General features: G+C 40.4%; 1 protein-coding gene across 2 annotated transcripts; it reads left to right on the plus strand.

Annotated features, from left to right (window-relative positions):
- The first annotated feature begins 4615 nt into the window (after positions 1 to 4615).
- On the plus strand, positions 4616 to 56767 carry LOC103534410 (amine oxidase [flavin-containing] B). 2 transcript variants are annotated; one of them, XM_030451426.1, is made up of 16 exons: positions 4616 to 4769; positions 24285 to 24379; positions 25362 to 25499; positions 37369 to 37473; positions 38055 to 38146; positions 41022 to 41163; positions 42438 to 42587; positions 43279 to 43438; positions 45092 to 45188; positions 45933 to 45986; positions 47779 to 47836; positions 48809 to 48906; positions 50078 to 50189; positions 51831 to 51893; positions 52309 to 52469; positions 55310 to 56767. In XM_030451426.1, exons 1-15 carry the CDS (start codon positions 4724 to 4726, stop codon positions 52462 to 52464), a joined length of 1566 nt encoding a protein of 521 aa, XP_030307286.1. In that variant the 5' UTR covers positions 4616 to 4723; the 3' UTR covers positions 52465 to 52469; positions 55310 to 56767. The 2 variants fall into 2 exon arrangements, with proteins under 2 accessions (XP_030307286.1, XP_030307279.1); XM_030451419.1 differs by having other exon boundaries at positions 4649 to 4769; positions 52309 to 56767.
- Positions 56768 to 63667: the final 6900 nt, after the last annotated feature.

Raw genomic sequence — 63667 nt, forward strand, 5'->3', positions numbered from 1 at the left:
TGTCTGATGGAAGATGCAAATGGCTCTTCACAATCAATCTCTGTGTCAAATCTGTGTGCTTGGGATTCCTCCCTATATGGAATGGCAAGGTGGCAATGGCAGGGATGCCAGGAGGCAGGATGAACACCCAGGGTTCATCACTGACATGGACATGACACAGTGGGAGCTTGCACCTGGAACCAGAAATTTAGAAGAATTCCTAGCTCTGATCATATTGCTGTTACTGAGGTACCCTAGAGATGCAGGTGCTGATATAACTTGCAGGTAATGGAAGAATCCATTCTGATGCTTTGATTAAAGGTTATGCCAACATGTATTACCTGCCAGCAGGAAACTTCAGCAGTGAAAACCAGATTGACCTAAAGCAGAGACTTTTCTGATGAATAATAATAAGAGAGACTGCAACACATAGCAAGCAGCAAAAGCTGACTTATTAAACGTTCTGCCATTTAAGGAGCAGAAGCTGAGAGAAAGTGTAATTTAAAATGCCACACTGTTTTTACCAGCCACTGATCAGACAGTCATGAATCATATGCTTAAACTCTACCACTTAGTCTCTGTGAATTTGGAGATCTTTGGCTTTGACCCTTACTCCATCAACTTTCCACTAATTTCTCAACATTTAGTCTGGAGCTGTTAGTACATTTTCTACCAGACAGTGTGTCTATTTATGCCATCTCATAGCCACAGGGTCTGAGTGCCTAATAAAAGTTATCAAAACTGTGCACTTTGTCTCAGATGAGTTCTCCTCCAAGGTGAGAAAATGTGGAAGCTTTTACTTCCTCTGTTTTCTCAGAAAGTTTGCTTTGCCTTTAACATTATCAAAGGATAATGCACTAAAATTCAGGCAGAAGTCTCTTTATTTGTTTAATTAGCTAGGACCACATGGGATGAGAGAAGTAATGGGGCCATAAGAAAACAGAAACAGATGCCTAATATGATTAAAAGAGAGCACTTCAGAAAAAAAAATCTTTATGCCATTGAAGAGGCTTTACTAGGATTATGCATGTGATTCTGGGCATACCTTTTGCAGACAGATACTTTTGGAGACTGAGACAGGCCTATGAAAGCAATCAGCAAAGGATCAGCAAATGTGTACCTAGCATGTGACGATATGCATCAATATTGCAAACAGAAAAGCAGAAAGAGGAATATGGCATCTGTTTAAATCCATTGTAGTGTAAATATTTTGGAAGCTGACGCTCAGAGTGGAAAAGATAACCCTTTGAAATAGACTTTCTTGTGGGTGAGATGAGGGAATAACTACGAGCCTGCCTTTGGGAGAGCCTTTGGGCTGCTCTACACAGAGCTAGATTTAATCATTAGAAGAATTATATCATGTGCCCATGATGATAGAAAACCAGACTTAGTGACACAGGTGTTTGCTTTGTTGCAACTCAACAGCAGCCCTTTGAGGGTTTTGTTTCCTCAAACACTGACACAGGGCTTCTCATGACTCTAGGGTGTGCACCACATGTGCTCAATTGCAGGCAACACAGCTTTCTGTTTCAAAAAATCACATAAAAAAAAAGAGAAAAAAAATTTAAAATTATGCCTTAGAGCCACAGGAGGAAGATAGTGTCCAGAGAAATCCCAGAAATATGTGTTACATACTGGAGACACTGGGAATCTGTGGTACTTGGTACAGTAGCTTCATAGATATAACCATAACTACCCTTGCCAATAGCCCAAATAAAATGAGCCACTTCTGTTTTTTGAATAGCCTCCTCTACCTTTCAGTGCTTCATATGGAGTTTGAAATAATCTTTACCATTAGTGTTTCTGACAGCCATTTGATAACTGTGTCTCTCAGTATGAAGAGGTCTTGGAGTTTGATTTAACCATCCTGGAGCATGACAGCTCCTTTTAATGAGAGTAAGAATATGTATGTCTGAGCAGAGACTAAAAAATTAAATATCCTAGACATTAATCATTTTAAGTATGGCAATGCAGGTTATAAGATGCATAAGGAATACATGTGCTAGCCAACTACTGCTTCTTAGGACTGGCATCCTCAGAAACAAAGTTCAAGTTCTGAAGTATATTGGTTGATTTCTCACATTCAGAAAATTAAAAGAAGTGAAAGAAAAACATGTGCACAGACAAGAGGCAAATGAATCAGAGCCACTGACCTCTCTCTCTTTCACTCCTTTTTCTTCACCCCTTACCTACCCTGATCTTTCCTCTTAACTGCAACCAGCCCGAGCTTCAGAAATACAGAGGTGGCATTCTACTGAGCATATAAAAAGAATCAGTACCACATTTCCCTTGAATTGTAATGAATTTCCTTGTATATTCCAAGAGGTAACCTGGCTCAGTCCCTAGAACTATGGCATCTCTTGCACCTCTGGCAAGAAACAAGATGAGTTTGCCTTCTCCTAGCCAAACAAGAAAATACTCATGGTCATGCAGGAATCACATTTCAATGAAAGGTAAGCGTTGCACATGTTTTCTGGGTATCATCACTGCAATTATTAATCTAATAGTCACAAATTAATAAAGACATCCGGTAAATCAAATGAAAATTTCATACTTAAGATGTTTAGAACTGTGATAAACTAGTTTTAGCTAGATTTTCTTCTTTCTCTTGGTTTTGGATTTAAAAAAAAATTAATCTTTCCTTTCACCCAAATTTCCCTTTTGGCTTAAATCAGGAGGTTTAGTTCATTAGTTATTCAGGTTTGGGGTGGGGGGGCTTTCATCATAAAGGGTGGATTTTACTTGTCAGACAGCACACAGCTTAGAGAAAGAGTGGGTAAGATACAAGAAGAGGAGGTATCCAGGTGAAGAGGGCTAGAAAAGAGATTTAGAAAAAGGGCAGGATAAGTATGGAGATCACATCTTTAGGGAATGAGATATCAAGCAGAGATGAGGAGGAAAGTGAGGTAGAAGCTTTTGGAAAATATATTTAATAGAAGAAATTTTTCATGATGACAATGGTGAGGAACAGGATTGCCCAGGAAAATTGTGGATACCCCATCACTGGAAGTGCTCAAGGGCAGGTTGGATGAGGATTTAAGGAATGTGATCTAGTGAAAGATGTCCCTATCCACAGCAGGAGGGTTTGGGCCAGATGATCTTCAAAGGTCCCTTCCAAGCTAAACCATTGTGTAGTTCTGTGGAAGATATAAGGGAACAGAGAATGCTTGTGAGACAGTATGCTTGTAAAACAAAGCATATTTCATCCCAGGGTGTCATGCATATGCCAGAGCCTTAGCACTGGACATTGAACTTACTGCCCATGAATAAAGTGCCATCCACTGTACAGGAAATGGAGGATATAGGTCTCTTGGCATACTGAGAATGTCCAAGGACACACACTTAGGCAGTGCCTTCTGATAATTACTGTCTGTTAGCACACCTCCTGGTTCTGTTTGGCCCAAACAAACTAGCACAGTGCCACACAATGTTTGGGCAGGACACAGGGAATGACATGGAGCAGGAACTATTTCCAGCAGTGAAAGAGAGGACGAAGTTCATGAATGATTATTAGCTGTGCAGATAGTAGATCTAGGCCTATTTTTCTGCTTCCTGACTCCTATATTTTTCTTCCCTTCCATTCTTCCTAAAAGGGAAGGACTGCACCTCCCATAGTCAGTATTTGTGATTCCCATCACAGATGCTCCTGTTTTGGTACACTATATACTATTAATTGAGCTATAATGGAAGACAGGGAATGGTGTCCAGACTCTCATGGCCTGTTTTTTTCAATGTACAGTTCCAGAAAATGGAGAATGACACAGACTGAATGAGTGCCTTTGGCTCACAGGATCTTGAAGCTGTGTCCTTTCTGCCTTGACTACACCGAGTGTGGAAAGTCAGATATAACTGATGTGATCACTGAATGGGGTCTGTGTAGATACACCTCACAAAACACAACTGCACACTTTGGCCATGCCTAAAGGCAATTAATTCTCCTGGACTCACCCTCATGGAAAGCAGAAACCCAAGCAATGATAATCCCTGCTGGGTAGGTAGGGGACCAAACTAAATGCTCCAGGTGAACTTGATGAGAGTGCTGCCTCTTGGTGAGCCAATTCTTTTTCCTCCAGCTGGTTGTTTTGGGGGTCTCAGCAGACCACTCCCAGTGTGTGGGCTGATCTGGAGGAGTATTTCTGCATTCCACCTTGGCACGGCACAAACTGGGGTGGACACAGGGTGCTGCTCACTTTGAGGTGCTCTCAAGGAAAGCTTAGACCACACTAACTGGTCTGCTGGAGGGCACACCACCAGACTCGGTAGTCACAGGTCCACTCTGGCAGTCCTGAGGTGGCCAGAGGGTGCACCAGTACACTCCAAAACTTCCATGGATTTTGGAGAGCTGAGGGCAGCGAGCCTGGCTGCACTCCCTAGCCAGGGGCATTCCCTCTCCCCAAACCCTCTGGGAGGTAGCAGAGAAAACAGAAACACGTACGGGTCTCCCTGTGGGCGACTGGGGACACCATCTCAGCTATCACCGTGTCGGAGGAACCGAGCCCTCTACCCGGGCCCTGCTCCCCTCACCACCGGGCGGGCCCACCCCTCCTCCACAACGACGGCAACGCGACGGGGCGCGCCGCCGCCACCCCACCCGTGGCTTCGCAGTGGGCGGCGGGAGGCGGTGCCCATCAGAGGGGCCGGGCGGGGCGGGGTGAGGGAAGGTCCGCCCGGGGTACGCCAGAACCGGGTCGGAGCCGCAGCGGGAGGGAGAGAACGGGCAAGGGGCAGGTGCGGAGGCAGTGCCATGGCCGAGAAATACGACGTAATCGTGGTCGGGGGCGGCATCTCAGGTGGGTTCGGGGGGCGGCATCTCAGGTGGGTTCGGGGGGCGGCGCGGAGCGGGGCGGGGGGTCCTGTCAGCCCTTGAGGCGCCGAGACTGGGCGGGCGGTGGTCGGGTGGAGCGGCGGCAGCCGGGGCACCCCCGGCTTGGTTGGACCCGCAGCGCCCAGCCGGGGGCAGGCGGCGGTACCGGCGAAAAAGCTGTGCAGAATCTCGCCTCCTCCCCGGCCCCCCGCGGGTCTGCTCCGGGAACCTGCGGTGCGAGCGCGTCGCTACCGGCTCGGTGAAGCTGGCGAAGCGCCTTCCCTTTTATCCAGGCTGAGTGCCACATGGTGCAGGCAGTGTTCTGTTGTTTTTTCACTTTGTTCTTTTTTTTTTCTTATTTATTTATTTATCTCTAATTTTATTTAGATATACATCATTTAGTTGTGTTTTTATCTAGTATTTTTATTTAGTGGTATGTTTACACTTTTTTCTTATTTTTTTATTTCGTTATTTTGTTGATTTTTATATTGACATTTTTTATATTTTTGTCGTTATTGATATAACAATCTATTACTATTATTAGTAATATTAATATATAATATCATTACCATCCTCATTAATATTATTCTTAATATTACATTGTTATTATTACCATCCTCATTATTATTTCTACTACTGTTATTTTTCTTGTTCTACTGTCCAGCCTCAGCATTCCCTGAACCTGTGTTATTCTTACTGGAGCCCCTGGAAGTTTGGGGCAGGCAAGGCTAAACACACTGCATCCTCTGTGTTGAGCCCAAGGGTGATAGGCAGAGGCCTTTTGTCACACATGAGTAGTTTAAACCTCAGGGTGCCTTCTGTTTAGAGCAGGTAGAAGCATGAAGTAAAAATGCCAGAAGTCATCTGGATTATTTAGTAAGTTTCTAGTTTCTCATTCAGGACTCATGGGTTTGAGATCATGAGCAGTCTGGCAGAAATGAGCATTGGGCCTGGGAGCCTTCTTGCACTGGCTGGCAACCTGCTGCTTTAACCTAATACTGATTAGAAGAGCCCAGTGCCTACCCACAGAGAGTAAATCTCTGTGTTGTCCATCTGTCTGAGATGCACCTGCCAAGTAATCTGTGAGTGTGTGCAATAGATTTTCTTTTTTATTTTTATTTTTTTTTTTTTCCCTGTGCCGTTGACATATCAAACAGTTGCTTTTGTCCTGATAGCACTGAGAGGTATGGCAGTGCCATAGCTCCTGTGCTGTGTGTTCATCCCCTTAGTGCATAATGAGCATGCATATGTCCACAAATCCAAGTAGCATCTCTTAGCAAACTGCAAACAAATTACTCAAGTTGTGTTACAAAGCATGACTTGATTAATCCTTTTTTTACATGGCTTTTAATTTCCATTGTTTATTTACATTGTTTATTTACATATAATTCTAGATGTCTGTTTAGCCATTATAATAATGTGTGCAGCATGTCATTTGAATGATACACAGAAATGAAAAAGATAATTTGCCTTATTTCCAAGGGATAATTCTGTGATGTCAAACTGCTGAATAATTATTGAATGTTTCATGTATGTTTATGGGATTAACAAAAATTAACCATGACTTTTCTGTAAATTGCAGTTGCTTCTGAACACAGTGTTATGTCTAATTTTTAATTTACACCATTTCACAGTGAAAGTAGATTATGAAAAATTAAGCAGTGGTAACTGTCTATTCATGCCTTCTAAATGAAAACGTTTCCAGTGGCATGTTTTTGTAATGCAGCAGTGCTACAGGTTTGGTTCCTTTGTTCCATGAGTTAGTGTAACAGCTTTTAATAAACCCTTGTTTTTCATGGTTGCTATGGGAATATTTTCAGCACTCTTGCAAAGTCCACATAATGTTTTTCTGAAAGAGCAGTTGAAACAGAGAGGCAGTGCTATGTTGTATTAAATTATTTGATTATAGCAGAGAGCTTCAAGTAGTGGTGGTAGAGGGGCTGCAAGGGGGATGGGGAAAGGACTAGTTTTCTATTTGCTTACTTTCACACCGAATCTTCACCAAAGCACTCAAGTTTCATGCTGTAGCAACTTTACTCCTGTACTTGCACACCATCTGAAAAAATATACACACACACAAATTGCTATTGACTAAGCATTGTCAATAGCTTCAGTCACTTTCCATTACCTACTGTGTACCAGTTCTATTTCACCTCTGTCTTCTGCGCACACATTTCTCTGTGAATCATTGGCCCGGCAGCCAGGTGATGGAACTGTGGTTTTATATCTCCTTGCTGTGACTGAAAACACCTGCTGATGTGCCAGACTGCTGCAGACAACTCTTCTGTCCATTGGAGAATGTATATGATTTTAAAAAATGGGTTGCTCCTTGGAAACCAGGTTTGTCACTGCTCCAGATTTGATGTGCATTCCCTCAGAAAGTCACTGGTTTTGAGCCACCTGAGGGGCAGCCAACTGAGACTTTCCTGCTACTGCCTTTAGGTGAGGAAAGCATCAGTCGATGTGTGGCTGTGAAAGCTCTTGTGACCTTCAGAGTAGGTGTCCTTGAGTGTCCTCTACAGCCATAGGCAGAGGGTAATCACAGAAGAAACACAGAGGGTAATCACAGAAGAAACAAAGAGTTGCTGTGCTGATGTGAGGATGCAAACAAATGTGTTGCAGAGGAGCCATTCAGCTCTGTATTTTCTATTTATTTATTTATGTTAATGAAAGCTCTCCATCTGCAGTGCTCTGATCCTCTTTGACAATAGTTCTGCCCATCTTTAATCTAGATTTAATTAGTAGAGTTTCAGATTTAAAGAGGAAAAAACCTCATAATGAAATAGCAGTGCAGAGGCCTTCACAACCCTGACAGTCACTGTTCTCTGAAGGGGCTGATGTTTTCTATGAAGATCCCACTTCCTTTGGTCAGTCACTTTCTGTGTCCTTTATCATAGAATCACAGAATCATAGAAAGTTAGGGGTTGGAAGGGACCTCAAAAGATCATCAAGTCCAACACCCCTGCCAGAGCATGGTCACCTCCAGCAGGTCACACAGGAACACATCCAGATGGAGATTCTGCAGCCTCCCTGGGCAGCCTTTCCAGTGCTCTGTCACCCTCCCAGTGAAATAATTCTTCCTTATATTTAGATGGAACCACCTATGCTCCAGTTTATAACCATTGCCCCTTGTCCTGCTGTTATTCACCCCTGAGGAAAGTTTGACTCTGTCCTCCTGGCACTCACCCCTTACATATTTATAAACATTAACAAGGTTACCCCTCATTCTCCTCCAAGTTGAGCAGACCCAGCTCCCTCAGCCTTTCCTCATAAAGGAGATGTTCCCCTCCCTCAGTCATCTTGGTAATTATTGCAGGTTTGTTGAAAACTGAAGACTAGAACTAAAGAATTGGCTAATTTTAGTTTTATGTAATGAAATATGCAAAATTAGTCTTAATTGATTTCTTGCAAGTCTAAAAAAATGGAAAATGGTCTGTGGTGTCTGTGAAGATTCCAGATAATTTCAATACAGTTATTACAACAATGAAGAAATTTGACTAACAGGAGGATTTAATGCAGAGTAGATTTTGCTTTATGAGTAAAACTTCTCCTGAAGCTCTTGAAATGTTAAGAAATGGTAAAAATTAAAAAGGAATACTTGAGAAGAAAATGTTCCAACTTAAACATACATAGATGAAAATGCTATAGCACACACTATATGTAGTATGTCTGTCACTGATGAATATTTAATACATAAACAGCCCTCATCTATCTGGAACTTGCATTGTTACAGCTTCTTCAGTTTGCTCACAGCTTGTTTTCTTTGGAAAACTTCGTAAGCACCAGGGTGGAAACAATTATGAGAAAACTATGGGGTTATATCAAACTTGCTTTTTTTTGTAATTAATTGAGATGCTGGTGGCAGGAATTTTCTTAAAGTTCGAAACTTGGAATCTGTTTGGAAGTTTAATTTAAAAACTTTCTCTGAGTTCTCAAAACTGCCTTCCTGTCTCTGCTTTTGCCATGGGAACTTCTTTGTGGTTTTTTTGTTTGTTTTAAAATAAGTTATCAGATTTTAATATAATGTTATGTGGGTTCTATTTAATAAAAACTTCTCTTAAATTACTGATGCACAGATTTTACAATTAAAATGAGGTTGAATGATTTTTTCCACCTGAAATGTGGGAAAAAACCCATTTTCTAATGAATGTTACTTGAAATATGCCGTTTTCTTATACACAAGCAACTTGTCAGATTCCTGTAAGGTTAGAACAAAAGCCTAGTATAAAATAAAATATTTCTAATGAAATATGATTTTCAAAATACTATATACACCCATTCTTGTGTAATAGATATACCACTGTGCTCTATACTCTTCTTCTTAAGTCTTACTTTGTACTTGTATGAGGATCTAATACACTGTATAATTACTTTAAGAAACAAAAATCAGGTCAGGTCTTCTGGGGGCTGTTATCTGAAGATGTTTAATCTATTATAAAATAGACTGAAGCAGATGGCAAAATTGTTTTTCAAAATAAATGTGGGACTTAAGAGAAGTATACAAGAGATAAACTTCCCCTACTTACTTATTGATGTTTTCTTTTTGCTCCCTGGTAGTAATTTACAGTGATATATTAGTCCTTCTTTGAAAAGATAATTTGCCAAATGAGACACTGTTTTTTGGAGAACATTACAAACATAGCAGTCCTATTCTAGATGCCCATTTAGAGAGGAAAAACCTCAAACAAAACCACAATGTGAGCATGGATAAAATAGCTATAGCTCTGCATAATGAAATGGAATGGACCCATCTGTGAGTGGGATGGGGATACCATGAGGATACCTCTGAGAGATACCACCCTGCCTGGGATGTTCTGGATTCCTTTTGCCTGAGAATATTTCCATATCAGCTGACATGAAGAAGCTCTAATTCACATTCTCAATTGTCTCTCTCTCTGTCTGCCATCGTGAGGTTCTTCCTTTTGTATTCAATGACTCCTACAGCTACTGCAAAGGAATATAAGGCAGCTATTTGGAGCCTGCTTCCATATTTTTCACAAAAATGCTGGTAATATACAATAACGGGACAGAAAGCTGATGCATTATGTTGTGAGATAGTTGGGTAGCCTAGGCAGCAGGGACAGTATTGTAAGTCACTGACTGATATGTCCTAATTGGTCTGAGAGTTGTTTTGATAAGTAGCTTTCCATTCTACCTGCAGGAGCCATCTCGTCTCCCGAGGCTTAAAACTAATGTGTTATTAAGGAAAGCTTTTCCATGATCTTATTTAACCATTATGAAAGGGTGGTATTAGGGAAAGTTCATTCAGTCTGTTCAGCAAAATGTGAGAGCCACTGTGGAAGGGGCAAAAAAGGTAAGTTATGATGGAAAAGCTTTATGCAAGGGTTTCCTGGGAAGCTATTATGGAAATAACTGGTGGAGAAACGAAGTCTGTATGTAGCAGTTGATGCTAGGGTTGTGAACTGAAAATCTGAAGGATTTTCTTATCTGTACTGCTGAATTGCATATTTTTAATAAACAAGATTAGGCACAGGAGAAGGTTAAAGTTCTTTGTAAGAAAGTTCAGTCAATTGCTTACTTGGGAAACCACCCACAGTGGTACTCCTAGTTTGTTAGATTTGTCAGGGTCCAGTCTTGCACTACAGGTGGTGGTAGGTATTAATCTGCATTATTGTATTGGTTCAAATGAGGGTGTACCTTGAGCACATCTCCTGATTGACCCTACTTAGGGCTACAGTGTGTGCTACAGAGCAGGTTCAGGACATATGCGTTGGATTCTTTTTTGCATGAGCCCAAATGGGAAGACATGCTCCATGAGCTCACCTTTTGAGCTCTAGCTCCTAATGGGGAGTCTTCAGCCTGTAAGACCATATGAGAGAGAGCCTGAAATAAAGCTCCTTTCATCCATATAGTATGGATACTGGATATTCAGGATACAGCTACAGATCTTCTGCATTATTTGCTAAGGTAAACACTGCTGATTTCCTGTCTTGGGATAGTAGTAACATGGAAAGATGCAGCATTTCAAATTTGTCCTCTTCTTTCATGCAGACACAGTTTAAAATAATTTACTTGATCATCTTGACCACAGACATTCACCTGCATCCTTTAGGTCATCTCTGTGTCTACTTTTCTTCTTTCTTTGGTTTTCTTGTAGCATCAAGAGACTGCCAAAAGATCATGTGCTATGTACTTGTGAATTTTGATTTGCTTATTTTACTCCTGGGCACCACCAGGGAGAGGAGTAATTTTAAAGACACATGATTCAGCGTGCTTTACCCTCTCCTCCCCCCCTCAACCCTCCAGAAGCAAGTGACCATAGTGTCAGGTTTCCAGCAAATAGCAAGGTACCAGTTGCCACAGTGCTGTGGGTCTGGGTCCAACCCTGTTGCCCGCAGTCCCGGAGGCTGTGAGGGGCAGCCCAATGCTCCGGCTGAGTCCTGGGTGGGTTCAGGCTGTCTAACATGACCTCAGAAGTATGCAAGGTCTGAAGGACAGCTAATGAGGGAGTGGAGGTGATGTTATCCAAAAATGGACACCTGGCAGAAGCAGCTAAGTTGGAATGTTTGTACTGCCTGAGAGTAAGTGCCTGAGCAATGCGGGCGTACACAGCCTTGAGCTCTCATCCCAGAGGTAAACTTACAGCAGGAAGGATCATAATATGTAGGATCATAAACCAGCAGGGAATTTGCACTGTATTTACACATTTTACCCAGCCGCTAATGACAATGCATCGGGTCTTATGCATAATTTAGTCAACAGAGAAGGCTTTGCTTCTTCAGAAGTTACTGTTCTGTGTGTAATCAGTCTGGGTGATCTTGGCACACTTCCCACTGGCACAGTTTCCTCCTCCGTGGCACAGCTGACAGCTGTAGTTAAGCAGTTCTGTTACTTAAAGTTAAAAGTCACAGTGTTCTCACTGCCCCTTCCCAGAAGGGGAGCAGCTTGCTTTTGTGCTTAGTCTCATTTCTGGAGCAGCTTCTTCACTGACTGCACTGATGCAATGGTAAAGTTTATCGTGGCTATTAAAGTGTGCTGAGCAATGCCATGATGGATTGAAGACCTTCCTTCAGGTTTCCCTTACAGAGAACGTGTCTTGATTCCCTTACAAAGTTCTCAGGTTTCTGTAATCAGTTGTCATGCAGCTGGGCTTCAGTTTCTGGAGGAAATTGTATTAATCTCGTTAGAGTTTCAATAGTTTAATTTTTTTGTAGCCATTTTTGATGTTGACATGATTTTCCTTCTGGGTTGATAACCTATTTCATTCTTGTAAAGTTATGTTATACATTAAGGTTTTTGCTGCCTTCTGGGATGGTTTGTTAAAATGTGATCATTGATCTAATCGAGTAGTTTTATTTTCTTATGCACAGATTTGTGTTTAATAGTTTTGTAATTGTGTATGACCTTTGTTTAAAGATATTTTTCTGATTTCAGTGGTCAATGAGAGTGCACTGAAGTACATTGGTATTTAAACCATGAATGTCTAGTATTCTTTTATATAGCCCATCCATTAATTTTTCTTTCATGCAACCTTTTCTGTCTTGTCAGTTTTCTGTTCAGACAGCTTGCTTGAAAGTAATGTCAGTGTGAAGTCCCTTAAAAATGTTTTTGCTTCACAGACTTTTCTTATGACCCATATTTGGGGCTGGAGTGCTGAAAGGGAACAAAAAGAGGAATGGGCATCAATATCTCAGTTTTGGAGATCCTGAATTCTGGATAAGTTAGTAAAAAGGAGGAGTTGCATTGACTTAGTCAAGAAACAGTAATATTGTTATTTATGGAAAAGAGCCAGTTTCCAAGGAGGAAGAGAGAATTATTTTCAGGGACAAAGCTGCCCATGGGAATTCAGCCCGTCTTTTTTTTTCTGTCCCATCTCTTCTTCTCTTCCCTGCCCTCCTTCATGCTGCCTCCACTGCTGGAAATATGTCCTTACAGACCTTGCAGATTTGTGGGACTGCTGTCCCCATGCACCCACAGCCCCAGGGGACTCAGGTGCTTAGTGTCAGGAGGGAAAGGCTGTCAGTGGCATCAGCTGCTTTAACAGCTATGAATGGAAAGCAGGAAACTGTTTAAGGGAGTGATGGGCATCAGGATTTTTGTAGGGGGCACAGTGTGTTTGCTTAGAAGTGGGGGCAGGGTGGAAACAAAATATGCAGATTTACCCTAGAAGAAAAGGTAGTCCAGTCCAAAAAGTTTGAGCCTTATGAACTACTTCTGGTAACTGGTATACATGGCAAAATAAATCATAGGTATGCTATTTTGAAACACTGGCTTAACACTGAAGAGTCTGCTGTGGTTTATTGGAGCCTCTTGCACCTTGCAGCTACAAGGATGGTTGTGACCAGTGTTTGATTCTTGATATTCCAGGTGATTATGGAATTCCATGAAATTTTAATTAGTTTGAAACCTGTTCATATTACAAATACTACTTTGTAATATTCAGCTTTTTCACATTTTTCAGTTTTCAATATAACTCAGCTGAGAGTGAGTGGGGTGGGGAGGAAAGATGTATTAGTAGCCTCCTGCCTTACAGCCAGCCGGTCTTTTTCCTGATGGGACAGTTCATATGTAAAACATTGAATGCAGTCTGTTTGATTGACTGCATACAGCAACAGCTGAATAAACAGCCAAGTTCATACTGTGCGTTATGATTACCTAGATAGTTTGCATATAAACTTGCATCCTGATTGCTCGAGTGACAGATCTTTGATTGAATGCATTTAATATTGGAGCAAGACTCTTCTTTTGTTTCAATGTGAGTTAATTTTTATGAGGCTAACTTGACCAGAGGTTAAACCAATGAGTTATGCTTAATAGTGACTACAAATGAGGAAAGAGTGTCAATTATTTTATTTGACACCTTAGACACTTCTCTTTTTTTCTATGCTTCCTTCGCCTTTGTTTTCCTGCACATTGAATCAGAATGACACAAATCTGAGAGTAGCATTATTTCTTTCATGACACATACGTTAGTATGTGCTGCTTGGCTCGTGAACTTGCACTTAAGCAAGGAGGGAAGACAGTGACTTGAAAATCAGCTTGTTCACTGATTCCCTTTTGGGGTTCTCTGGGAAGACAGTGACTTGAAAATCAGCTTGTTCACTGATTCCCTTTTGGGGTTCTCTGGATGACATCTATGTTTTCAGCCTTTGGTATGTCAGCTGGGAATGGTTTATCCTGTCAAGATGTGAAGAAATGAATTCATGATGTCAAGAAATGAAGTGCTCTTTTTAGGATATCAGCAAAGAACTGGCTAGCATGTAAAATTATTATATAAGATACTGGGAAGGGGTGAGGTTCAACTTTATTTTCCAGTTTTTCAAACAGATAAATCCTTGTAAGCTTTACAAGCTAGTAGAATCTAGCCTGCATGTGCATGTATATGTGCACTTACCTGCTTGTATACATTTGCTGTGATGATAATAGGAATGTCCAGAGAGTCACTAGGGCACTACTTGGTAGATATTTGAAAGTGACACTGTGATATGCTTGATAAAAACCCACAGTTATTAGGTGCAAATGGGTGAAGATAATTAGCTGAGGATGAGAAAACATGAAACAAAATGCATATCCATGGAATGGTAGCTCTGCTGGTGGCTTTGCAAGCTGTCATGAGAAGTGACCTTCTCTAGATGGATGTCTGAGTCACTAGATACTGAGGAGGCTGGGTAATCACTTGTTACTCTTCAATGTCAAAATATGGTAATGATAGTCTATTTACTTAAGTTCACATCTTCTATTCAGTCATGTATTTTGAGCATTTACTTTTCTCAAGGGACTAAAAAAAAAGAATTATTTTCTTGAGAACATGCAAGACTTAGCAAAACAGATAAGCATTTCTCTTTTGAGGCAACTGCTGCATAATCATAGAATCATAGAATCATAGAATTGGCTGGGTTGGAAGGGACCTCAGAGATCATCGAGTCCTTTGGCAAGTTTTCCAAATGTAGCTTAGTTTGGTTTGTTTGGGTTTTTTTCAACACACTGCTCTGTTTGGAAGGCAGAAATCTTCTTCAGAGTAAATCTGGCTGTATTTGCTTGTATATCTCTTCATAAAAGTAATGCCTGAAAAGAAGCTTTTAGTAGACTACTTGTATAGTGCCTCAGCCAGTTCATTGTGCTGAGCTTTGTTTGTTCCAGTGCTGTGGTATGTTTGCTGTAGTGCTACCTGGGGTTTCAGTTCTCTTTATCTCCTTTGTTTATTCCCTGTGTCTCTTGTGTTTTGAGGCAGCCAAGGTTGGTAAAGTAGCAGAAAGGGATGGCCTAAGCCAAACAACTAATGAGCTAATACTGCAGTGCTGCTACTACTATTAATACAATTAACTCATCAGTGTATCCTGGGGCCATAACAGAGGACAAGCAAAATGTGTTTTAATTTTTTTACCTGACTGGAGCCTAGACTTCTGACTCTTCCTTTTAAAGTGTGATGCTGGCATTGTCTGGGTTTTCCACTCCATGTGTAAGACGTGACAGATCCATAAAATGGGCACAATACAGGGTTAATACTGATGGATACTAGAAATAGTCATCCTTTGAAATGCTGCAGTGTCCAGTTTCATTGATCTAAAGATTCATTGGAAATGCCCTATGTAAGAAAATACAGTGGAAACTAAAGGGAAGTCCTGTGCAATGGCAGAACAGCTGTGACTTCAGTGCTTGAGCCTGGGCACCACCGCACTGAAGGCGCTGGGTTTCCAACCAAACACTCAAGCTGTCTTCATGTTGGTTTTGGCAGGGCTTGAGCTGAAGACAGCAGCACTTGGCTCATCTCACTCATAACTAGCAGGGCTCTACATCTCCTAACAAGGTGTGATGCCGGGGACAAGTGTAGGCTAGATGTTCTTAATGTTTTTTTTATAAATATATACTGTTCTCTGCACCGTGGGTGAATCATCTAGGAGCACTGGCAGGGAGAAGAGATCACAGAAAGTTGAGACTAGAATTTATGCTCACATAAAGTAGCATAAACTCATGGAGACGCTCCTGCTGACCTCAGTGATGAGGTTACAGAACCAGCTCTCAGGCAGAAAAACTCATTACTTTGGCTAGACAATGAAATGCTAACAGAAATAAATTACATTTGCTCGTAGAGTGCCATATCCTAGGCAGGAATGTTATGTGCGTTGTACAAATATTTTAAGTAAATGTACATTTTAAGCAGATTGGTAATGTCTTTTTTTCCTCTTTGGGATTTCTGAAACTGTAATTTTATTCCTTTATTACTTTTTAAATTCTCTAATATTGCAGGTGAGTGGTATTCATTTTAATGGCATCCATTACTGCACAGTGGTACACCTTAGGGAGAGAGAATATCTCCCTTCATGATCAAAATACTGAGGTCAAAAAAGAGTTGCTTTGATACCTTTCACTGATACTGTTCAGCGTGTGGTGGTGAATCATTCAGAATACCCAGGACTGCAAAATTACAGAGCTCCAGCTCTTACCACGTTTTTAGGTTCTAAACGATAATCTTTGTATCTTTCTTCCATAAGATTGAATCAGGTTTTAGATTATCAGATTATCATCAGCAAATTTGCAGATGACACTAAGATGGGGGGAAGTGTGGATCAGCTGGAAGGCAGGAGGGCTCTGCAGAGGGACCTGAACAGACTGGAGAGTTGGGCTGATTCCAATGGGATGAGGTTCAACAAGGCCAAGTGCCGGGTCCTGAACTTTGGCCGCAACAACCCCATGGGGAGCTCCAGGCTGGGGACAGAGTGGCTGGAGAGCAGCCAGGCAGAAAGGGACCTTGGAGTTTGGATTGACAGGAAGCTGAACATGAGCCAGCAGTGTGCCCAGGTGGCCAGGAAGGCCAATGGCATCCTGGCCTGTATCAGGAACAGCGTCGCCAGCAGGTCCAAGGAAGGGATTCTGCCCCTGTACTCAGCGCTGGTGAGGCCACACCTCGAGTACTGTGTCCAGTTCTGGGCCCCTCAGTTCAGGAAGGATATCGAGGTCCTGGAGCAGGTCCAAAGGAGGGCAACCAGGCTGGTGAAGGGACTCGAGCACAGACCCTATGAGGAGAGGCTGAGAGAGCTGGGGCTGTTCAGCCTGAAGGAGGCTCAGGGGAGACCTCATCGCTCTCTACAACTCCCTGAAAGAAGGGTGTAGCCAGGTGGGGGTTGGGCTCTTTTGCCAGACGACTTTCAACAAGACAAGAGGGCATGGTCTTAAGTTGTGCCAGGGGAAGTTTAGGTTGGATATTAGAAAGAATTTCTTTACGGGGAGGGTGATCAGGCATTGGAATGGGCTGCCCAGGGAAGTAGTGGAATTCTCTGTCCCTGGAGATATTTAAAAAGAGACTGGATGTGGCACTCAGTGCCATGGTCTGGTAAGTGCAGCAGTAGTGGATCAAGGGTTGGACTTAATGATCTCTGAGGTCCCTTCCATCCAGCCAATTCTATGATTCTGTGATAGGTGTCTGAAGTACCTTTGTAAACATGGCCCAGATTAGAGGAGTTAAAATGTTACCTTCACCCTGAAAGCACATGGCTGTTGATGAAGAACTAAGTTAATAAAAGGGACTGTCAGGTTGCAGTACCTCATTGTCCTTGTAGCCCTTTTATTTTGAGAACTGTTGACCCTAAGACAACACTTAGAGCAATATGGATGCTGCGTTTATGTCATGCTGCTATGTCTTAGTCTTTAGAGGACTAAGAAAGCAATGAAGGAGGAAAACTGACTACTGTTCATGCTCACCATTTTTTGATAGCACACACTGATGAGAATGGAGTTTCAGGTAGTATTCTCTTAGCTATCTCTGTTGTAGTGCTCTCATTACAATTCTAAATATGTCCCTTGACTTTATAAAGGGGCAGTATTCTTCACAGGACCAAAATCACTCAACCTCTCCATAATGTGAGGGAAGTTTAAAAAATACCTGTGTCACCTTAATTCACCTAGATCCTGGGCTAATGTTTGCTTTACTCTTTTGTTTTAGTTTTTTTTTTTTTTTTTTTTGCTGACAGTCCTTATCTATCATGCCTTCTAGGCATTGTTTTCTCAAGCCATTATTTCAATTAAACCAGTTTTGGCTGGCTAATGATGAGTGACACAAGTAAAGGTGACCAGTGCTGGGTTCAGTCCCTCGGTGGCAGAGCAGTAATTGGATTGTGTTCATTAGAGCAGTCAACACAAATGAAAACAACGCTATTAAATTGCAGTTTCTAACACAGTAATGCAATAAAGAAACTGTGGAAGATTTGTAGGAGAAAGCCCACTGGGGCAAAATGGCTGCTTAGCTGCAGATAAGTACATGCCTTTTCTCTGCTTCTGCCCTCCATCACTTCAGTATTGCATCTGTAGTGCAAACTGTATCCCACTAATGGCACTGAACTTACAGGATATTTTTTGGACATCTCTTCAAAGGAGGTCGCAGAACCCTAACTATAAACAAGGAGGCTTTTTATTTGACCTTTAGACTAACTAGCTCTAAGCAACACAAATAAGATTCTCTCATTAACTGATCTAATTTTTAGATGCTAGGAACTTACCCAGAGGCTATTACAGGTCAAAGGAGTGTTTTTCTGCATCCTCTCAAATTTACCTCACCTGCTTGGGGCATATTCCTTTGTGTTTCTTCCTATTACACTAGGTCAAGTGCAGCAGTTGTTTTGACCATTAACAGAAGGGTTCTCCTCAAATGTTCTGTGCTGGTAAGGCAAGTGGATTTTGTTTCATTGGGTACAGTGCAGCAGTTTTGGTCAGATTCATTAATTTACCCTGTGCATTTTGTGTATGTTTGAGAAATGGAGAATTGGACATTGTTAGGCAAGGGTTACTATATGCAGACACTAGTAGACAGGGAAGATGTGCTCCCATTGTGATCTCACGTAAGTGCCAGTTTTATAACTTGTTGTAGGTTTGACAGATGTGAAGTTTTTTTGTAATGTTTCAGCTATTTCAGGTTTCATGATTTTTGTGAGGCTCATCAGTTTTGTCTGCTCAGAATGAGACGTAGAGTCAAGAGCAAGAAGAATATAATTCTTGAGATTTCTAAAAATAACATCTTCAAGTTGTTAAATGTCCATGGACAGAGGTAGTCGGACCAATATTTTTGAATCATTATGTTAATAAATGCTTGAATCTGTTTACCTTAGTGACCCTGAACTCAACTCTTCCTTGTTTATGTATAATACATTATGGTGTGTTTCCTTTTCTTGCTGTCAGTCTTGTGAAATAAGACATTTACATCCCACAAGTTCTCCATTCACCCCTGGGCTTGTTCTGCAGGCTAAAAGTATGCTGTTTCCAAGGTGCATTTTGTGACAGATCCTCATGCCAGGCTTTGTGCTGCGTTTGTTTGCTGCTCTGGAGCTCATCAGGCGTGGGCAGGCTCAGACTCTCTGGGCTGCTCTGCCCTCTGGCTCTGCGTAAAGGAGCATCTGGTACCTGACATCTTCAGACAGTGATACAGATCTGGCTGAACAGCCTGAGAGCAAGGAAAAAGTCCTCAAGAAACTCATCAGTTTTGGCTCTGTTTACAAGGTTTGTTACAGCAGCCACTTCTCCTGCAGACACGTTCCAGCTCTCACTGGCTGCCGGGAGGGTGACTTGGCATGCAGCTCCTGTGCCTGCAAATAGAGGGGGAAAACCTGGTGTTAGCCTCTGCTCGAACACATGATTTCGAGGGGGAAAGCTGTCAGCAGTTACCCGAGCCCTTGTAGAGCTTGTTCACACATCTGTGTCTAAATTGTGGAGGAACAACAAAGGGAAAAATCAACCCCTTCCCTGTTTCAAGTGTTGGATGTTTCTAATCTACATGTACAGCTGATGCTTGTATGCAAGTCACAAGTGTCTGTAATCTGTTACAAATGTTAAAACTCCCCTGGGCAGTACTTTGTGAACTTTGGTGTTAAGATAGATAAAGAGGAGTATCAGCAAATGTGTTGAAACTGAGGAAATCCATGTGTGAGAAGGGAGTTTTGCAGTACGATCTGCAAGTAAGTACAGCACAAGTATGATAGCAGCCTTTCTTTCTGGTCGACTTGGCTGGAGAGACAAGTTTAAGGTTATAAAGTAATCAAAATTTTGACAGCCCTCTTAGAAACTATTGAATTAATTCAATTGCCTTTGAGGGATTTTCTTTGCTCCCTACACTAATTTAAATTCAGAATTTTCAGATTATTTTAATAATCATATGAGAGAATAAAACGTTTTTTTCTCAGAAGGGAGATAATAAACATGGTGTAATATATTAATAAATAGCCATAATACAGAGAAGGTGTGTCAAGAAATGTTGCGATCCCTCCAGAAAGAAGCTTTCTTTACAGCTTTATAATCTGTCCCCCTCCACTTTACTTGCCCTGTCCCTTGTGCACTGCAAGGGAACTCAGTTTAGCCTGAGGGAGAAATAAAATCTTGCTGATGGACTTGCCTGTTGTGTATTTGTTGTCTAGCTGTCCAGTATATGACAAAGGTATGCTATAAAAAAAAAACCAAAACAGAATGGAAGAAGACTCAGAGATCACTTAGGGAAGTTATCAGAGATACAACTTCCAGTTGTGTCTTTTCCAATGAAATTTTTGTGAGAATGCTAGAGTAAAAGGGTATTGCAGTAAATTTGCAGATTCCAGGCAGAATCAGACTGGTGTTACATAATTTCAATCATTTTTTTAAAAAAATTATTTTAAAATATTTTTTTTTGTCAATCCAAATGCAAGTTTTGATTCTGCCCTAGCAAAGAAATTTAGGATTTTCTCTTAAAAAAACCCTAAATTAATTAGTTGTTTTTTTAACATAAGAAAACAATGTCAGGAATGGAAGTGAGGTTTTAATGAAGCTGTTTATTCAAAGGGTGCAGCTGAAAATGTTTAGCAGGTACAGAGATCTCAAACAGGAAAAAAAGTTGGAACTGAAGATGAAATAATTTCTATTGTGATTATTACATTTGAGTGAGACCCTTGTGCATGCTGAGTGCTGCATGGTGGAGAAATTATTTTCATGGCTTGAACTTGCATTATGAAATTCTGGGGGAGGCAATCTCTTGCTGGTATCTTTGAGTGGCTGCAGTTGGGTACCAGGTTGCTATGGTAACGGATGAAGGCATGCCTGTTTAAACATCCTCTAAGCACAATGGTATTTTCAGTCTAGGGCTTCGAATAAGACCTGTCATCTTTCCTTCTTTGTTGTTTGCATTAATTATCTGTCTATCAGTTCTCTGAGCAGAACTGCTGCTTAACAGGGCATTTTCTACCCTATATTTATATCTGTCTCCCTGTTGCCCCTTGAAGAAAGCTGACCTGCAGTGGAAACTGGACCCAGTTATTGTCCTGCATGAAGTGGTGGCACAAGTGGCATATTGCAATTTGGGGCTGATTCTGTTTACGTAGTGCTTGAAAGGAGGAGAAGGTACCACTAGGTGATGAAACATTATGCACGAAATCAGAATAATAGCATCAGCCATCACATTTTTGAGTGAATTTTATGTTTTAATGCAGCTGTTTCTCCCTCTTGTGAGAAAGAGGGGCAGTTTTAAAGATCTGCTCTTTGCTAGTGATATGCATGAATGTGAGAAACCAGAGGCAGTGCTGAACTGTGAAACTTGTTAAGGGTTAAACTTCTCAAGATATCTTCCATCACATGTGATAGATTTTCTCAGGCTTTGTTTCACAGACTTTGTGCATGCTCTCTTGGTGGCATTTGGTGTTTTAAGCACAGAGAACCCACCCTGACTCTTGCCCAGAAAAGAGGTTATGGTTTATAAGAGTTTCCTGCAACAGTTCTTTGCTTCTGAAGAACAAACCTGGTGCCCCAGTCAGTATTCATGTGCTAGTATTCATTTCCATTTTAAGATGGTTTTGTTGCTGTTTCTGGTGCCTTATCTTGTCCTTGTAACACTTTGGCTCAGACATCTCCCTCAGCAACATCCAGTCCACTTGCTTTTATTATAGGAGCAGTCCAAGAGCCCATCTGGGGTCTCGTGTACAGTTCCAGTGTACAGGTATGGGGTGATACTGGACTTCTGTGATTCCAAACATGGAGATACTAAAACCAGCAACATTCCCACTTGTCAATATTGCAGTGTAATGTGGTATCTGTGATGTCTTGCCTTACTCTGTAGTGTGCATGCTGTGAGACCTTTGCGATGCCATCTGACCCTGCTGAGCCTCTGCTTTCACTTCTTGCACCTTTCTCCCTTCTTTCACTTTTGTAACGAGGGAGAGGAGGAGGTAGAGATTGGATGTGTTCCCCACCTTTGTCAGCAGTGATCTGCCTAATTTCTCCAGCAAACTTTGAACCAGAAGAGAGCTGTCAAGTCGGTGAGAGAGGGGGATGGACCACCAGACCTTAAAAGGGATTAAGTGATCAGGTGGTGCTTAGTTTGGCAACCCTATAGGCCACACCTTTCACTGTAGAGTGAAGCCCAAAAGATACATCCCTGCATCTACAAATATCTTATCTGCTGGAGGAGCATGGAGCAGCATGTTATTAATGAGCTCAATCCTCCCCTCACCACTGGTTTGATTTTCTGTGTTTGCATCAGGAAAAAGTGTTACCCACTTCTAACAGGTACATCTGTGAATGTATAGGGGGGGAAAAAAAAAGGTGGCACCTGTCCCAGAGTAAATAATAGGGAACAGGCAGTTGGTAGGTAATAAAGGAGATGAAAGGTTCATAAGGAAACACAGAAGTGGCATCTGGGATGACCACTATGAGCTGTCTGTGTTTCGGTTAAGTCTAAAGAGCTTCTCTGTCTAGTCAGGTCTTGGAAATAAACTGCCTTTTTTCCCAGCTGTACTAAAGTGCATGCTCATTAGATACACAGATCTTGTATTCCTTAACTGGTGTTGGTAATTGAATATTGTGAATTGATTAATTGATCAGTCAGTATTAGCATTATAAGCCAACAGAAACCTGCAGTGATAACAGCCTTCAGATGATGTATTGGTTCTGTAAATTTTTAAGAACTGCTATATTGATCCTATCCCAACTGATGAAATATTTGCCTTTTTTTTTTTTCCCTCTGTAATTGGGAAAGCTACATTTATTTTATTTAGGCATTCTGTTGCTTATTTCTCCATCAGGAGCCAATCTCTTTTTGCCAGTTGTTTGAAGGGATGGCCTGTGTTTACATACCATGACTATTTTCTGTATTTTGTTCTTCCTTGGAATCCTGAAATATTTGTGAGTGTAGTCCAGCTCACTGATCCAGACAGATGTTTTTGCAATATAATTTCCTCAATAAGGAAGTACAGAAAGACCTTTATCAGTGTCATTACGGGTTTTCTCACTAGCATTTATGTGAAAACCCAAGATAAATAAGCCCGTGAAGGTAGAAATAGAAGCAGGACACTACTGTCTTTAAATAGAAACATATGCTGCTTTTCTTTAGAAAATTACAAATATTTTAGATAGATGGGTCTACACCATTGTCACCTTTTTACAGATGGGAAAACAAAGAGCTTAACTGATTTACCCAGCACAGTGCAGCAGGTTCACTGCAGTGTAGGGAGCAGAACCAGATTTGCCTGCTCCTGAGCCACCAGGTTATTCTGTAGTACATTTAATGTCTCTCATTTGTATTCTTTCTCTGTCCAGGGCTGTTATATTTTCTTCATTATTGTTCAGTCAGGCCACCCTAGCTTTGGTTTAGCTTCTGTTTTTCTGGCTAGAGCTTTTGCTATGTCTTCTGTGGCAGCCTTCTGCTTGGAACAATATGCTTGGATGACTCCTTCTCATAAACTATCTGTACTAGGCCACAGAGAGAAAACTGATTAGTAAGGCAGAGAGCCAGAAAGGATAGATAAATTATGATGTATGAGTGTGGCTTATAGCTCAACTTAATTCAATGCATCCTGTTGGTTCAAGAGGGTGACACAACCCTCTGGAATATAACTCCTGTCATCCCACTCACATGTGGCTAAAGTAAGGACCTCAGTTCTTACAAATCTCAGTTTGTGTGATGAAGCAAAAGGCAGGCATAATCTTAAGCAGCTGAGCAGTCGCAGGCTGCATTCCCTCTGTGTTATGCAGCCTTTCTGGTTCCCTTTGTTCCCACAGTGGCTTGGGACTCTTGCTATAGGGCTTGATGCTAATATTTTCTTCTGCAGTTATGAGGATTTATGGCATCAGAACTGAAATGAGATGTTCCCCCCTGTATTCCCGGTGTTCCTTCTTTTGGTGTCTCAGCTTTAAGAATTGCAAGTTCGAAATAAGCGTGTTAAGAAAATGGATGAAGAATGACACAGTGTTTTTGTGTACATTTACCCATATTTTTATTTTTGTTGCCTCACACAAAGACACAAGATTCTGTCTCTTCTGCAGTCAGACCACTTGCTCTTTAGTAGAAGAAACCTGTGACCTGACAGGGTGGGTCCTTGGCTAATATACTTTAAAATACTCAGATCTGGAATGCAAGCACTCGTGACAAGCTTCAGGACAGTGAAATTTAGGACAGTCCTAATAAAACTTCTTCCTGTTTTTTTTTTTTTGGGGGGGGGGTTATAGAAGATGATGTTCGTTTTTTTGAGAACAGGTGTGAAAATCTTGTGTGTATGATCAGAAGTATTCTTCAACTGGTTTTCTTTTTGTCTTTTAGGTCTCTCAGCAGCCAAACTGCTGACTGAGTCAGGCTTGAACGTGGTGTTGCTGGAAGCTAATGACAGGGTTGGTGGAAGAACTTTCACTGTAAGGGTAATTATCTCCAAACCCACTTATACTAATTATATGTACATATAGTATATACTACACATATGTATAATTATACACATATACAGTGCATATACAGTGCATATACACATATACAGTGCATGTATATGTATATATGTATAATATACATATGCAATATGAATAGTGTACATAAATGTATTTATCTTTCTTGCTAGAGCACCTACTTGAGGGAAAATTTAGAGAGTACTGTCAGATGGGAAATTCCTGATATTGTCCTAGCAAGAGTAGGGTAGGATGGGCATGATGGTGGAGACAGAAGAGTTCTATGTGATCTGCAGGCTCTGGAGTTATCAATCCTTTCCTATGGGAAGTAGAACATGATTATCTACATTTCATAATAATTTCCTGAGGAGAGAAATGGGAGAAATCTCTATGAAAAAAACCAATATAAGGCCAACCATGCCATGAAGAGCCTTGAGCTGAACCGTAACAGTGATGTTGGGTAGAGGAAAGACAGGAGTGACTGGAAACTAGAACCAGCATGTCTCCTTTCACTTTTTTACCTTCTGCCCAACTGGACTGGGAGACCCCCTTCCACTCTGCTCATTAGAAAAGTTTACCTGTGCTGCTTCCTAATACAGTCTGTTTTGAACTGATATGAGATGCCTGACTGACCAAGAATCACACAGATGTTCCTTCCTGGCTCTGTCCTTCTCCTTCTGTCTGTCAGGCTCTGTCCTCCCAAGTGTTTGTTAAGGCTGTAATGTAACAAACAGGCCAGCTAACTGGTTATGAGCTCCTTAGCTGACAGTCTCAGTTATCACCACACCAAAACTCCACCAAAGAACTGAGGTTTTCCACAGGGAGAGGAATCTTGGCCGAAATATTCAGGGAGTGTTTTGTTTAAAGAGTTTCTCTGGACTGCTCTTTTAACTTGCATGCTATTGACAAAGGGCTTACCTTTTTTAATTTTTCCTCCCGTTTTGTGTGTTTTGTTACAAACTAGAATAAGCAAGTTAAATATGTGGACCTTGGAGGAGCTTATGTGGGGCCAACACAAAATCGTGTCCTGCGGTTGTCTAAAGAGTTAGGAATAGAGACATATAAAGTGAATGAAGTTGAGCACCTGATACACCATGTCAAGGTAAGATGCTGCCTAAGCATGCTGTTGTAGTGATCTCTCTCATTGTTTTCCATCCATGCTGCAGTGGAGTTCAGGTGTGCAATATCAGAGTTTCTTGGAGAAAAATAAGTATGCTGGTAATGAAGAACTCAAGCAATTTACTCTGTGCTTACATGTACCCTATAGACATGTGCTGTTAGCTGATGCCTTGGTTCAGGTCTTAGTTAAAAGCTCTCAAAAGCTTCATTGTTTATAACCAGTACAACCGTGACATTTCTGTACATGTCAGCTGTGATATATGCTGCCTGAGGTGTCTGAATGTCCTTTTTGGGAGACCTAGAAGTATCTGCAATCTGGCTGAAATTTTCTCAGGGTTGGCTTCCTAAACCAATGACAGTTACTGTCTTGACTGAAAGAAATGTGGGAGGTTAAATCCAGTTTTGCTGATGGGGAAACTAACAGGCAGAATAGAAAAAAGGCATTGTAGTAGTAATTTGCAATAGGATCTAAGAGTCAAATGTTGGTATGGAGGCAGATCTAAATGGTCTGTTCATGATCTGAAAGAGGACAGTGATGGCAAAGCTGTTGAAAAAGCCCACACATACTCAGTATTTGTACTATGCTTTCTCCAAAAATGAGTTTTCTCTTTTACTGATATAGACCAGTGTTGCACTCCCACAGAAGGGAGGGTCCCTGTGTTAGTCCTGGGGAAATTAACATCGAGTTTCATTATATGTTTACAAACACTCGTTGCACAATGACTGGCAAAATATTTGTCAGATAGTTGACTTTTGATCAAAGGTTAAAGAAAACATTGACAGATATAAAAACAGCAATAGAGAAAAGGTGTTCTGCTGTATATTTTCCAATATTTTTCCCACTCAGTTGATACTAAAAAGTGCTGTCAAAGTGATTTGCTTTGGTGACTGTCTGGAGTTACTTCTACTGTGGATACATCCACACTATTCTGTTTTGCATGCCCCTGGCATCACCCAATCTTGTTCACTCTGTTTAGCCTTCAGAGTCTCCTCAGTGGCAATAAGAGGTCATGCCATGATGGGAAACTTTAATGGCAAAAGACAATTGATGTGGTCAGTCAGGATGAACAACTGTCAGGGCAGCCTAGCTGGATTTGCATGGACAGTGCTGCCAGAAGTCACGGAAGCCAAAGCTGAAGCTGACATTTGGGCCCCATCGATTGTCAGCAGCCAGTCAAGCATAGCTACTTGTTTGGTAAGCCAGACCCCACTTTCTTTTAGGATCTCTAGAGACCAGCTTTTGGGGGAATATTGGTATTAGTATGTTGATTCAAATAATATTTTGTTCTCCAACAGGCTTTTAGAGTGAGGAAAACAGAGAACCATGCAAAAAGAATCAGGTTTTGCCAAACAAAATCTGTCTTTACTTCAGTCGCAAGTGTCTGACTGTATGAGTTGCTAGAGGTTGTCCATAGCCTTTTACCATCATCTGTGGATACCTTTTAGCCCAGGGCAGTGAGTGCTGGTATTAGTCACGTCTCTCAGCTTTCCTCCCTGCACAGCACTGTCAGGACTTGCTGGCATTCAGAGATGTGTTCCAGGCTTGCAGGGGCTTTGTATGGATGTTGGGTGTAGAAAGAGCCTTGAGTTGTGACACAGAGGCATTAGGACACAAGTTGAGGGAAATTATAGAGTAGTGTGACTTGCATCCAGCTACCTAGAGGTGGCAGATGCCCCTCTGTTCCTGGAGTCATTCAAGCCATCCAAGTCTGCAGATATGGGGTGCTTGCTACTTTGGTTAATGCCTGCATTTGTGCAGACAGGTCCTAGGGGAGCTGTCAGGAAGGCTGAGGGCCTGGGCTTGTTCCAGAACTTTTGCTGGCTGAGGTGCTGCCATGGCATGCTAAGGGTCTGCAGGCTGGATTCAGACAGAGTTTGCAGACTCAGGCTCCCTATGTGGATACCTGTGGGAGAGCTCCTGAACAGAGAAATGTGTTCAAGGACTCCCTGGTAGTCAAGCAGGAGGCAGGGAGAGGAGATATTCCGCAGTAAGTAGCTCCTCCTATGAATCTCCTAGTTTCACTCGTTTTAAATCTTTTACTTCTTTTTTGCTTCCATTCGTACAGCTATGGAAAAGTATTATCATAGCTGAAGAATTACATGCAGTTAAAGAATTAGAAGATCAACAGTATATAGTAAAGGCACGGTGTTTTGTGGCCAAATCACTGCAATAATCTCTTGCTTTTTGCATTTCATGTAACTGTAACACATTCCTTGCAGATTCCTTACTTTCAGCAACATGGCTTGCCCTTGTGTTCCCTGAAAATGGACAGTCTTCTTGTGCTTCCTGAAATTTAAGCAGCCGTCTAAAGTCATAGCTTGCAAATTGAATTCCAAGAAATACAAAGGTCTGTTGTCCCTTTGTGAATTTGAATTCACAAGCTGACCCAAGCTTTGTGACTGTGGCCAAATCTAATTAAATTCTGAACGACAAAATTCTGTGAACCCCGAGAAGCAATGAAACCTAAAGATTTTAATACTTCTGTCACTACTCTATCAAGCATCACAGTGCATCTTGTAAAATCAGCTGCTGTTTTTATATAGACCCAAAGGCAAAATCCAGCCTTTCATAGTTAATTAAATTAATTTTAGAGGCTTTTTAATACAAGTAATATATGCAGCTTCTTTGTACTACAAAATGAAAAGAGTGCATTTTGTTGATCTCTGGGTGGGTCTTTGCTAATTAGGCGTTACAAACTTGATTGGGTTCTGTGGTTCCCCCCCCCCCCCCTTTTTTTTTTTTTTAAATGTCAGTTTCTATTATGTGATTGTTTTTTGTCTTACTTCTGTGTATGATATTTTCACAGAAACTTGAAATTATATTTTTCTTGCCCAACACTTTTTTCTTTCCCTCCACTTGTTTATCAGCCTTTTTCACAGTCTTTGAAAGGAGATTAGTATGTTCTTTTCATTTGTGTAAATACTGGTTCATTAGGGAGAAAATTATTATAGCTCTGCAAATAGTATTTGGTAGGCAAATTACTGCCTGAACACGGTTGCTTTTCAGTAGCATAACTGAAGTTAGATTCATAAATCCAGATTTAAGAAGCAAAAGAACTATCCTAGAAGCCATCATCTAACAGTAAGCAGCTGTAAAACACTTGTTAAAATAAGATAAAACTAGATAATTTTTCTTTAGCTGCCCAAGAGCAGATTTTGGGCCCTACCGTAGATAAGTAGATTTGCAGCTTTTGACTGGTGATTTTTATTTGTTTCACCAAAATGACACTTTTGTCTTAGAAAAACAAAGAGAAGTATATAAAGTCAGGGAAATTTTTACCTGTGCCATATAACAGTCCCTGGAAAAAAAGAGTTGAAATATGAAAGTATTTCCATTATTGTGAAGGTTTAATGATACACATATTTGCTTTGAGAATTCAAAATGCACTTTGCTTTTGTGCAGTCCCAGCAGCCATGAAACTTTCTTGCATTTTAAGACACAAATTTATCAAATGGAACACAGGTTCCTTTGGTGAATAAGCTAACAGTGGAACTGGTTTACTCTGCTACCCACAATCTGTGAAAAAAAACCATTCCTTCATGTGACTGGCTTGACAAATTAATCTTTTTAGAACTTGATTCCTTCATATACAGTCAGCTTGATCCACTATTTGCCCTGCTGTGGTGGCAACTGAACACACTCTGGTCCCATTTTCACTGATGGAGAGATTGAAGAAAACCTGGAAAGGCAAGCTGTCAACAAGCCTCCTCTTGCTGGCCACATTAGACCATCAAAGATTGTTTCTCAATATCAAGTAACAAGCCTGTGGTAGATCTCCAAAACTGCCATTCCTGCACCTTGTCATTTCTTCCAGGTGTTTTTTCTACCAGAGTCCATGATTCTGCCTGGAATTTCCCCAGCTTTCAGTGTCCTTGCTACAAAGTGGTGATAACAATTAATCCTATTAATCTCTGAGTTGTCTCAGTGCAGACCATGGATAGTGCCAACACCTGGCTTAGGAAACTGCCTATTCTGGCAATTTATTTCACCTGAAACAGTCCTGCTAGTTGTTCCTTTAACACCAAAAGGCAGGCTTGGCATTGCACACATCCCTGGGGGTGTGTGTGTATCTAGTGGTATATTTCAGGTGAAAATACTGGGTGAGACATCTTGCACCCCTCCCTACTCATTGGACAGGCTCTTGACAGTGAGTTGCTGGTTACTTCCTTAACTCAGTTAAGCTCCCTGTAAAGGAATGGAGTTTTCTCATGCCTGTTCATCTGCCAGCAGCACTGGCTAGAGTTGGCCAAATGCATGTCATGCCCTCTTTAAGTTTAGCATTGCTCTCATAAGCAATTGGCATCTCTGGGGAGAATGATGTTGTGAAGCTGGTCTGCAGCACATTACTGAAGGTGAATTTTTACTCTCAGACACACAATACTTTTAACTAGGCCCACAAATCTGCACTAATCTTGGTGGGTTGTATACTGATCCACAGCAGATCTGCAGGAAAAAAAACCTGCATTTCTCTTGGGTGTTATTAATTTTACAACACTATTGTGCTTATTAAAATGCAGTTTGCTGTGGTCTTGTTCATGAATAAAAAATGTGATGGTCCTGTTGTATTGGGATTTAATTAGCATCTGGGCAAGTAACTCCTGGTATCTAAAGTTATAAAATTTATTGCTGTTTCCTCTGTGATATGAGCGACATATGCACTGAATCTAAGCAATATGATTTATTTAAGCTTTTAACCCATTTCCCTGCAAATCTAAGAGCAGTATCTCCTGGCATAGTCTGTATTACACAGTGTAACAACTTAAATGGATTTTTGATTGACTAAATCACTTTCATTTTTCCTTGTATATCTTAATTAGAGTGCAGTCAGACAAAGAAAAGTTCGTGAGACTGTCAGTTGCCATCAATTAAGCGAGACAAATGGCATCACATCTTTTGCTTTTTCTACTTTTTGCTGACAATTTGTAAGTGAGAATTGGGGAACTGAGAAGAATACATCTGAATCCTTAAGAAGCTGGTAATCTGTTATACTGAAAAGGAAGCCAAATAAGTTAAAAAATGGTTCAATTGCTACAGGGCTTTGGCAGTTTTATGAGTCGTTACTGGAATGCAGATCTACGTTATTTTAACATTTTACTTGAAATGAGGATGCAAGTGCCATATTGTTAATCGTATTTTCTTGTAGCCTCAAAAGCCTCAAAAGTGAGTCTGAGGACTGGATAGGCTGAGGCTGGTGAAAGCATCTTTGAGACGCCCACGAGGGATATTTTCTACTCTGTGAATGAAGAGCAGTCATTGGCAGGAGTGTGGGAAAGGCTGTTCTTTTTTGGTCTCATTGGACATGCCCTACAAATAAAAGAGCATCTTTGCTTTTTGTGCCAGCCACCTGGCAGTAATCACAAGAAAGAAGTTAATTATTGGATGTTTTTAATTAAGAGATGGGTACTATTTGCATTATAGCAGTCTGAAAGAAGGAAGATAATGTACAGCAAATCTGCAAAGTGATCGCTTTCAAAGGGGCCTGTAAAGCAAGGTCTTGCAAGGGATGTTTATTGATCAAAAAGGCTGAAAGATGGTTGCTGTGACCTAATGGTACCACCAGGATAAAAATAGGAAGAAGAACAAACTGGAAATAAAGTATACGTTTCTTAATCAAATCCAAATGGAAAGAAAATTCCTCAGTCTTAGCCCCTCCAGGGTCTGTTCCCTAGCAGATAAGGAAAAGCAGCCATGCTTCCATCTAGCTTATTTAATTTAGGCTGTTCAGGGAACAGCTTCAATTGAATCTGATTGTAAGAACTGATTTTTGTTTCCCTGGAGAAGGAGATTGAAGTCTACAGAAAATCAGAATTAGAGAAATGTGTTTCATATAGGAGCAGCTGTCTGAGGATACTAAGTTTCACACACCTGTCAATTTTTTTTCAGGTTTAGTTTTTTTAACATAAGAAACTTAATAGCCTGACGTATCTCAGACAAAACAAATGAGTCCACTTTTCTCATTTCAAGACAGTGTTTTAGTTGTGAGAAAATATGTGTGCACTGTTTTCATGGTTAAATTTTCTGTGGCCAGACCTCATTTGATAGCTTTCTCCAGAATGAAACTCCTCTTTTCACTTGTTTTACTTTATTTATGCCCATTCATCTCCTTTTGGGAGGGAATTATTTTTTTTTTTTAAGACCAGTTCTAGAAATACTGAGAAGCTTTTTATTGATTTTATCCACCTTGTTGGCAGGTTTAATTTAGGTTTTGAAAGCTACAGGCAGGCCTTTTTTTTTTTCAAGGAGTATTTAGAACCACAGCCGCTATAAACCTGTGCTTCATAAGACACTTCAATGCTTTTTTAAAAGATGCTTTAGTGTCCAGAACAGAAAACCCCTTTCTAGTAGAAAGGAGACTTGGTTACCTCTTTTCTCAGCTGATTTGAACAAGTATTTATATTCACTTCTAAATTCAGGAGACATCCTCAGTTTCCCTTTCTGAATTACTTCAGTGTTGTTTTTCTCATTCTGCCTTTTGCAGACAGGTCAAGTATTCCAGCAATTGTAGGACTGATTTTGTGGCAGAGTGAAGATGGACTTTATTTCTGTAATATGGCAGAAACAAATTGTTCCAAATTAACTCTTTTTCTTTCAGAATGCATGTTCCAAACTAACGTCTGGCTATGCTATACTTAAAATGCAATTACCTCTACTGACCAGATTTCACAAAACACTCTAGCATCCAAAGCTGATGATCCCAAACTAGATACTGAAAGATATTTGGAGGATATTTTACCATTTCTTATTATTGTAGCTTTCTGCCATTAGTTATCAGGATTTTCTTGTGCTGCTGTGTCTATGTATCTTTTTTTTTTTTTTTTTTTTTTTTTTCCTTCAGGATATCTGTCAGTATAGTAACCAGCTGAGCATATGAGCTCCTGAATAATCTATCAAAGAAAGGAACTTCAATGAAGCAGACACTGTTATGGTTTTCTAAGGAGAACACTTGTAGTTCTCTCAGCTTATTTTATTGAGAAGTATGACTACACAGGAGGCTTAGTCCCACTGACACATAGTGATAGATGGTATGTATTTAAAAAACAGCCACAAAAAAGAACACCCTCCCCCAAACCAAACTAAAAGGATAGTTTTCCATAGGGCAGCAGATGAGAAAATCAGTGTCTGACGCAGGTACGGAGTTACAGCCTGAAGTGATGCTGTGCTGTTTCTTCATTCTCCTTCTCTCGGCTTTGCATCTTACCAATTCTGTGCTCTCTATATAAATGGTGCTACTATGATTTTAAGGTGTGTGTGATGTACAGTGCTGTGAATCAGCAGAGGGCACTATGTACCTATAAGCCCATGTAACTGAATTAGCAGGTAGAATGACATCTTGGTGAAGTGAGAATCTTCAAGGTTTAGATGATTTAGCTGAGGGAATATCAGTGCTGATTCAGTGATGCAGAGTGCACCACACCAACTTATTCCTTCCAGTGAAAGCTGGCTATATTTCTGAGAAGCTTATACTGTGCTATAAAAATGTATGGAACATTGGCACCAGAAGCTTCAGTTCACAATACTGCATCCCACTCAAGCACTACCTGGGCACATAACCTTTAGGGGAGCATGAAGTCATCTTGTGTCTGCAAATGCAGCAGACTTGCTCCTAAAATCCCACGCTGAATTGAGAAACTGATGTTGTTTCCTGGCAGAGTGTGTCCCTTCTTGGCCAGCCATTCACTCACTCTCAGCCTCCTCCCAGGAGGAAATGCACGGATGGAGTCCAGTCCCAATGCCCTCCCAACTACTGGGGCTGAAATTCACTTCCCATGCTGTTTGTTTTTTCCCTTTGACCTGAAACAGAACTGGAGTATGCAGAAAGTTTATTTCTGTACTATTTAAATTACATGAGTCCAGTGTAACTAAGCCAAACATTGGTCCCTGTGAAACAGATGGAGGAGAAAATCTATTGGGAATTGTAATATTTGTGACAAACACTGGATTTCACATTTCCCTGTTTGTTTATTCCTGAGGCAGCTGGGTTGCATGAATTTTCTCCCTATAGTTTGAGCTTCTCCGGTGTATTTAGCCCCTCCTGCAGCAACTGCCTTTGTAAGCAGCAAGTGACCCATACAGTAGCAGGTAGACCCCCAGCTGCTGATGCTAGTGTTTGGCTTTCAGAAGCATTGCAAGTGGCATCATGATACAGTTTTAAAGAAATATGTGTGCATGTATTAAATATCACTGAGCCCTTAAAAAAACCAACCAAACAAAAAAAAACCAAGAAGAAAAATAAGAAGTACTTTGGAGCATTAGAATGCTCATGTTGAAATATGTCAAATGATCAGAAGATCTGAACGGGTGATTAGTATTGCTGGTGATTATATTGCTCTGATTTGGGTACAAAATATTTTAAAAGGAAATATTAAATTTATTATTAAATATTAAAATGAAAGGAAATATTTTGTACGTATGGGGGCACATTTTTCATCTGTGTCTTGTTTTCCTTTTGAGATTATTCAGCACCCGGAGGTACGAAGAATGCTATTGCCAGCAACATGATACAAAGGGCATATTTTGCATAAAAATCTATAAGGTGGTTGTTTTTGCAAAAGTGGAAGTTATCAGGAGCTGAAGTGCTTCAGTTTTTTGGAAACTAATCAGGCATGTGGGTAGTCCTTCTTTGGTGCTGCTATTTTTGTTTCTGTGTAGAGCCTAGTCTTGCAGTTTCTTCTCAAACAGAATTGGGTTTGACAGCTCCTGAAATTTTGTCTGTATGAAAAATAAGGATCAAGCCTTAAGTGTAATGTCTTAGGAGCTCTTGAAAGTAACTTCACAGGAGACTCCCTCACTCCTATGATTGTTTTTAGTTTTCCAGGTTGAAGTTTATTCTTCTGCTTTATGAGACTTGTAACTCCAGATTTCTGCCACAAGAGACATATCTGATTTTCCTTTCAGCAGTTTAAATGCAGTGAAATAGAAGAATACTAAAACAAAGATATGTTTTGTGTGTCTCTTAGCTATGCATGCATGAGGAAGCACCACAGGGAATTCATAAGACTTGAGTTAACTCACAGGGGATAACTCAGTCAGGATTGCCTCTGGCAGAGCAGGAAGCTCAGCACAAAATCAATAATTGGAATAACCCATTCTGATGCTGTCCTGGTTTTCTTGAGCACAGCAGTATAAGTGTTTCATAAATCTAAATCTAGAGAAATGCTAGGTACTTAAAACCAAACTGATATGCTCTGTCTTAAGGATACCTACATGGTGCTTACCCTAGTGAAAGGTGTCTCCAGTGGTCAGAAGAAACCGCAGTCAAACTGACCTCTTGCTGCCACAGGATTTAATTACAGTGTTTTAATGTACCCGAAAGGCTAAAAGGTGATTAGCAACATGGTTCAGATGTTACTAGCTAGGACAAGAAGGTCTGGAAGGTCAGACTGAAAGGAAGTCTAAGAGCTTTTGCTGCTCTTTCATAGCTTTTTGGCAGCAGAGTATGGACATGTGCCCTGGTGCAAATTAATTTCACATTAAGAGATTTACATGACAATACCCAAGTGTCCACTTCGGGACCAAATGCTTTGGGTGAAGCAAACTCACTGAGTTCACCTCCACCTACAAGGATATGTTTTCCTGATTCCAGTTCAGTGTATTTTCATATGGTTGAGCACAAAACTTGTAGAAATGCACTTTTGTTCTGTGATGATTGGAACCAGAAAAAGACAACCACCCAAACAAAACCCTCAAACCCCAAAAGAACTCAAATTTCTGGAGAATTTGTTAGCATGTGCTGTAATGTTCATTCTTAAATTGGAAGTGTTGAGTTTTCAGCCATGCTACCTCCGGCTCATGAAGTGACTGGAGAATCTACTGTAGTTATGACAAAACTTCTGATTGAAAACTTTTTTTAAAATTATGTTTTGGCATCTTATGAACCATAATGCCTCCTCAAAAGCACTGTCAAATGAAATTGTTGTTTTGCAGCTACTTCTTCATATGTCTATGTACCCAAAAATCAGTTTTTCTTCCTAATTTTCATTACTTTAGAGTTTCTCACAAGGTTTCAGTTCGTCCTGCATCCATACAAAGACTTGTGAAAAAATTGTGTCTTCTTCACTTTCTCTAACCTGTTGAGGTTTTTTTGTAAACTAGTTTTCTCTTATCCATAAGTTTGATGTTTTTGTCTTACTGCTTTTTAAGTGTCTCTCACTTTGAATTGAGAGTCCTCAAAGTTAATAGCCAGCATATTTCAAAGTTATATCTCATTCTGGTTTTTCTGGACCAAGTTTTGAGTCTTCAGGATCCCTTTGTGCCCTTTTGCTGTCTCTTCTGGTGCTTGCAAACACCTGCAGATTTGAATAATGGGCTCATTCTCCCTACTTCCACATTATTTATGAAGAGGGTAAATCAAATCAAGCCTGTTTTTTCAAGTAAGTGGTCTTTGGATACTTCTCATCAACAAGACACAGTGTTGCTGTTGTTGTTACCTGGTTTTAAATATTAAATCTTAATGCAATATTTATTTTGAAAACTGCATGAATGTATTTTTTTAGTATTGTGTTAGTGTGGCACTGCATCAAATATCTGTCAAAGTTGGTACCTCTATCAGTTGACATTCACACTGATGCAGTGCCCACTTAAATACCTAATTTCATATCAGCTTTGAAAAATCAGCTGTGGCACACAATATGGCCCTTGTTTATCAATGTTATGGAGCCCAGAATGTATGATGAAAAAATAAGTAACCACATAGTCCTAATGAGCATTTCATTTTGAATTTTTAATGCTGTTTTGCTGCCATCCATATACTCAGCCAGGGAACTACCACATAAATAAAACCGCTCTACTTGTTACTTGTCTTCTTTTATGCTTAATTTAGCTAGACTTTATGAATATCTAATAGTGGGGATACAGATATTAATTATTAAATTTATAATGATGTAATTAGGAATTCATATTGGCCACACTATCACTCTCAAATTTATAGCCAGAGGTATTGGACTGGACAAATGAGACATTATTAGTAAATGCTACATTTTCTGTAGAGCTGAGGATTTTTAGGTTAACTGAAATTCTCAGTTAAGGTTTTTTTCCTAGGAAGGTCTCTGTGCTATGATTCTAGTGTAAAATAAAGCTAATCACAGCTACTTTGGGGGTTTTTGAAAGAAAAAGACCCTAAAACACTAAATACAATTTCTTCAGTATTTTTTTTCATGAACATTTAGGAGAAAAGAAAAACGGAAATGTGTGTCTCTATTTTTCAGTAATAAATAGCCAATATTTCATCTTGAGCAATGCTATTCCATCTCATTTTTGGAGGCTGATCTTAGTGACTCTACTGCTGCATATTAGTTTTGTTGTCCAGAAGTACCCAATATAAAGCTTTGAAAGTACAAGGCAGTATCACTTCTGCATACAACTGACTTAATTCAACTGTGTATCACACTTTAAGTTGCACTTAACATGTATAATATGTATGTAGAATAACAGGACTACAGCTGAGTTTGGGGTGAACCTCTGGAGGTCATCTTGCTAAACTTCACTTTCTCTAGCAGGGCCACCTAGAGCTGTTTGCCCAGGACTGTGTCTGGGCAGCTTTTGAGTATTTCCAAGGATGTAGAGTCCCCAACCTCTCTGGGCAACCTATGCCAGTGTTTGGCCATCCTCACAGTGAAAAAGTGTTTCCTTGTATGTGGAAAAAGTTTCTGTGTTTCATTTTGTTACCATCACCTCTTGTTCCGCACACCCATGCAGGCATGATCTGTTGAAAGCTCTTATGTGTATTGATTAAACCTGTGCTTTCTTTCAGTGAACACTTAACCATTTGGTGCAGCTACCCACATATAGAAACCATGATTGTTTTCCATTTTTATAATGTTGTGGGTTTTGTGTTTTTTTTTTTATCTTATAGGGTAAATCTTACCCATTTAAAGGTCCATTCCCTCCTATGTGGAATCCGCTGGCCTACCTCGACTACAACAACCTATGGAGGACCATGGATGAAATGGGAAAGGAGGTATGGGATGAGGAATTGCAGCTGATCAGCTTTGTCTCCATGAGTGAAGGTGGGACTAGGTTGCAAATAGGCCAGGCTGCTCTTAACTTGACCAGATCTGGTGCTGGCCAGAGCAGTATCGTGCTATGCATTTTAGTGTGCACTGATGGTCACAGCACATGTTCTATGTGGCATCCTGGCAAGATTTTCTGAAGGCCAGGCAACTGAAACTGCAGTCATACCTTCGTTTTTGCATGGGTTATCATCACTTTGCCTGATGATTTGGTAAGTAATATTTTAAGAGGCCTGAAGACTTCAAATATACACCCTTCTTAACTTTCAAATTCAGCTCAACCATTTTAGTTTGTTACTAGTAGAGTAGTGTATGGTTTTGGCTGAGCTACAAGACTGGAAAACAACAACCTTATAACAAACAAAAAATAAAAACCTAAAAGCATCCTTTGTCAACTACATTACCTGCCAGGAATTTACAGGCTGAATCACATGTAAAGATGAGGTATTTTTTAAAATTCATTGTGCTTTTTTTGTCTTCTTACACCAGCTATTCATTTGCTGTTGAATGTTTTCTTATATCTCCTTAGATTCCCAGTGAAGCTCCCTGGAAGGCTCCACATGCAGAAGAATGGGACAAAATGACTATGCAAGATTTAATAGATAAAATTTGCTGGACAAAGTAAGAAAATCTTTAATATGAAATATAATAGCTTATATATTTATATACCTTAGAGCTCCCTATAGGCATTACTGCTTTGCAAACAGATATACCTACCACTAGAATAACCTTTTTTAAGAAATTGGGTGAGGAAGTCTTGGAATAAAGGACCACAACACCTGTAATCACAGAGTATGTTCTATCATATGTCCATAACGTTTTAGACCAAAATATAATAAAAGCAAAATGTATCTGGGAAGGGTTACTTCTGAAGACATAAGGGTCGTACCTTCATCTGTTACATGCACTTTCGCTCTCTTGTACTGTGTATTAAACTTTTAAGAGAAAAATACTGGAGCCACAGCAGGTTTTTGAATCAGACTTTTAATGAAACAGCACACATTTATTCCGTGCTGGGCCAGCTGATTTTACCGAAGTACTATAAAAGAAAATATTTGTCCTGAAATAGAAGTAAATCATTTTAACAGCCATCATTCTATTGTTTAACTGCTGCACTATATACCACCCAGGGAAACTGAAAAGGCTTTGTGTTTTTATGTATACATCAAAGCAATTTTTCTTTATTTGCCATTCAGCAGCAGTTTGATTGGTTTTCTTTGCACTGAAGAAAAAAACCCAAAACAAAACAATAATTCTGCCTCACTGTAAAGAAGATTGATTTCTACAAAAACCTCTTCAGAATTCCTAAGCACCCAACACAGCAGTGGCACAAGCCTGCATTACCTTGGTGCAAAAGCCTTCTAGCACCCTCTCAATCTGACACTGTTGTCCACAGGGTTCAGCCTGTGACAGGCTGAAGGTGCTCAAGAGAGCTCCCTGGTCACTGTTCATGGACTCCTGTTGAAAACCTTTTATCTTTTGGTTGATTTGCAAGAGTAACAACTGCACAAAAGCATATAGAAAGGCTTTCTTGTTTTAATCACTGTCCACATTCATTAAAATGAGGTAGAAATGTATGCTGGCATTTCTGCTGGCCATCTGAGCATCTGCTTCAGGAAGAAGCTACCCAGGTAAGCAAAATACCATGCACCAGTAGTCATTCGATATCAAATGGCTCACGTGACTACTGTCATATTTTTTAAAACTCTGATGAAATAAGAGTTGACATTTTACTTCAATGTTGGCATAACTGCCAGCCCATCTTAATTCCTAGGTGCATTTCATATTTCATATGTGCATCTCAACTTGATTTGCCCAGTTTGCTCAAGATTTAGGTAACATGCTATAGAAACTTCCCATGCTGGAAGGTAATGGTCCAGAAGGGTAGTCTTCTGTATTTCCTCTCATCTAACAGACTACAAATTTGCTTTTGGCTAAAGTTGTATGCTGAAAATATCCTGAATACTCTTTGTTGAAATCACTCTGCCATTTCAAGGCAGAATACTAGCAGAAACTGGGGAACTGAAATGCTGAAAAACAATGGGAGCAGGTGGCAAAAACTAGAAGAATTTAACCACAAACTAAGAGCATCCACTTATAAAATATTAATAAATGCATATGCTAATTCACCAGTTAAACAAAGTGTCTTTTGGAGTTGATCGTATTTTATAGTATGTGCTTATTGAGACAAAAACTGATTAATATTTTCTGTATTAGCTTTAGCTGTTAAAAATGAAGCCAGAATGCACCTGTATTTCAGAAAACGGATCTCAGGCTTTTTACTTTAGTGGGACTTCACATTTTTAGAAAGGACAGAAGATTCCTTTTATCTATGTAGACGTGCAGCTCTTTGCAATAGTATTTTTGAGTTACTCTTTTTACTTCTTCCCCCCCCCCCCAACCCTTCCCTGCCTCTGCAAAGTTTGAAGACTGAAAAAAAGAATGAAGCAACTAAAGGTGGACTGTTTTTTTAAGTTATGGGTGGCCTGAAGCCTGGCACATAAAAAAACCTATAGAATCTCAGTCCCTGTAAATCACAGTGTAGTTAAGCTGAGCATCTCCTGGTCCTGCCCATGTCCTTTTAAAACTCCACCTCAGAGTGGGAGCAGAGGAAATATTTACTTCTAACAGGAATAATGTTTTCCCGAGCCTTAATTAACTCTGTGGACCTCAAAATCTTGTACAGGTATACACAGTCATTTTCAGTAGAGCTGTTGCTAAAGCACCAACAGGAGGACAGAAAGCAGTGATCCATTTTCAGACACAGTCCATGTTTCCACTTCTGTGTTTGTCACCTCTGGCTACCAGACCACAGTTTAAGATACTGAGTTGAACAACCCAAAGAATCATTTACCTTTCCTTGCCAGACTTTCACATGAAAGTGATTTGCTGTCTCTTCACTTACATTTTCCTGTATACATTTCTTTCCTTGTTTTGTTCCAGCTGTTGTGTTCCTCCCTGGTACAGCAAAGGAGCAGGCAGTGAGGGGATGCAGGCTTATCCAGAAGGCTTAGATAATTAGCTCAGACAAGATCACTGGCTTTTTTATGACAAGAGTTGTATAATCTCTGTGCTGTGTGCTTGAGAGACAGGTGTTCAGCAGGTGCAAACAGAGCTTCGTATCTTGGATGTAATCCAGGAACCATGGCAGGACACAGTGGTTTTGAAGTTCAGTGACGACAGAAGGGATTGCTTTTCTTAATCCAAAGACTAGGGTGACAAGCTAACTTTGTATTAGTAGCATAACATGACATAAGCTTTCACTGGCTTTTGTGCCTTCTGGATCCTGTTTTCTGGAATATGGCGGTGCTTGATGAACATTTTTTGCAGGGTTACTTGAAAAATGTTGCATAAAGTGAGTTGATATTGTTTTCTATTTCAACTGAAGTAATCCTTTGCCCTCAGTGAAAGATGAGGATGCAGAAGACCATCTCTACTAAAGAACAAGATTATCACTTTTCTTCAGTTTTTAAATTAACTCTTGTCTTTGCTGCAGTGCTGCCAAGAGTTTTGCAACTTTGTTTGTGAACGTGGATGTCACTTCTGAACCCCACGAGGTCTCTGCCCTTTGGTTTTTGTGGTATGTGAAGCAGTGTGGAGGGACAGCAAGGATATTTGCAACAACCAATGGAGGGCAGGTACAGTCAGCACTCACCTTCTGCAGCTCCTGACAGAACCTGTTTTAACCTCAGTCTTTTGCTTGTTTATTTTATTTCGGAGGGCCAAGTGAGATATCCATCATTTTCAGCCACTAGCACATTGATAACAAGTTGTATTCACTTACACACTAGTCAGGATCTTGCAAAACTTGTGTTGGAGGCTGTTCCCTGTGTTGGCCCAGGAATCAGTAGATTTGTATCAGTTCCTGACTTTGTCTTCTGTTCAGGCTCTGTTAGAACACATACTTGCTTTTCTGCTTTATAAAAGAAAGCATTACTTATTTTTATTTCTGTCCTGAGATTGAAGCAATTAAGCCAAACCACTTCAGAAGCACTTAGAGGTGATGACAATGACTATGCACAGGTGTGTAGAGTGCTCCGAATTAAAATGGAAAATCTATCCCAGAACTGGGTTCCTAAACACACTAGCTCCCACGATTAAAACTGTTACGATTTTAAAATCAGTCTAAATAACATGAACATCCCTCCTTAAAAATGGTCCTGCTCTGAAATGTTTGAAATCTGGTATATTTGGGCTTCACTTAAGTAAAGACTGTTAATGGCCTAACACTTGAGCAATGCAAATTTTACAAATCATATTAAAATAATTATACTTTAGAAATGCAAATTATGTAATAATAACAAAAAATACAAGGAATACATAAAAATGTTAAAATGCATGAATATGCATTGATAAGAAATAATTATACAAGATTTAACTCTACACATTTCGTAAAATATTATTTGAATGCTGTGTTACGTTAGAGGTGATTGGAGTTTAAATTAGGTTTGATTACATACTGCAGGATATGTTTTTGGTGTGAGTTGCATCATTTCTTTATACCTTGTTATTTATTATGAGGATCAGGTCTCTGATTTCTTTGATGCGCAGACCTCTGTGAGTATAAGAGTGAACACAGAGAAAGGTTTAAAAGCTTAAGCACTTTTCAGAAGTCTTGCAGATTCACACTGGTCTGTGGTATCCATTTGGAGACCACATGAGAAGATATTTTCTCATGAGGTTACTGATACTTGTAGTCTTGGCTGGTGGTCAAATAAAGCAAATGTTTGAGGAGTTCACTGAAAGAGAAAAAAATGTAAATATATTTTCCAAGCGAGGCTGCTGAACTTCGATAACAACAGAAGAAGATTTGGTCTGAAATGCCTAGCAAAATGTTTGCCGTGATACATGAATCACTCTGCTGATTCTGCTTTGCTGAGTAGTTGTTTCTCTGTTGTTTCCCATGTTTTAGGAGAGGAAGTTTATTGGGGGCTCTGGCCAGATCAGTGAGAAAATAACGGAGCGCCTGGGAGGCCGGGTGAAGCTGAGGAAGCCAGTTGTGCGCATCGACCAGTCGGGTGAAAATGCCATAGTAGAAACCTTAGATCATGAATTATATGAGGTAATGAAACCTCTAACATTTAAACAGCTGTTTGTGCTGGGATGTCTAAAAAGCCTGTATCTTCTACTTTTTGATTTCTCCAAAATCCTGAACAAAAACGTAGCAGAGATTAAAGTGGCAGCAAATCACGCTTTCTATTTGTCCCCAAGGAATAGCACTGGTAAAGTTTTGAAGTGATGCCTGAAAAGCTAAGTGTATTCAAATTCTTCCTACACTAGCATCTATTCTAGTAGTCAGTTACCTTCCAAATTAATGGACAGTTGTAAGGCAAATACCAAAATGCAGCTTAGTAATAAACTTTCTCTTGGAAACATTTCAGGCCTTGCTTCCAAGTTGTAACAGATGAATCCATTTGGAAGGTAGACAGATGGACTCTTCTAATGTAGAAGATCTTTCCACTGGCTTTTTTAAAAACACTGGGGAAAGAGCAGCTGCCCATCACTGAACTGTTAATACAATGCTTGTTTGTTGTTTAACAACCAGGATTTTGTGATGTTTCAGTTTTGCAATTCTTATTCTAAATGGCAAAGTTGCTTCAGAAGGTGCACCCTGCAGCCTCCCCAGTTGTCTTCCAATATAGAATGTCATTCCATTAGAGCATGTCATTCCAATAATGTCATTCCATTAGAGCAATATACTTCACATGAAGTAGTGTAGAATGTATTTGGCTTATGTATAATTTCTTTTCCAGGGCAAATATGTGATCAGTGCCATTCCTCCAGTTCTTTGTTTGAAGATTCATTTCAATCCACCTTTGCCACCAATGAGAAACCAGCTCATCAACCGAATCCCCATGGGCTCAGTCATCAAGTGCATTGTGTACTATAAGGAAACTTTCTGGAGAAAGAAGGGTATTATGTTTTAATTGAAGGGAATAGCAGTGAAAGAGAGAGGGAAGGAGGTACATGTAATGGAGTAGACTTTGTGTTTAGAGAATGCTGGATCTCATCCACTTCTATGCCATATTTTCCTTTCCCTGTTTGAGAGATACTTCACTTTAGATATCATTTGGGAAATGAGATTGGATGGGAGAATAAAAAGGATGAGGTAGGAGTGAAGGGAGGACTTATATCTGTTGCTTATTGCCTTGGTTGTTCTTTGTTGTCCTCTCCTTTTCCTTCGGTGGCCCCTGGGTGTGAGATGCATCTCTCCCACTGGTACTGTAATCTAAAGGTATAAGTGATTTGTGATGGAGAGAGAACAAACGGAATGCATTATGCATTAGAACATGACAAATGTCATCTGCAAATGACTTCAAGAGTTCTGGATATTGGCATATTCTGGCTATTAGGTTTGGGGTTGCCTGGCAAGAAGTGACTCCTGTTTTGGAGTGGTTTACATTCTGTGCTTTGCTAATACTGCTTTCCTTCTTTTAAGAACAATTAATTCCCTTCAAACTCTTATTTTAAGAAGAATTGTGTTTTCAAAACAATGTACTGATATCTTCTCCTATCTGACATAAGTGTTAAACACGGAAACATTTGTGCTGGAGGCACTTGCATATTGTCAGTATCTGAGAGCAATCCTCTCTCTGTGCAGTTCATAATTACCTTGCTAACTGGGTTGCAGAACAAGTAATTTTTCTATCATGAATTCAACAATAGGAGATTCCTTTACTGATTCTTATTATTGACCTGGAATACTGCGTGCAGCTCTTGAGCCCCCAGTGCAGGAAAGATACAGACCTCCTGGACAGGGTCTAGAGAAGGGCCATGCTCCAAAAGGTTGGAATACCTCTGCTATGAAGACAGGCTTAGAGAGTTGGGGCTTTTCAGCCTGGAGAAGAGAAGCCCTTATAGCAGCCTTCCTGTGCCTGAAGGGGGCCCACAGGAAAGCTGGGGAAGGACTTTTCACCAGAAAGGGTAGTGATGGTTTTAAACTGAAAGAGGGTAGACTTAGGTTAGATATCAGGAAGAAATTCTTCATCATCAGGTTAGTAAGATATTGAAATAGGTTGCCTAGGGAGATTGTTTTTGCCCTCTCCTTGGAGGTGTTCAAGGCCAGGTGGGAAGGGGCCTTGTTCAGCCTGTTCTCACCTGTAGAGGTGTCCTTGCCCATGCAGGGGGGTTGGTTCTTAATGATCTTTGAGGTCCCTTCCAACCCAAACCATTCTATGGTCCTGTGATTTTGGAGAAGCTTGAAAAGGACTGTTAATTTTCAGCACATTTCAGATCTGAATTTTCTCTTCTAGAGATGATGTAGAACTTCTCTTAGCCAAAGAAAAACTACACTGGAAGGGAACTGTGGACTGATCTTTGTCAACTGATGGCCATTGCATTATTTTTTTTTTTCTTCTTCTTTTGTTTTTGTATCTGCCTAGATTAGAATCAGGGAATGATAGAGGGAGGGACCTCTAGTCCAGTACCTTGCTTGAAGCAGGATGAATTTGGATCAGGGTGTTTAGGGTTTTTTCCAGCCATGTTCTAAGTTCACAAGTTCTTGGAATCTCATTCCTCTGTTTGGATACATGGATCCTAACTCCTTTTCCACTTGATGCTTGCCAGGCTATTGTGGTACCATGATCATTGAAGATGAGGATGCTGCAATTGGTTTAACACTTGATGATACGAAGCCTGATGGAAGCTTTCCTGCCTTAATAGGGTAAGAGACAAAGAAAATGGTAATGCCTTTTTATTTTGCATTAGAGGAAACAATTGAAACAGAAAACATGTTACTTTTGAAGGGAAATACTTCAAAATACTTACAGGGTTGAGTTTCTCAGTGTGTGGTGAATATGTTCTGTGAACTTTCAAAAAAATTCTCTCTACTAATTAAAATTGCTAATTAAAAAAGAAATCCTGTTTTTCCTCTCTCTCATTTTCTGTGGCAAAATACAAAACTGGAGAAGCAGAAAGGAAGGAAAAGAAAAAAGGAAGCATTTGTAGAAATGCAAAGTTATCTCCAAATGTTTTGCCTCCCTTAAACCTTACAGTTCTTTAAATTTAAGTTTGTTTTCCAGAATTGTGATTTGTTCTGTTTTATTAATCAGCCAGAGATTGTGATCAGTTTAGAAAGTTTATTTAGCAATAGCTTTCAGCTTAATCCCAGGCTTCACCTCTTTTTGTTAAATGACTGCATGCACTGCTGTATAGATATAAGGTCACTGGGAAACAGCTCATGCAAATATTCTAACTTGAAACTCAGAATAATTTTTTCTGCACTGTCCTGCAAGCAGCAGGCATAGAATTTAACACTATGGAGGGAGGTTAAATGAGTATTTTGGATAGAGACCCAAAAGCTAATACTTTGAATCAGAAGCATCTCATCATAAGGTACTGGCATTTAAATAATGCAGGAAGTGTAGTAATGTACTGGAAGAAGATTGTGTTCTTCCTTTTTTTACAGCTTCATTCTTGCTCGGAAGTGTAGAAGACTGACAGGTCTCACAAAAGAAGAAAGGTGAGTACAAACACTGGAAATCTGCATGGAATCTGAGTCAAACTTCTATTATAAATGACTAGAGAAGGCAAAAGAAAATCCTAATTTAAAGGAAGTTTAGTTAAAGGAAGTGACTTTGGAACAGTAGAAGCACATGTCACTTTAAGGAAGAAGATCTCTTACTTGTTTTTGGATAAGGACCCCACGGAATTTTCACAAACAGGAAGCAGATGTGGTAGCTAGCCCCTGCACTTTGCACTTTCTCAGGTCCTGGGTTTCATTTTCCAGCAGGGCTGTCCTGCTTACGTGACTTTTGCAAAAGAACTACTCTAAGCTGCTGACTATTAAAGTAGTCTAAGCTACCCTCTCTGGAAAGCATCCAGGACCAGCATCACCCTTCCTCACTGCTACCTCTCTGGCTTATTGCAAGAGCACTGAGAGCCTTGAAAGCTTGTCAGAAGAGGCAGGTTTGGACCCTGTCCTTGATTTTATTTAGTTTTTTGTTCTTTTTCTAACCACCCTGAAGAAGAGGCCTTTCAGTGTCTAACTTAGTACAACCTTGTGCAACCTGCTGTAGTTACTATGAGTGAGACCATGAAGAGGTCAGAAGCTGCCTACAGCTCTCCATTGTCAGTTATAGGGATGGATGCCCTTGAGGCACAGGTGAAGGTCATTTTTGAAGTCTTGTTGAAACCAGCAGCAGTTCTCTTCTGTTTATTACTAAAACAGGATTTACAGAGTAATGAGGTTTTCACACTGTTTCACAGTACCTGATCGAAGTAAAGCTACAAATGGAGAGTGTGGATATGAGGAGACCTTTATTTTGACATGGAGAAAATACATCTGTTCTTAAAGCATGACACAAGTAATGCTGTGTCCAAGTAAACATTTTACAGTAATAGCTAGTCAAACTAGAGAAGATGTAGTCATCTCAGATGAGCATTGCTGGTAGTCTAGCAATCTGTGGATAGTGGATCTAAATGGAGCTATAAGTGTTCCAGTCTTTTCTAGTGAGCCTGGTACCTCAGAACATTTTTTTATGTAGACAGGAACGGCCAAGGCAGCCTTTTTCTCAGCACTCAGGCATTGAAATAGACTTCCAGCAGGGGATTGGCAATAAAAGCAGTGTAGGTATTCTGAAATCCAGTGTGCCCAGCATTTGAAGCAATAATATACACCTAATGGTGTCTTATGCTGTGTATCGATGTACTAGGTACAACTGAGCATTTGCAGTATTTGAGAATGGCTCCTCTTTCTTCGAAGTGAAGGGCTGTCCTGGCTGTTTGCAAGGCATGATGAAGGGAAGGTTACTTGTTACATTCCTTGTTACTTTCCTTCATTCCTTGTTACTTGTACTTGTGGGTTGCTGCTGACTGAAGTATATTCATGCATTTATAAACTCACAACCTAAAAGAGGAAGAATTTTTTTTTTTTGACATATAGAAATATAGTACTTATTCCCTGAGAGCCTTGGGCTATCGGTACTTGCATCTTTGTAGGAATAAACTATATTAGTGCTTTCATTTCTTGACAGCCTAGAAAACCTTTGGATAATATATGAATTTGGGTGACTAGAGATACCTTAAGGATAATCTTGTATTTGTGCTGGTAAAACTAACACTTGTGCAGTACAGGAGTTTGAATGAGTTATTTCTAGTGGTCCAGAGGCTGAGCAATTAGGGTAGATCCCAAAAAGCTGGAACCTCAAGTTCAAGCAGATACTAATACTTGTTCTCTTGAAGCGTGGACATAATAGAGGTGATTTCTTTTCTCTTTGCTTACGCAGAATTCTTCTGTTGCTTTTCTCTTGCAGGAAGATGAGGCTGTGTGAGCTCTACGCAAAAGTTCTGGGATCAGAGGAGGCTTTACATGTAAGCACAAAATCTAAACCCCAGCAGCCCTTGTCCAACTTCTTGAGGTGGGGAAGGGCAGAATGAAACTTGAAATGTAGCAGAGCTCCAGCACAGCAATGCCTGATGTCTTGGGAAAGGTACCTTTTGTTGAAGCACTTGCTGCACCCTCTAGAGGAGTGGGAAGAAGGTTCTGGCAAGTCTTGGGTTGTGCTTGACAGTGAGTTAAATGGCAGATTTGTTCTTCATGGGTGGCATTTGCTGTGCTTGCCACTGTACATCTCAACCATTCTCAAGTGTGACAGGCTTGCCTTTCCCTCTCAGTCTGTTGACCATTATGTTACTTCTCTCTGACTGTCTTCTAAGGTCCATTGTTACCTATGTTTTTCTTTTTGCCTTTCCCTGGAAGTCTCTTCCCTGTAATAGTAAATAACTGTTGGAATTTGTGTCATCTCACACTTAGTTTATGTGATCAATGCCTGTTGATAACATAATTTAACTGGGTTAAAAGATATAGACACCAATCATGAGATTACTTGATTTTAAACCCAGTGTGGTTGCAGAACCACTCAAATGCTAAACTTTGCATTTTAACAGTATATACTTCTATGTCATCTACGTATTACAAGCATCATACAGGTGTACACCAGGGTTTAATTTTTCTTTACATGTCTCAAGTCATAAGTTTGTGCTCAAAGCATAAATTGACATTGATAGATTAAGAGGATTATGTTCTACATTAGCCAGGTTAGTGTGGGTTTTTTTGTTTGTTTGTTTGGGTTTGTTTTTTTTTTTTAAATAGGTAGCAATGTCTAAAATTAAGGCTTATTGTGTCGGATTCATGCTGCATTAAGAGACTTGAATGTTCTTGTTTTGTGAGATGAAGGCATGCAATGAATCATAAGATATTCTTCTCTTCTAGCTCCTCAGTTCTTTTATCATCTTCCTCAGGACTGTGTCTTTTCCTTGAGTGAATTAATCTCTGTTTTACAGCCAGTGCATTATGAAGAGAAGAACTGGTGTGAAGAACAGTATTCTGGGGGCTGCTACACAGCCTACTTCCCACCAGGCATAATGACTCAGTATGGAAGGTACAGTGCCTATTTATAGTGGGCTTCAAAGTAGTAAGATAAAACCAAGTTAATAAATATCCTCAGAAAGGGTTGTAAATCTGTCACTGTTCACTTTAGACCTTTAGGATCACTGGGGAATATTTTAGAGATATTATAACCTTCTACTTGTCTCAGTTGGGCTTTATGATGGATGAGTGTATTATCTATCAGACGGTTTCATTCAATTTGTTACGTGGTAAATGCAGGTAAGTTCTTGGAAAAGGAGTTGGGAAGTTTTCACAGTGAAATCTGTTTACTAAACTGGGTGCTGAGTTTGGTGTTACCATTTCTGTCACATCTTTAGCTGTTGGTTTGGGTTTTTTTGTTTTTTATTTTTCGTTTGGGTTTTTTTTGTGGTTTTTTTTAATGAATACTAGCAGAGAGTTAATTCCTGCCAATACTGACAGTAAATCATGTTTTCTTTGGGCTGTTCCTTTCCTTTTAGAAGCTAAGGCTTACTATAGTAATCAGTGTGTCATTGTATACAGCCATTTCTAACATAAGTTTTTGCATTAATTTAAGAGAAAGAGAAAGGCTTGGTCAAACTGGTGACTGGATTTTAATGCAAAGTTTTTAATGTGATGGTGTAACCCTACTTTTGAAGTATAAGCTTTCACAGTTAATTAGAATTTAGGGCAATAAAGCAGTTGTACTGAAAAGATATGGAGACGTTAGTTTTTTAAAGTAATTTTAATCATAATTATTGCAAATTCTGGCAAAAATAGGGTTAAAAAATCTTTTTTTTAACCTTTTTTTCTTGTTACTTTAGATGTGGTGGGGATGTACTTCAGAATGCTACACTGTACCAGTAATGTGTAGCATTAGTATTTATGACACTGTCTAAAATAATGAGATAGAATAAGCCTCATCTCAAGCTAATTGTCCTTCACACCTGCGAGCACTAGATTCACAACCAGAACAGCATTGCAAAATTTGCAGTGTAAATACATATTTAGGGTGTATGAATACTGGTATGTTTACTATAAGAAAGAAAATGCAACGCAGGCTCCTCCTCCAGCTCAGCCCATCCAAAGTTATTCTCTTTAAGTGCTTGATGCTATTGATGCCACTTTTATTCTAATATTATCCTGAAGATTTTGGTTCTTTTTCCTGATACATCTGATGTGACTTACTGCTTGTCCCCCTCCAGGATTATTCGTCAGCCCGTTGGCAGGATCTATTTTGCTGGCACCGAGACGGCCACAGAGTGGAGTGGGTACATGGAGGGAGCTGTGCAGGCTGGAGAAAGAGCAGCCAGAGAGGTACAGACAGATGCTCAAAATGGGGGGAACTGTCATGTGTCCTCTGGAAAATGAAAGATCTTTTGGTTGGAGGTGAAATGGGAACTAAGTGTTGACAGCTTCAGGTGTTCTGAAATCTCGAAGTAAATCCCTGCAAAGGGCAGAGGTGTCAAAGAGGAGGATGGTTTTGCACTTACATGTGGAATGCTTAGGAAAGGCTCTGGCCACTGGATCAAACTCTTCTCTGTTTCCAGGGATGAAAGCCTTTCTTCTGTTAAAGAAATTCCAAATTTCACCTAGTCATTTTATCCCCCAAACAGGTGTTTTCTTAAGTCATTGCACTAAAAATCATGGCTGTTGGCTTCACTAGGAATGGCTCACTTCTGCAGCTCTGCAGACTAAGCCAGTCCTAAACTGTTTCCAACAATACCATTGACACAATGATGTACCATCAGTACAGCCCTACATGAAGTCATTAAACAAGGATGTAAATGTTTTGCTTCTGAGAAAATGCAAGTACCTCAGATACTTTCCAGGATGTTACAATTTATGGAGCAGTGAAAGAAATTTCATTTCTCTTTTATGAAGTGAAAGAAATGTTGTGGCTAAAAACTACAGTCATAGGACAGAAATTGGCCTGGAAGGGATCTGAAGAGTTCATCTTGTTCATAGCCTCAAAAAACAGGGATCAACTGTTCCTTAACCGTCTCATTTATGAAGGTTATACCTAACCTGTTTCTGAAATCCTCCAGAGGTAGTGTTGCATGACCTCTGTAATAAAAAGGCATTATAGCAAAAGCTCTGCATGCCTCAGCAGAGAAGTTGGCAAGTGAACCTGACTGGTAAAAAATATTGATGTTTTCCTTTCCTCATTCACTTGTGAAATGAAAACAAAATCCTGTTTAAAATCCAAATGCAAGGGTGTTTCTTACTCTCCTGTATTGGAAAGTTGACAGCCCCTGAGTCTTGTTTAGGGTAAAAGTCCATCACAGAAGATGGCAAATCTTGTTAAATCTAGAAATGCCTGGAATAGGAAGAACATTAATGTCACCACTTCGATTTTATTTTAGCATAGAAGTTAAGCTTCCTGTCTTTCATGACTGTCATTTCAGAGAACCTTTGCCATCCTACTTATCTCTGGTGTCTTTGATACTTTAAAGGGTTACTTTTCCATTGTGAAGGTGTCCTTTTTAGACTTCTTTTTCTCTGGCTGAAAGCAATGATCTGTCACCAGTCTATGGATTCTGTTTCTCTTCCTATATTGTAGTAAAGTTTACAAACCAAGCTACTCCTGGCTATATAGGTTGCCCATGCAGTAGGTAGTTTATTCACACCTCACTTTACTATGAGTGTATACTTAACTCCTAGTTGTATTCATATTATTCTATTCTCACAGAACTACTCACATTTTGATATCTCACATGGACTAACTAAGCACAGAGAGATTTTTCTGTTACTATTTCTTCTTTCCACTAGGATGAGTGTCTTACTAAATATCTGACCTCAGAAATTAGTTATAAAAAGATCAAATTTTCTTTAGAATTTGAATACACAGAGATTTCTATGCTTAATTGTTATCTTCAAAATGCCATTAAAAAAAAAAAAAAGTTGGCTCTTTCCCCCTTTTTAGAGGTACTTACTATAAAATCTTATTCTTTTCAGGTACTGTTTGCTATGAGGAAAATCCCAGAGAGTGAAATTTGGAAGCCAGAACCTGAATCAACTGTAAGTCTTTCTGTAGATTTAAAGGATTATTTTCTTTCTGCTGCTTTGCTGCTGAGATAAAATTCTGTTGGCTGTTTTTAATTAAGTTCACTAAGCCAGAGCCACAATAAACTTTCTCTTACTTATGAAAACTGCCCTTGCCTAAATGGGAATATGGTAGAAATTCAGAAAAGGCACCCATCTGACAACTCAGTAACAGGATTGGCAGGATCTGCCCTTTTAAAGTGGTCTGTGAATCCCTTCCATGTGTCTCTTTGATTTCCATGTAGCAGAGCAGACAATTTTTAATGCCCTGTACTTCTTCACAATGTGAACTTCTTCAACCCTGTTTCATTTCTGCTGCAAGAATATCTTAGTTTACATCTTGCCTCTCACAGTGGAGATGTTATCTTGATAATGGATCCTGTCCCCACAGGATGTTCCAGCTTTGCCCATCACTACAACCTTCTGGGAAAGGAACTTGCCATCTGTTCCAGGACTGCTAAAGCTGATTGGATTCTCCACTTTCTTCACTTCTCTGGCTGCAGCGGGGTTATTTGCATACAAAAAGGGACTTCTGGTTCAAAACTGAAAAAGGTGCCAGCACAAAGCCTCACACTTGAGTGGTTCTGTTTTTTTTCAGAGAATTTTTGGCATGTACTTCTCTGTTTCCAAGATCAGATTAAGACTGGGGAAAAGGAGAAAACAGCAGAGAGAAGAGACTGGGGGGGGGGGGGAAGGGATAAAGGATGAGTATATATACTGAGAAGAACCCTTTGAATCCATGCCTATTTCTAGCAGTAACTCTTATGTTGTTGAACTTCTAGGATGCCCTGCCAAGCATTATCACTTTAAGGTTTTTATCCAGATCTCAGAGGTGAAGTGGCAAAATAGCCTATTTTGATGAGATATCCCATTGTTTTTACACTTCTACCTGAACCAGACTCTTCAACCCTAAATGTTCACAGGCACTTCAATCTCCAGATGCAAATACAAGTTCTCTGCCTTTCTGTGTGGTAGACTGGGAAAAGAAATCCATAGCTTTAATTATACACTTCATTCAAATTTCTGGTGAGGATCTGTTCAGGTTTTTTATTTTTCACCCAGATGTCTAAAGCCCAGGCAGCACCTAGGAGGCATCAGGCTTAGTTTATCCACCCAAATTATGCAAGTGTGGCCATATGTTATTAGCACTTTGAGTGGTGTATTTGCCCTACAGTGAGTTAAAGAACAATATTTTTTTTACTGCCTTTCTCAGTGGTTTGGATTTCAGGCTCCTATCTATGTTCACACTGCCTGAAATGTGTCTGAGTTGAGTCCATCCCCTGTCCTCTGCCCAGAAAATGGGCAGGCTTCAGACTACAGCCCATGTGTACAGCAGTATGGCTAATCAGGTTGTTGGACCTTGCTAGAAACGGAGAACCTTTGATAATGTGGTGGTATAGGCATAGCCTTTCAATCCTCTTTTACACTGACAGCCCTTTGTCACCAAGGTCCTCTTTTATCTTGCTAAGATGCTGAAAGGTGGCACAAGAATAAATTAACCTCTACGTACTCTGAGAAGTTTTAAAGCTGTCCATAAAAACTCTTTAAAATATTTTTATTATCTCCTTTCTTTTATTTACTTATTTTTATACTTGGAATACCTTGAGGCTGTCTCTTGCTTGGGAGAGCACAGTGAGTTTGAAACTGTAGAGTAAGCATAAAAAATCCCAAACTTCATCTACCTCCAAACAGTTGCTTCATGCTGAACACAGTTGATGCAGAGCTTTAGTCTCTCCAGACAGCCAGTTTGCTGTGATTAGCACTTCCACTTCTGCCTGCTGTGCTGTGTTGTACTGACCATGTACTTTAGGTAACTAATCAAGGACCTAAATGATGGCGAGATCAAAGAGAAACATGGATAGGTTGGTCACATGCCAGTGCTTCTGCCCTCCTTAGCTTGGTACCTTTCCAATGCTTTAAAAAAGAGAAGGATAAAATCCAACCCCAGACACCAAAACCTTAGAGCCCTACCTGTATTTCTGCTGTTTTATATCTGACCAACACAAAAGAGGAAATCACAGGTATAACTGAGAGCAGGATTTGGTGCACATTAGGTTTGAGAAAAGTTGTGTGTCTAAAATTTTTCGGAGCTGATTTGCTGTACTTTACCCTTCAACCAGTGTCTATTTAAATGTAAACAGTTACACTGCAGTAAAAAAACAGGGAGAGAAGTATAATAAGAATACATGCAACAACTGGTGTGAGCAGATGGTAGAAATGTATCAGCAGTCTCAGGCAGACCTTGTTGGGCTGTTAGCATCTTATCTTGCTTGTGCAGAGTAGTACTTCATTCTCCAAATAGTCCCATGGAAATCCACTAAACTACTTATAAAGCTGTAATACTTGTGAGCTGGGCATCGATTTCTGGTCCTTAGGTTTCATTCTTTTTAAGTTGATGAGCCAGTTCAAAATCTTCTTGTAGCAGCATCTTGGATTTTACCACAAATTAATATCCTCATAACAGCCTTTTAAAATGCATAGGGGGACTTTCAGACATAAAGATCTTTAAGTCAGTAGAAGAGTGCAGCAGTATACGTATGGCCTTTCTCTTTGTATCACACAGAGCACTAATTGGCTGGGACATTTGCCTACCACAGAGTGCTTCTACGTGGCTTTCTCTCCATCTGATTTACTTACTAAATGAATTAGGAACCAAAAGCTGTATGGGGACTGTTTACATTCAGAGCTTTTGCAACTCAGACTATTCTCAGGCCAGAAATAAACACGGCAACCTAAATTAGAGTAGATATTTTTAAAGCCTTGGCCCAATATTTGTCAGTGCTAGACAGTGGATGCATACTTAACATAAAGAAGGGCTGCATTTGCACATGATTTCTCTGCCAAAACTATTTGGAATTCAAGTCTTGCCTCTGCCCTAGAAATACTCTGCAGGTCTCCAAAGGGGAGCAGATCTATGAGACTAATGAGAAAAGATTGGTTTTATTCCTGTCCAAAATTTATCTCTCTCTTCTTTGCTCCTGAATCTGGGAGAGGTTTTCCCAGTCTAACAAGGAAAAGTGGAGAAAATCCAAGGAAAAGAGGTTAGATGTAGTTTGAACTGAACTGAATCATAAACAAAACTTTCATGGTAAATTAAAAAAAAAATAAATGAGTGTAGATAGGGATAAACCATTCCTATATTTAGTTTCAAAGTGAAACAAAAATAGAAAAAACCCCAAAACATCGTAAAGCATTTCTCACGTTATTCTGCTGCTACTAAAAATAATAGCATCTTGGAATCCCAAATTAATTTTGGATCCTCTTATATTTCTAGCCAAATCTGGTGGAGCTAGCAGGTTTGAATTGCAGCATCTGTATTAGCATTCAAAAGTCTCTGTCCTCTTCCTTCCAGACTGCCAAAGCATTAGGAATGGTCTCTTTTGTCTTTACAGATGTGTCTCACTATGATGATGCTGTGGAGATTAAAAAGAAAGGTTTGCTGCTATTTTTTCAACATCTTCCATGCAAAAGGAATACGTGGCACTTTGTTTATGTGGATGCCAGTAGGATGAGAAAATTAACAAATGTAGATAGAGAATCTAGTTACTTCCCTGTGGATAGAGGGAACTGTTAGAACTGGCTTACATTTTTTTAATTCCTTTGTGCCAATCCTTCAAAGAGAGGAATAAAATCTGATTTAACAGGTAACCAGTCATGCTATATTCTTCATTTATTGATCTGTCTGATAAGAAATCTTCTATCATGAAAGTTCCAGCAGTTTATCAGCTTTGTAAAATGTATGATAGGAACAACTGTGGAAATAATTATATTTGTCTCTTACGAACTGATCTGTGTTATCATGCATATTTTGTAAGGCTCTTAAGAGTTTAGAAAAAAAAAAAAAAAGGTTTACTTTCTTGTATACCGTTCTGCTAGTAATGGAAAGGATGTCAGGTCATGGCATGAAAATATGTTTTTAACAAAATTTTTGAAAGCTAATTGTATAAACTATTTGATAGTAACAAGGAAATGCATGATCTGACACAGCACCTTGTCTTTAGCGAGTGCATTATTTTTCTCAGTGCAGATCTTGATTCCAAATAGCACATCTGCTGTCAATACAATACATTACTCACAATTAATTATATGTCTCAGCATTGTTCATTACTGGAACCTAAAGCCTGGAGGAGAAGCTAGGGACATATTTTGAAGTAAACATCCTGTGTCCTCAATGGGAATATCGTTTCACTTCACAGAAGTGGAGAAATTGTTAGTTGGGTTGGTTTTTTTTTCTTTTTTGTGAGACTTGAAAGAAAAGTATTTTTGAGGAAGAAGTAATTGCATGTCCTTCAAAAGTACTTGGATACAAAAGGAAGCCAGGATAAAGTGACAATGGATCTGCCACTGTTATCAGATTAGAAGCAAACCCTCTTAAGTCACAGGTTATGAATGCTCTCAAATAAATCTGACCTGTGTTTAAATGGACAAACACTCCCTCTCCCATCTCCACCATTTTAAGTTTACTTAATCTTACAGTGTGTTCTTCAATAGAGATAAATATGAGATGGCCAAAGCAGTCTTGCTTTCAGAGTATCTCTACAGTCAAATCATTTAGACGTTGTCATAGACTGCCACTTATAATGTGTTGTGTACAGGTCAGTGTTCAGTGATGTCTGCCACTCTTTTTGGAAAAAAAAGAGTGACTTCACTTTGCAGGAATATTTATGCTGTGTGTGTGATGAATTTGTGCCTTTTATAACTGTAGCATTTTCTCAAGTGCCTCTGTGGTGACTGTCTCCCTCTGTTTCCTTCTCAAGTTCCTTTTTCAATAGGCTCTGCAGATATTTTTATCTGACAACTGTAAACTTTTTTAAATGTAATTAGGATCAATAAATATTGTCATGTCATGTTTTCTTTTGTGGAAGCTCCTTCTGACTTGGTTATGATGGTGAGCATTACTTAGTAACACATTTCACACTGAAGCCAGTAAGATGTCTTCAGCTTTTCTCAGTAAAGCAAGGTCTATAAAGAAGAGGGAAAGAAGGATTAAAAAAAACCACAACAAAACACCCAACCAACCGACCAAAATACCCAAAAAAACAAACCCCCCCCCAAAAAAAAAAAAAGCCAAAAACCTCTCCAAAACTCCCCAAAGATCAAACCACATTTGGCAATAGTTCTTCCTAATATGCAGGTGGCTAACTGGCTTACATTTAGGAATTATTTTTTGATTGCTCTAGGTGGATTTTGAGTGTCCCCATCATGAACTTATCTCTCTTGCAGCACCATGATTACCAGAACATGTATGGGCAGGGACATGTTTTATAGCTGCTCATGAGTCAAGGGCTGTAACAGAACATGGGAAGAAACAGACCAAATACTGTGTGATGTAAACAAAACAAAAAAAAAGCTGGAATAAAAGAGGTAAAAATTAATTTCATTCAGCCTTAATTTCATTCAGCAGCTCCATGTCAGTGCTAGAGAGATAATGTAACTGAGGAACAAATTCAGCTTTGGGAAAGGACTTGTGTTTCACAAAAATATAGTATATGAATACTAGAAAAAGCATAACCATCCATGTGAAAAATGCGTCAAAAGCTTGCAGTGCTCTTTGTACAGGCTTAACTTTCAGTATTACTTACAAGTTGTAAAGGAGCACAAATATCATGAAAGCAAATATCTTCAGTTAATCCTTTGCATGCTCTCTAAAGCCTCCTTCCACTAAGAAATGTATCAGAACCAGCAATGCATTTCACAGGCCCTCAAAGTACCTTAGAAATGGTTATGATTCAAACATAGCTGCCTTGGGTCATATTTGAACTACTTCTTTAACCCTTTGTTCAGACATATTCTGTGGCTTCCCAAAAGGATTTACTGAATAATTATTATTAATTCTTGTTGTTATTATTTTGTTATTTATTTACTTATCTACAAAGCTTTCAGTGTGCATGTCAAAGAGACTATGTTAGGTCTTCATTATTTCCAGCATTCAGTGTGCAGAAATATTGTTTGGATAGATTAGTGCAGGAAAAATGCATTTTGCAGAACACCTATACTATATACTGGTACAGTTTACTGACAAAACAAATAAAAAATCACACTCATTGTTCAGGAGAGGATAGATCAGCTATGTTTTTGCAAATCATTTGGCTAAGTCATACAGAACTCACTTCTAGTATGACAACAGACAACAGGATTATTTTAAGTTCTCACCTAGGACAGTTATACCAATCTACTCATCTGAAGAAAACCCCAAAATGTCTGAGGGACTGATGAGTTTTGCATTCTGCCTTCAGGCAGGATGAACTCCCCGTGGGCCTGTAGAGCTGCTTCAGAAAAAAACAAGAATGAAAGACAAAACTGGCCTGAAATTTTCTGGGATGAAGATACAGTTTGGTATCTATTGGAAACAAAGGGAGGTTTGCTGTTTAATTTAGACTAATGCATTAGGGACCGAGTTTTTGCCACCTTTTTGAGGTGCTTCCATCACCGAGGCTGCTGAGACAGTTCCTGTCTGTCTGATCCTCTGTGTGGTGAGTGGGGAAAGAGGGTCTTCTCCTCTGGTGACTCAGCCTGTGTGGGACTGGAGGAATCCTACAGACATATCCTTCTCTCTTGCTGTCTGTGTGGAAGGAAACCTAAATGGGTGGGGTTTCTAACATCAGTGTCTTATTTATGTGCTTCAAATACATGGGGTGAACTCAGGAGGAGATATTTTATGTCTAATGCTTGTTTTTCACTTCTTCTGCAAAGATACTAATAACGAGGTTAGATGTTTTCAAAGAACACATGATATTTACCCACCTAGAGGGTGATTCAGGAGCTGAAACACAGTTGGCTTGTACTTTTCAGACATCTGAAGGCATCTTGTACAACCTCCATCTGATGCTTCAAAAGGCAGCAGCTCTTCCAGGGGCCATATGTGCTAAACCAGCTCCGTGCAGGTGGCACAGACACTGGACACTGAACTAGGCTTTCCATCAACTTCTCTACTTCTCCCATCAGCTTCTCCACTTCCCATCAACTTCTAATGGCAATTAGGGGTTTGAATGCTTCGTTGGGATATTTAGCTTTGGAAAAATGCAAGCAGGAATAATGCGAGCCCTGTGAATCTAACATGAGCCAAGTTAATTAAGTGTATGTTACTAGGTAGCTGTACATGCAGTATGTTAATACAGAGTTGTCCTTTAGGCAGGCAGGCAGGCCACACAATGATTTTTGTAGGCCATTGAAAAGGAAAAGAAAGGCACAATATTCCAGTCTATTGGAATATTAGCAATGTTTGCTAGTAAAGCCTTCAGTTAGCTGCTGAGTGCTAAGTAAAGCTGTAAAAGAAAAAAAAAAAAAACCAAAAAAACCCAAAACACCTCCATTAGAGGGTCTGTGAGTTGATTTTAGTTCTTGTGATTTGTGCAGTCAGTAGCCATAAGCTATTCTGAAGCAAGGTTGGAAGAGCTCAAATATGAATTTTAAACACCTGTAATCAGCTGTGAAACACATACTAAGGGTTCTGTCTGCTGGGTTCTGTCTGCCTCACTCTGTGTTTTTACAGACTGCAAGAGATACTTCTTCTAATTTAGAAATAAAAGGTTATTAGCATTCACTCAGGGTTGGGTCTTGGTACATACAAAGGGATTTTTCTGTTAGCAATTTTTACAATCACTCCTTAGTGGAACAGGCCTAACAAAATAATCAATATCCATCCAGCTCCATTTACGCTGGCTCTGTAGACTCTACAGGCATCTACAGGATCTGTAGACTCCTTCCTCACAAGCCCACATCTCTAAGGGGGAGGGAAGGGGGATGCGGGGGGAAAGCCTCATCTAAATCCAAGTGATACATTCCTCTGACCTACAGCACAAAGGATCTGGGCAAATACAGATCAGCCTCACCTATCCAAGGGCATTAAGTCATTGAACTCCAGTAGTAATTGAATTTCCCTACGTCAGCAGAGACTTGTTAAAGAAGCATTTGAGAAAGTGGTACCCAGCAGAACCACCAGCCTTTGGCTGACTGGGTTTGTCAAATGTCTCAGATTGCTTCTACCCTTGGGATTCAACGCTGCACTCAAGTGTGCTCTGATGCTGGGATGAGAAGGAAGGGAGACAAGGAAACGTATTAATAATGCACTGAGGCATCCTTGTCAGCTCTCAGGCTTTTTACTCCCAATTTGCATATGCTCCAAGTTGTAAGAAAACACTTTGCACAGCAGTGTTACATTTAGGAGAAATCACATTATAATTTCAGATGGGGAAACTTCTGTTCCAGGTCTGAGGCAGTCAGATGTACCATCAGGCTGTGCAGTCATTTTCTTAAACAATTGGAACGCATTCTTGCACTTAATCAAAATCAAGAGGAGATGTTACACCAGCCTCCACTTGCCAATTCAGCCCAAAGTGGAATGAGAATATTAAACTAAATTAGAATCTATGTTATTTCCCAATCACTTCTTTATGAGCTGGAGTTTGGCCACAGTGCTTTTTCAGAGGCGGCATATTTGAGCCAACACCTCTATCTATATCCAGAAAGCAAACTATCCCCAAAGGAGCCCTATTCTCAGAGGAGGGGAGTGCCCAGGTGAATTTAGGATCTGTGCTCACACTTTCCTTCCAGTTCCTGCATGCTGCCAAGCAGCAGAAAAGACTCAAGCTTAAGAAAAGACATAATATTTCAGAGGAAGCCTTGCAATGGTGCCTTGCAGCAGCAGTTTTATGGTCCTCGCTTCTGCCAGGGGCTGGCTCGGTGCTGGGAAGCGGCAGCTGCAGGGATGGAGCCTGCCTTTCTCTGCTTCTGAGGGGTCACAGCAGAGCTTGGAAACGGCTGAGAACGAGGACCTGGAGCTGGGGACTTGCATCCCTTTCCTTTCACGTATTTCCATTCCAGAATTCGATATTTTGAGTTCCCAAGAAAGGAACGGTAAGAAGTAGCGGTCAAATACCCACTGAGACCTTCCTGCAAATCAAAGTGTTAAGCTTTGGCCACAGTTTTGTTTGTAAGGTGATAAAACACTGCTACTGTGTAGCCAGAAGATGGCAGCCTTTAGTTCAGCCTTGAGTCCCTGCTGCTCTCCCGTGCGGTGCAGCGGAGCGGTGGTCAGCCCCAGCTGTCTGCTGACAGCAGTCTGTCCATCCCTCCCCCCCTCTACCGCAAATGCTAGGCTCTGCTTCTCGAAATTTGGCCAGACATCCTGGATTTCACCAATGTTTTGATGAAATGATGGTGCTCAGGCTACAATCCAACTTTTCAAGTCAAGGGTCTGGCCGTGGGAGTCTGAATCCCAACACAAGTGGAAATTCCATCCTTTGCTTCATTCTCAACCCCAGCACAAGTGGCAGCTGTCTCGTTGCACCAGGAGTGGCAGCGGAGCTCTCAGTTACATTTCAGAGAAAGAATGACAGTGGGATGACAGAGATGGCAAAGGACATCTGTCATGTATTGCCTTGTGCTTGGTTAAGGTCGCAGGAGGTGCAAATTCACCCCCCTGCCTGATCAGTTCATGGTTATAGGCCTGGGCACATCACGTCTACTGGGACCCCTGTAAGAGATGGGCAGCTCAGGGGGAACTGCTGACGACCTCTGGCACCCAGAGGGCAGCCAGCACTGCTCTGCTAAACCTTTCCTTTTCCCTCCTAAATAATACCCTCTTACTTGGGAGGGCATTTTCTCACATTTTTCTCCCTGCTCCTCCTTTGTCCTAAGTTTTTCTGTCTCCGCTGCATAAGGTGAGCCCATAAAAGAACCCAAAGAGAGGGGGAGACAAAAAACCCAAAAGACCAAACCAAAACAAAACACCAGATGCTGGAAAGCCAAGTGCTATAAATAACGAGCAAAACAGGAATTGCAACTGGAGCCCAAAGCATCTATTGCCAAGTGCAGGAGCTGAGTGGGGAAAAAAAATGTTACAGTTCACTAACAAAGAGCACATTTAATTTACTCCTTTGGGTTTTCACCAAGATGAAATTTGCTTTCTCCATGTGTGTGGAAAGTAACTGTTGCAGGGAATATTTACAAAGTGAAATTGCATGTTGCCAACAGCAGCAAGGAAGACAAACAGACCAAAAGAAAGAGAATAGGCTAACTTCTTGTTTCCACAGAACAGGACTCCCTGGATTTCTACATTTGTCTATTTCTTGCTGCTGCTGTCAGGAACTGGGAGCTGGGCTCTTTGCAGAGCACATTAGGAACAGCCTCCAGCTTGCTCTCAGTGTGGTTGCTGGCCAGGGAAATCCCTTGCAGCCGAACCGGGTCAGTAAGACATGGGAAACCTTGCTTGTTATGGCCCATCAGACTGCAGAACGTTGGCATGTCCCCCTGGCTGGTATTTTCATTCAAATACATCATGCAAATTTATGTTGGTGTTTTGGGCTATGTTTCATCCTGGGAAAGGAGATTGAACAGTGAGGAACCAGAGGCTGGAGGAAACACAGTCTGGAAATTACCATTTGTGAATGGCCAGTGAAGGGACCAGGCATTGGCTGCCAACACTTCCTTTGCCAGAGAGGGTTTTGAGGCTGGATGTACTTCTAGCACCCTGGATGAACCTGGGCAGACCTCCTCCTTGTCCTGCATGAGAAGAGTAGCTGGGGGGATGCCGCCTGACCCAGCAGGGAGGTTCACATCCACTGAGCACAGCTCCTACAATCTGATGCTTCTCTCTGTGATTGTGATCCCTTCACAGACCTCTGATGTGGTGGGGTTTTGGTTGTCAGGTCCCACGCTGCTCATTCGAGGGGCTGTCTGGCAGGCAGAAGATGAGGGCTGGAAAGCCATGCTGAGCTGACTGTGCAAAAAAAGCCAGCTGATGGCTCTCCTCCTGCACCTCCTGCCTGTGCAGCTCTCACTAGCCCAGCAGACAGTCCTGTATCCAGGTCCCTATCCCCATGGAGCTGGGTGATGGCAGCCAGAGAGGGGGCAGCCATCCTGCTCTTCACAGGTGAGAGCTGCAGTGGAGGGAAGGAGGGAGACAGAAGGTGGGCAGCACAAGAATGTCACAGGAATGAGCATTCCTGTGCCAATTTTTGTCTCTCAGTGATGAAATGTTAATTATGTGACATGCTGTGAGGCATTAGGGCACCGCTGCTGTGGTATCTGTAAGCAAAAGCAGCAGTTTGAGTTAAAAAGGAGGCAAGTTCTCTCACAAGAATCATCTCCAGTTATGTATTTCAGACTGCCCAATCTATCTGCCCTGCTATTTTATTGCTAGGATGGAGGATTAGTCTACTTTTTTCTCTCTTTTCTTTCAGTTATTCATTCTGCCAGTGCTTAGTCTAGTCTTTGATTTATTTCCAAGCATCAAACAGCAGCCTTTTCACTCAAGGCTTTCCTGTTTCCCAGGCATGTCAATACAATTCAGTTTCCACCCTGGTGCTGATAGATGGGTAGACAGACTCCTTGATGCCAGGGAGATCCATATTAGACACCAGAAGAAAACTTTTCACTATCAGAACAAACAGGCATCAGAATAATCTCCCCAGGGAAGTGGTGGATTCCCCAACACTGGACATTTTAAAGACTCAGCTTGACAGGGTGCTGGGCCATCACATCTAAACCATCTTCCTACCTAGAAGGGATGGACCAGATGATCCTTGATATCCCTTCCAACCAGGTTTTTAGAAGTCTATGACTTAGGGTGGGCCCTGGCCTCCCCAGCCCTCACCCCTTACCTTTAGAAGACAGAGCATCTCCCACCTCTGCCAAGGGAGAGCAGGGCTCTCCATCCACCAGCTAGGGCACTGAGCACCCTTGGTCAGGAAAGATCTCCACAGGCTTCCCCACCCCACGGCCCCAAGTGAGGACTCTGCTTGGTCACC

The sequence above is a fragment of the Calypte anna genome, chromosome 1 (assembly GCF_003957555.1).
Source record: "Calypte anna isolate BGI_N300 chromosome 1, bCalAnn1_v1.p, whole genome shotgun sequence".
Taxonomy (NCBI): Eukaryota; Metazoa; Chordata; class Aves; order Apodiformes; family Trochilidae; genus Calypte; species Calypte anna.

Excerpts from the sequence above, each read along its gene's own strand:
- LOC103534410 (XM_030451426.1), top strand. The coding sequence starts at position 4,724 with ATGGCCGAGAAATACGACGTAATCGTGGTCGGGGGCGGCATCTCAG. Across the intron at positions 47,837-48,808 it reads GATCAGAGGAGGCTTTACAT|CCAGTGCATTATGAAGAGAA; the intron begins GTAAGCACAAAA and ends TCTGTTTTACAG. Across the intron at positions 50,190-51,830 it reads GAGAAAGAGCAGCCAGAGAG|GTACTGTTTGCTATGAGGAA; the intron begins GTACAGACAGAT and ends TATTCTTTTCAG.